The 72,089-nt window shown below is 38.8% G+C and overlaps 1 protein-coding gene across 1 annotated transcript; it reads right to left on the bottom strand.

Annotated features, from left to right (window-relative positions):
- Window positions 1-34,969: 34,969 nt before the first annotated feature.
- On the bottom strand, window positions 34,970-38,590 carry LOC149182979 (uncharacterized). The gene is made up of 3 exons (XM_089414756.1): window positions 38,345-38,590; window positions 35,823-35,960; window positions 34,970-35,485 (listed from the first exon to the last, which is right to left on the bottom strand). The coding sequence occupies exons 1-3, from the start codon at window positions 38,588-38,590 to the stop codon at window positions 34,970-34,972; spliced, it is 900 nt and encodes a 299-aa protein (XP_089270882.1).
- Window positions 38,591-72,089: the final 33,499 nt, after the last annotated feature.

Genomic DNA, 72,089 nt, shown 5'->3' with positions numbered 1-72,089 from the left:
CATGTTTAGGTGTCTCATCAGTTTCGATCAGTTGCATTTCGTTAGAAGCATGCCATAAATCTGACGGAGAGGTTTGTGTCACTCATTCCCCTCGTGCTTGGCACTGCTGGCTCAGGTCTATTCTTAAAAATCAAGTCTTGAACAGTCATTTGCAGTCCTGTTTCAGTCTCTAGGTCATAATAGTTTTTTCGGTCATTAGGTCTAGGGTTGAGTCGATGGGTCTTTGACAAAGTGTAATAAAGCCAGCAGGCCAGAGGGAGGTCCTTGTTAGATTGTTATCTCAGAGATTTTTATCATTATACGGATAGATTATGACTTCTCTTCAAAACTCTGTTTTGAAGATAAGTCAATATTTCATTTTTGTAATAAATTTTCAAAAATTTCAGTTCTTGAAATGTCCCGGCGCAACCCTGGTCTCCTTTTCCAGGTCATATCATAGCTATCCTTGCAAAAAAATGTCAAAGAAAATCATTATTTCAACCAAATTTAAGGAGGAAACAAAAAGGTCAAAATTCTATTAATCCTGAAAAAGTGTCAATTGCAAAACATAACAAAGTGGGTTATGAAAGAGGCAAAAATCAAATTGGTGTCTATATAAAGGCTTTTCAATCAAGTTTCAAGTCATTGTGCATACCAAAGGAGGAGAAAATCATTGCAAGTCGTGTTTGAGCGTTTTGGAGCGGATTGACATTCAGGCCAATGCAAATTATAACCAGCGCGACACATATAACTTGCGTGGCACACTGGGTAAGGAGCGCGACGCTTACAGTTTGGAGCCCGTAACTTGTTTGAAACCTCATCAAATCGCCTCCTCTTCACATCAATTTGTCAGGTAGGCTCGCTTCCATTGCCTTTTCTTTGTTTTTAATGGTGAATGTGATGGGTTCATGGATGATTACCGTGGAGACCAGATTTTGAAAGCCTCCCTTTGTCAATATAAAAGTGCTGTAGGGTTTGAAAATAGTTTTGTTACCAAGGTTGTGTTTTTTCTCCATTTCCCTTTGTTCCTCATTCCCAAATCCACTCATCATACTTCCTCATTAATTCCCTCATTAATCCTACACTACAATCCCTGAAATCCTAATCCCCCACCTCTATAAAAAACTCCTTAATCCTATTTAATATCCCAAACCCTAAAACCCTAATCTCATATTTACATTTCCCCTCCTATCCCTAAATACATTTTATTTCAAAGTTCCCTAATTCCCTGATATTTTCCCTTTCCTAATATCCCTTGTACATTGTTTCCCCTTGGTCACAACATTGTTTAAATCAAAAGAACAGTCCATATCAGCACACAACAGTTTCACTTATCAACATTCATTTGAGGCAGTTTGTATATCAGCAGTGATGTCATCTGGTCACTCATCGGAATATGAGGCAGAAACCCAAAGTGATTCTCCCGTAGGTGAACAAGAACTCCGGAGGCCTCGTAAAAGTGGCAAACATGTCAGGGAGGAACCAATCAACCTTAGAGAATTGCATGCTTGTCCTCTTGCTATGCAGTGCTTTGAGCATCAGTCATGCTATGAGTTTTGTCAAAAGGTAGCTGAGGTCTAGTTTCATTATGAGTTGGCTCGTCTTTTTGTCTTGCATTTGCACAGAGACCAAGCTACCTTGGCTGGGGTCACCTTTACACTTACACCAGAAACTATTTCGCTAGAAACAGGTATACCAAATATTGGTGAACTATGGCATAAAAAACAACAGATTGATAAGCACCATTATGAGCCATATATCAAACCCAATTGCTTGAGGCAGCTCAAGAGAGTGTTCCCGTTCAGGTATCTGAAAGATGAGTATGCTCCTCTCATGAGATTGATCATGAAATATTTCAGCTGTGAGGGACGATTCTCTCGTCTTTATGCTTATCACATCAGGTTACTTATGCATTTCACCAGGGTGCGGATAATGAACATTCCGTATTTCATCTGTCAGAATATAGATAGGATGACAACCTTTATACAACATAGAACCTCTCAACAGCAACTCAACAGTGTATATTATATTGCGCTTATAAAGATTTTGGTGATTCATCAGCTTGGTTCGCAGGGCATCACTTGGGATGACTTTATCTCACGTGATTTCTTCAGAGCTTCACGAGAAGTATCAGAGGTGAAACATGAGGGTGAACCTTCTCAGCAGTATGAGCGTCATGAGACCAGGCCTATTTTCATTACATATAAGAGAGGTTATCCGAAAGGTACCAGACCTTTGTTTGCAACAGCAAAGCGAATGTTATCTCCACCTGGCGTGGAAGGGGCCTCGCTTCTGACATCAGCACCACAGGCACAGGTACAGGACAAGGGAAAGAAGCCCATGCATGAGAAAGGGCTTTCAGGTGAGCCATCAGGTTTCATTATCATTCCTGATGTTGAGACAACTACGGATTTAGAGAAGTCTAGATATAGAATGATGATTGAGGAGCAAGAAACAGACATTCAAGCCTTGGAAATCTAGTTGGAGATGGCCAAATGGAACATCAGGTATCTAGAACAGAGAAATAAGCAGCTTGAAGATCAACATGCGATCATGGAGCTACAGAACATCCGTGAGAATCGCCAAGCTGCCCGACATAGGAGGATTCAGTTCACTTCTCTAGAGCGACAAGTCAATGAGGATCGAGAGTCTAATCTTGAAAGGGTCAACATTTACTTGGAGAAGCGGGTGAGCAAGGCCAATAGAGATAATACATTGTTGAGACATATGGCTGTTCACTACAGGGCACGGAACCAAGTTTGCAAGGCTCAGATAAGAAATCTAAAGGCAAAATTGAAGAAGGCAATCCGCAAGCAAAAGAAACAAAGGGAGCTCGATCGTCTTCAGATTTTGGCTGAGGCCTCTTTAGCTCATCATCGTACTTGATAAGGGAAATCCAGCCCAAATTTCAAGAGATTTGGGGCATTTTTGGTCATTTTGAAATTTTTGCATTTAAAAAACAGGTTTTTTCCCTATATGCACCGCGCACCTTGCGCGACCCATAGGATTGGGAGTTCCAAATCACAAATGGCTTGCAGTTTTGGATTTTTCATGGAGAATAATGAATTTTGGTACTTGGACAAGAAGTTTGGGAAAGTTTTGGGTCCCCAAAAGGTCAAAATACATGCAAAAAATGACCTCACTGCCCCTATTTTGACACACAGGAAGCAGTCTTGGGAGAATGCACTTTTGGAGGGGCAAATGGACACCAATTTTGAAAATTCCAATTGGGTTGGATAGTAGACAGGCATGGCTTTCCAACATGCCAACCTGAGCTCAACTTGGACTCCTGAAAGTACCTCAAAAACAACAGCAAAGTAGCATGGCGCATATAGAAATCAGCGCGGCGCATATAGATTTTTTGCCCTATTTTTCATCTTTCAGCTCAAAAACTCGGCTAGTTTGACCAGTTTTGATTTGTGATGTAATTTGTGACTTTTCTTGATGTAATTGATTGAAACATGATGTAATTTGACACTTAGTTACTTGGTCTAGAAGATTCATTCACCAAAGAGTGAAAATTTAATGAATGAATCAGTTTCCTACCTTATAGAGGCAAGTTGTTTTGACTGCCTAGATTGTAGTGCTTTGTTTAGAATTGGTTGAAACAGCTCCTAGAATGATGAGCTCGACCCCTAGAGGCAAGGGAAGAGGTTGGCTTGCCTATATTATGTAATTTCCAAGTCATTTTCAGGGTTGGACTCTTGGGAAAAGCTTGACACCCTATTGTACATTCACTTTTGCATTTTTGGCAAAGGAAAGACTAGGGTTTTGCAGCACTGTTTGGGATCCTTGTGGCTTTATGTGTTGATGGTGTGCTTCTTTCAGTAATTGTAAGTTGTTATGTGTATCATTTTCCTTCTCTCATCTTCTGCAATTGAACAAATGAAGTGTTAAGGTATAATCCATAGATTGTTATGCTCTGCCTTTAAATTTGTTTGATTTTCCATGTTTTCATCTGTTTAAGGAGAATCCTTGAAAGCTTCTTGCTCTCCTTAGCTTCTCACCAGTCAGATCTAGCCATTCATTCTCTTTAAAAGCATCAAGACAATCGCCTACCTTGCCCCAAGTAGACCTCTGCAAAAACTGTGTCTCATCCCCGCACCCAAAATTGCCTTTTCCTTTGATTCAACAAAAACCTCAAAAATCAACTTCAAACTCCTTGTACTTCATACCTAGCCTAAGATCAATTGCAAATTTAGTCATCTCGAGCCTCATCGATTACCTTTTGCCGAGATTGACCCGGAGAGAGCCCTCTCCTGTCCTCGTAGGGCTAGCTACGAGGCTGAGCGTGGTTTGATGTGGACCTAGAACCTTGTCTTTTCAGCCTGAGACAAATCTAGGCTCTAACAAACCTGTTTTCACTCTTTAATCTATTTCACTAGTTTTTCTCCTGTTTATGTAGTTGTTTTGGCAAGGTTTTGGTTAATTCGATTTCTGGTTCCAGTTGAGAAAGGCTGGTGGATTATTGAAAGGAGGTTGGGTGTTCTTAGGGAGGCTCGGCGTCAGCGTCTTCGAGATATAGAGGTAAGCGCATTATTACAGAAGCATATTTATAGTAAAACATGTAAAGTTATTTTCGGAAAGCATAGCTTCTACATCTGGAATACTCTGTCTATTTTCCCCATTTTGGGTCGACAATATTGAAAAATGTAGGTCTCAGATTTGTCGTAATTATCCTCATATCGAAATAGACTGGAGTTTTGGGTCTTTTTTCTTTCATCTTGCATTTAAATTATGGTATCTTAGGAGAGTTAAAGATCTTTTTTATAGATGCCTATATTTTGTTCTTATGGTTACCTGGCGGATTTAAAAGCCAGAATTGTCAAACAAGTTCTTTTACTGAAATTTTCATGTAATTTTCCCTTCAACCTATCAGAAATATGTGTTATTTCCAGACCATGTGTTGATTTTAGTTTTAGACTTGGTAATTGCTGGTGTACATGTAAGGGGTGTTATTGCTTCTGTATAAGTCTCCCATGTTTTTCTTGAATCACTAGGGGGTCTTGGAGCATCAAGCGAATACCCTAGAAGTTCTAACCTCTGAAAGTCGTCTTTCTACCTACCTAGTTATTCCGAGATCGGGAAATTCAAATCTTAGTTTTTTTGGTATTTCCGGGATCAGATTTTTCAATCTTAAAATCTGGTTCTGGGACGAACATGTGAATTGACATCTGGTAGGTTTTGTCAGGGAAATTTCAAAAAGTTTCTGTTGTTTAAAACATTTGAGTCTGTTTCATCTCCTATCGATGTCACTGCATATTAAATTCTTGTCAGCGTCTCTCCACTTTTTGATTTAGATCTTTTTGGAAAGGTGGGTTTTTACCTTTACGTGGTTAAATTTGTCAGTGTTCATATCATGGGAACTTTCTCGCCTTACCTGGCCATATCATTCCTTATCGGATTGTTCATAGACTTGTCAGTTTCCATTTAAAGCTTTTCCCCTTGGAAATCAGCGTCAGGTTTCAGATCTTCCATTCTTGTCAGCATTGCTGATGTCCTATTTTTGTCCTTTCCGGTCACATGGATTTCTTCTCGGATGTGTCGGTCTCGTCAGCCATGGTGCGGGCCACCATTCAGGTGGAAGCGATCCATGGTGGCGCCATTCCCCCAAGTGACTGGAAATCCACGCTGGCAGAGGTATTAATTCCATCTACTCTATTGGCATGTGAGGGGGAAGGTGGCGGCCAGGATTTCGTGCGAAGTGTGCGGGAAGGTGGTAGCCAGGATTTTGTGCGACATGAATTAAAAGGTGGTGAACAAGTCCCCATGAGATGCAAACATAATCAGCGACCTATCAAAACTATCCTGCCACCCTCTGCTGTTCACCTTGATAGTGTTTTCCTATTTGACCGTATAGCTAGTTTACAAAACCGAGCTTTGGTTGGTCGCTGGTTCTTTCCAGAAATGGATGATGAATAGATGCGAAAGTGGCTTGGTTATAAGTGGAATACTTTGTTGGGATATATTCCTCAAATAGTCAAACTTATGAAAGATTGGTATAGTTTTCATTTCATGAGTGCTAAAGATCTGGAAATTATTCAGAATCTACCATGGGTTCACGGAAAAAGTTTTCTTGCTCTTCATAAATGGTACATAGGCTACAATACCTTGAGAAATACTCCATTTAACAATATAATTTGGGTAAAGTTGCCTGGACTACCCACTGAATTATGGACGAAGGAAACTCTATCTAATATAGGGAACGCTATAGGTAAATTTGTCTATGTGGACCTGAAGTGTCTCGGGGAAAAGGACAAAAGTGTAGCATGGATCTTAATTGAAAAAGCATATAGAGGAGGATTTCCTGATCATATAGAATTATTCTGGGGAGATTTAAATATAAAACAGAGACTTGATTTCTGGGGAGTCCCTTTCAGATGTTCGGTCTGTCATAAAACATGACATTTAAATAGAAATTGTCCTCGCCGTCCTGGTCATAAAGCATATGGGAGGAAGCATCAGGGGAATTTTCCATCTAATATCTCGACTAAATGGAAGCAGAGGTCTTCTCCTACAGGTATGTCTTCATTATCTACTCCAATCAGTTCATCTCCCATATTGTCTAGAAATCCTCCCATAAAGATTGCTCCGCTTGATCATCTGTCCCGAAAATCTTCATCTCCACTTAAGAATTATGTAAGGAATCATATCTCTCCTAAGAACAAATCTTTGAATAATAGTTTCTTATCTGAAAGGTCCCAAAGGTCGGTCACTCCTTGTGCAAGGGGGAATCATAATATTATTAACCAATATCCCCCGGAGCCTCCAGTTGATATAGAAATTCGTCCCTCGGATCCTATTCTGCCTCCCTTTTTTGATTTTCCATATACTTAACACATTACATATAGTCCATCTTATTCTACATCCCCCCAAAAGAAAAAATTTCCCTCAGAAAAAGGAAAAGAACCATGCATATTTGTCACACCTCAAAATTTACCTGCCTCATCCCCCATAAACACTGTGGGAAGTGACCTTGATTATCTACAGAGTAAAAAATATCTTGAGCTACATCCTCTCACGATCCACAAACTTGGTAAGTCATCTTCTCCTCATATTAGTCCTAATTCGATAAAGAACATAACTGTCAGGAGAAAGCATAACAGAGGAAGTAGGAATTTCAGAGGCAGGAAGGACATATTTGGTATTGAAATCCGAGACCTTTCTCTCATTGATATCCCTATCATTGATCTATCTGCAAATGGGCCTCTTAGAGCAAGCCAGCCCAAGAATAGACCTTCATGAATCATATTTGTTCAATGAACATTAGAGTTCTAGGGGCAGACCAAAAATACTTGGCCCTAAAGAATCTGTTTTATTATGTTCAACCCAAAATGATACTCATTCAGGAGACTATACATGATGTTCCTGAATCCATATCCTATTTTAGACGGATGTTTCCTTTTTGGCACATGGTGGCTACAGAGGAAAATGGTCAATCGGGGGGTTTGGTAGTTCTATGGGATCCTGATTGGATAAAGGCAAGGGCATTAAGATTTTTTGCCGGAATCCTGATCCTTGCAAACTTTTGGGGTTATGCTGGTTCTTTCCATATTTTGAATATTTATGCCCCATATAAGGATAGGGTCCCTTTCTGGGACAGATTTTTGTCATCAGAAATATTAGACATTAATTCCTTGATGATTGTTGGTGACCTGAATTGTACTTTGAATTCTGATGAAGTATGGGGCAGTGGTAGGAAAAATGACCCTCTAGCAGGCCTTATAAAAAATGCGATGCTTTAATGAAATTTTGTTGATATTTGTCCACTTCATATGGGACCTACTTGGGATAATGGTAGAAATGAAGATGCATATATTGCAAAAAGGTTAGATCATTTTATTATCCATGACATCATTATTGATAGATTGGGCTTGCCAGTATCGAACATTGTAAAATGTTTCATCTCGGATCATAGACCAATCTCTCTCCAATGGAGGAGTTAGGGTATTAGGAAAGGCTATCCTTTCAAATTTAATAGAACTTGGTTGGATGATTCCGAATTTGATGATCTTATTCAAAAATCCTGGTCGGATCTCCCTTCACAGGACCATATTTCTCTCACTTTGTCTTTCATAAACAAGATTTCATCTATCAGGAAGAAGGTAAAAGAGTGGCAATGCAGGAAAAGACATTTGAATAGGAAATCCCTTCATGATATTCAAATGGAATGGGACAACATCGCTGTTGTCTTGTCAGAAAATACCATATCTTTAGATATGCGATGTCGCATAAAAGATCTGGAAATGAAAAAACAGAAGTTGTTGGATATAGAAGAAGCTACCTGGAGACTGAAAAGTCGTGCCATTTGGCTAAAAGAGGGTGATAGAAACACTAAACTTTTTCACAGATTTGCAAACTCCAGGCGTGAAAAAAATTCCATTTGGGGGATAAATGATAGGGAGGGGAACTATCTTCACTCATAGAGAGACATTATAAATGAGGCTGTCAAATATTTTGAAAATTAGTACAAAAGATCGGGGGAAGTTAGGATTGAGGATATTTTTTGGGGCATTGACTTATATCCTAAAACGTTTGCTGAAGCTCAAAATGAGTGCCTCTACAATCCAGTCTCGAAAGAGGAACTCTTGGGGGTTATGGAATCTTTTGAAAAAGACAAGAGTTCAGGCCCAGATGGGTGGACAATTGAATTTTTTATTCATTTCTTTGACCTCATTAAAAATGACTTATTGGGGATGATAGAGGAATCAAGAAAATCTGGAAATATCCATCAACTCATTTCATCTACTTATATAGCTCTCATTCCGAAAAAATCGGAAGTATCCTCTTTCCTGGATTTTAGACCAATCTCCCTTTGCAACATCTCTTTCAAAATTATATCAAAAATCATTTCTGGAAGAATTAGAGGAATTCTTTCCAGGTTTCTGACCCTGGATCAACATGGTTTTCTACAAGGAAGGAATATCTTGGACGCAGTAGCAAACACACAGGAAAGTTTGTTTTCTATGCATTCAAAAAAAAGTGAAGCAGTCTTTCTAAAGATTGATCCTAGAAAGGCTTATGACTGTCTTGACTGGGGCTTTATAAGATGTCTTCTTGCAAAAATCAGATTAAGTTCTCAGCTGATAAATGGGATTATGGCCTGTGTTGAAAAAGTAAATTATGCAATTATCATAAATGGTCTGCCTTCCCCTTTTTTCTCAGCTGCAAGAGGTCTGAGACAGGGGTGCTCATTATGCCCTCTATTTTTTATTTTTGCTATGGATTATTTAAGTCTCCACATCAATAGGGCAGTCTCGGAAAAAATGTGTAGGCCTTTGAAAATCAACAAGAATAATTTTATTTCCCACAGTTTATTTGTAGACGACATATTGATTTTTGGTATGCTCTGTAGACTTACCTGGGAATATCTTTATGATATTTTGGATAGATTTCAAAAAGTGATTGGTCTTTTTATAAATGAATCAAAATCCTCCTTCTACCATGGAGATGTTAATATGGAATTTTTAGAACATCTGATTCAGCTGTTTGGGATTGAGGCGAGGTCCATAAAGGAAGGTATGAAATACCTGCGGTTTCATTTAAAACCAAATGGTTATTCTAAATCAGATTGGCAATGGATTTCGGATAGATATTTTAAAAGGATCTCTGGGTGGGAGTATAAGTGTCTCTCAATGGCAGGCAAAGTGGTTCTGACTCAGTTAGTTCTAGTCCAATTAGCTCTGTATTGGGCCCATCTTTAATAATATTCCAGCGAGTACCATTCATATGTTGAACAAAATGACTGCAAATTTTATTTAGGGAGGTAACAAGGAGAAAAGAAAACATCACCTAGAAAAAATATATGATCTCTCTCTTCGAAATAAATAAGGCGGATGGGGTAATATGGACCTCCAGACTTTTGGAAAGGCTTTATTATGCAAATCTCTAAGGAGGGGAATTTTTGGGGATGGCTCATGGAGCAAAACTATCAAGAAAAAATACATGGCTAGCAGAGATATCACATATTGGTACAAGATGGGGAAGATGGGGTCTTCTTAGGGATGAGCAATTTGGATGAGCTTCCACAAGGTTGAATCTATCTTTCTCAAAAACTTGATTTGGAGCTTTCAAACTAGAAAAGAGATTCTTATTGGGCTAGATCAGTTTATAGGTGGGGAGGATGATATTAATATATCACAACAACTTTTGAATTTCTTGCATAGAAAAGGGTATTTCACTTGGAATCAGGTCATAGCTAACTGGCAGGGTCCTTTCCCAAACTCGAAAAATGCCTCTGTTTTGGGAATGACAGGAACTACAATGCATCAGTAGGACCAGATTCAATGGTGTTTAAGGACCAGTGGTTTTTTTCGCACAAAGGAAGATGATGTCCTTGTCTGGAGGGTTTCAAGTGGATTGGAATCAGTCATTGGAAAAGATATCTACTCAAATCTTATCAGTTTTAACAATGCTCAACAACATGCCATCTTTCCTTTAGCATTATGGAAAACAGGATGTCCATATAAAATCATCATTTTCTCATGGTTAGTTTACCATAATAAAAATATGTCGTGGGAAAACTTGCAGAAAAGAAAGTGGTCAGGGCCTGGATTATGCTATATCTGCAAAATAGCTGAAGAAAAAAATTACCACATGTTTTTTCAATGTCCTATATCCAAACAGCTTTGGAGAAACCTTGCTTCACATTTTAATTTCAATTTTATATTACTTCCTTCAATTATAGAGGCTATTGATTGGTGGAGTAGCCAGAAAGAATCTTGGAGACCAATTCCTCAACTGGTTTTTTGGTCTATATGGAAATGGAGGAACAATATTTTGTTTCAAAACAGTAAGGTGGATTTTGGGGTAGTTTCTGACAACATTATCTCTCTCTATAACTCTATTCTTGTAAAAATTTCTTAGAATAGCAAGGAAAAATCAATAGAGCTTTCATCAGATCACTTGGCCTTCCCTAGAGCATATTTTGATGGGGCAGCACAATACGACATATGTGGATGCGGGTTCCTCATTGTTATAGATAATGATCAACAATTCCAAATCTTCTGGAATGGGGGGAATGGAACCAATAACAAAGCAGAGGCAATGGCGCTAACAGTACTTATTATCTTCAGTCTTTTTCTAAATATCCGGTCCCTTCAGATATTCAGCGATTCCAAAATAATAATTGATCATGTCACATGAAATAACCATATTAAAAAAGAACATCTATCTAGTTGGTTGAACAGAGTCAATTCAATCTGGGGGAGAAAATATGACTATTCTATTCAGCATGTCAACATAGCACAAAATTCCCAAGCTAATATATTATCAAAGAAAGGACTCCTTGCACAAATGGGCTTCTGGAATATGGATAAATCATTGAAGCGGAAACTTTTTCGATTCAGGAATTCTCTCTTCTAGGCACATAAATCTTATATTTCATCATAAAATTCCCAGGTATGTTTTCAGGATACTGTTTAACTTGCACCTTATAGTATAATATGCATACCTTTCTATAGGTGGTGGAAGAGGCCACTTATTGGGTTTTTTGGACTTTTTCTAGCATAGCTAATTGCTATCTATTTAAAGTTTTATATCCCCATCTGGTTAACTGCTTTTCGGCATCACAAAAGCTTTTTTCTTCACTAGTTACGGTGGATTTTTGGCTTCATGTCATATCAGAACTAGTTTTATGTCCTCTACAATATTTGGTTATACCTCATATCAAGCTATATCAAGATGTATTTTGGATTTTATGATTATCTAGTTAATACAATCAAGCTTTTTTCGTATAAAAAGAAGAAGAAGAAGAAGAAGAAGAAGAAGAAGAAGCACATATTAATGGAATAAGAACTCTCATATATATATATATATATATATATATATATATATATATATGATGCTAGAACCTTTTGCTAAAAATATGGATATTCAATAAATATTTGCATGTGAACTGAACATAGAATAAGTTGCCCATAATGCAATATCAATTATATTATTTTTACATGCCATTTATTAACTCCATATTAAGTAGTTAAGAAATTACATAATATTTTTTTTTTCTTTTTTTTTGCTAAAGCAAGAGTAGGACATTCTTTTTCATTAATGATATACATAAATTTCATCAGTCCACAAGGAGTTATGGACCAAGGGAGGGACCTGAAAACCAAACCGAGAACCAGCAAAAAACCCGACTTCTAAATTCAAAAAAGCTATACAAGGCTGAACAAAAAGGAAACCAGAAGCGGAACCAAAACTATGAACTAAACAGAAATCATAAGTGAGAGTGCCATCATCCCGTGGGAATGTTGAGCGGGCCTTGACCTAAAAACATCCACCCACATTCAAACCTGCCAAAAATAGAGGGCAAGCGCACTTCCCGCCAACCAACCAACCTGACACTTTGATCTTCACCATTGATCCAACATACCTAATCCAACGGCAGAGGACTATTTCGCAACGTTAAGAAGTGCGACCCTTACCCATCCCGACCACCAACTAGCTCGATCATTCCCAGCCGTCGATCCGCTTCGGATGATCCAACGGCCTACGATCATTTCGCACCGACCAATGTCACCAAACATTAGCGTGCGATGAGGGCGGTTTTCAAACCAACCCCACCGCCACGTGTTGCTCTCTGTATGTGATCGCTTCAAAATTGAAAAAACCGTTTTCCGCCTACGAGGCCCATGATCGCCGGAAAACCGTCCCCAACCCGGTATTCCGAACCCTAACAGAAAAAACATGGTATTGCGGCCGCCGAGAGTGCTTTCCAATGTGGTTTTTCTTCCGGAACTGAGGAAAGAAGAGACTCCCCCCAAACTGCCAAACTTCTCAAAACCAGAGCCATTCGACTGGCTACCAATCGGATTGTCTAAATCACCTGGAATCCGTATCCAGAGCTCTACTTCGAAACACGACTCTATCTTCTTCTGCCTGCTCATGACAAATCGTTTTTAGCTTGCTCGGAGGTAGCTCTTGCCAGTTCAACACAATCCTGTTATGTGTGTTGATAACACCTTGATTGGCTAGAAGATCCGCCATTTTATTCGCCGACCTTCGAACATGTTTAAAGCTGACTGTACGAAGGCTCTGGATATGAATCTGAATCCATTGAAAGCCCTGGATCAGCCTCCAGTTCTTTGAGACTTTTTCTAGCTTAGTTCCCCAGCTGATCCTCTTGACCGAGTTGATGATAAGCTCAGAATCAGCCTCAACTATCACATTTTGTCGGTTTTCTTGCTTCAAGAGATCTAAACATTGCTCCATAGCCATCAATTCCACCATGTTATTGGTGGCTTTTCCTAAATGATTGTGGAAGATGCAAAGGACACTACCATTCTCATCCCTTAACACACCTCCATATCCAGTGGTGCGCGGGTTTCCTTTTGAAGCCCCATCAATGTTGAATTTCAAAAATCCCTTAGGGGGAGGATGCCAGAAATTTTGCTCAGACACCATGGAGATTACTTTCCTTTCCAATACCTGAGGAGTAAGATCCTGCATACCTAAATCACAGAGAATTCTCAAATCAGCTGCAGAAGGAGGGTTCTTAGGAAGATTTCTCACAATAGTGCCAATTGTTTCTTTGAGTTGTTTTAAGATCAATTTAAAAATGTATTGGGATGGCCTCTTTTCATTCTTAAATATTTTGTTGTTCCTTTCTTTCCAGACGTTCTAGATGATGAAGCTTGGAAAGATGGTCCATGCTGAGCCAAGAACTTCATTATCTGAAAAGTTTCTTCTCCAATTGTTTAGGGTATTGATGATATTCCTTTTGTCTCTGTCAGTCTGGGGGAAATGGTGGGAAAAGAATCCCACAAACTGGAGGTGAAAATGAAATTGTTGAGAAGGTGCTCCATAGTGTCCTCTTGAGCTTCACAGAGCTGACATCTGGAAGGCCCCAGCATACCCCTCTTCCTAATGTTATCCCAGGTTATAATTTTCCTATGTTGAATCAGCCACATGAATAGTTTGATTTTCATCCATCCTTGGTGTCTCCATAGTTCTAGCCAAATCTTGTCTGAAGCTTGAGAGTTCATGTCAACGAGAATGAGTTTTGCTTCCTTGAGATTAAAGGAACCCTCCTTCTTGTAGCCCCATCTTAGCTGATCTTGCCCCTCTGACTTTAAAATCTTCCTTTGGTCTAACATTTTTTGTCGAGTCTCTGCTTTAGCTTTTAGGGGGATGTTCTCCCTAAAATCCAAGTTCCTCAAGGTTCTCCATTTTCCATTACTATTGGTTTGATCCCAAAAGTATTTTACTTTAGATAACCCTTTGGTTTCTGTTTCTTCCTTGAGATCCCTCCAGTCTTCTTTTAACAATATGGGTTCTTGTTGCCATCTATCCTCCCAGAATAGGGCTAGGTTTCCATCTCTGATTTCCCAGAAGCTGTTTCCTTGGACTAAGCCCCTATTTTCCCAGGCCTTATTCCAAAGGTATGAGCCCTTTCTATGTCCTGACATTCTTATTAGATCATTATTTGGCCAAGTGCTGGCATATTTTTCTTTCCAAATCATTGCCCACTGAGCCTCTGGGTCTTTAACCCATCACCACCATAATTTAGCTCCTAAAACCCTGCTTAGAATCTCAAGATCATCCAATCCAAGCCCACCATAGATTTTAGGTTTGCAGATTTTTTCCCATGCTACCAAGGCCCATTTCTTTCATTCTTCCCCCTTGCCCTAAAGAAAATCTCTTTGAATGTTTCTGAGTTGCTGCAGGACTCCTTTTGGTGCTGGAAGAGAAGATAGCATGAAAACTGGGATTAATTGTAGGACCGCCTTGGTTAGCACTAACCTACCAGCCAAATTTAAAGATCTGGTAGTCCATTTCCTGATTTTATCTTGCAGTTTGTTAATCACTGGCTCCCAGATGCTCTTGTGTAAAGGCTTGGCTGTTAGAGGAACTCCCAAATATTTTGAAGGGAGGGACTCCCTTTGAAAGCCCAAAATTCTGGAAATATTTCTCTGAATAGCAATGTGAGTATTAAAGAAAAAAATCTTAGATTTGGAGAAATTAACTTCCATACCTGAAGCCATAGCAAAGTCTTGCAGGATTTGCCTATATGTTAGAGCTTCTTTGACCGTGGGGATATCTTGCAGCATGGTATCATCAACAAATTGTTGATGAGTTAAGGCCTGGCCATCTTCAGAAAGTTGGATACCTTTGACTTCACCAACTAATTTAGCTTGCTTGATCGCTCGACCCAGCCCTTCCATCATGAGTATGAAGAGAAAGGGAGAGAGTGGATCTCCCTGCCTGAGGCCTCTTGAAGGAGTAAAAGTCTCCGAGGGAGAACCATTAACAAGAATAGAAAAACTGGGAGAAGTAACTAGGGCCATTACCCATCTGATCCAGTTATGATCAAACCCAAAAGCTATGAGAACTTTTCTGATATAGGTCCAATTCATCTTATCATAAGCTTTTGCTATATCCAATTGCATGATCATTCCTACTTTCCTATTGATTTTCAATGAGTGCACCACCTCATGAGCTTGAATGATGTTGTCGAGGATTTGTCTTCCTTCCACATATCCAGACTGTTCAACTGACACCAGGGTGGGAAGAAGAGGTTTGAGTCTATTGGCCACAACTTTGGATATAATCTTGTAGACCACATTGCATAAGGCAATGGGTCTAAACCTATCAGGAGTTTGAGCCACATCCTATTTGGGGATGAGGGATATAAAGGTGGTATTAGCAGCCTTCAATATAGTTTTGTCCCTCTTGGAGTCTTCCATTACTTCCAGAATGTCCTACTTCACTGTGTTCCAGCAATCTTTAAAGAAATCTACATTAAATCCATCCAGGCCTGGTGCCTTACCATTTTTCATTTCTTTTAGGGCCTCACTGACCTACTCTTCAGATACTGGTCTATTGAGGTTGACGTTGTCCTCTCTAGAAACCAGCTTAGGTATATGTCTTAAAATAACCCTGATGGATTGATCTTTGTTTGAACCAGTTTCCTGTGTAATACCCCGAAAGTGCTGAACCAACACTGCTTCTATTTCTTCATGAGAGTTGAGCAGGTTACCTTCCTTGTCCTTAATCGAAGAAATCCTGCTGTGAGCTTTGTTTGCCATAGTGGATCTGTGGAATAATTTAGCGTTACGTTCTCCTTATTTTAGCCATTGAACTCTGGATTATTGCCTCCAAAAAAATTCCTCTTGTTTACATAAGTTCTCCCATTCTTGATGATATAGAGTTGCCTGATCATTCATATCTTTATCAAAACCCTCCATGACAAGGGTTTGGTTGAGCTCCTACATTTTTCCCTCTACAGTTTTTTTTGCTTCAAAAATGTTGCCAAATTCCTTCTTGTTCCACTCCTTGAGTCATAGTTTGATATGTTTGAGTATTTTTTGAAGAAGGAACATTCTTGTGCCCTGAAAATTCAAATATTCTGCCCACCAGATGGCAATGTTGTTGCTGAAGTTTGGGTGGGAGAGCCAGATGTTTTCAAATATGAAAGGTCGATTCCTGAGAGTACCAATACCCTGAATTTCCAGTTGCACCGGCCAGTGATCAGAGCCTCCAAAGGGGAGAACTCTTGCAACTATGTCCTTTTCCTTGATCATAAGATCTTTTGAGATTATGAATCTATCTAATTTGGAGGCCACCTGAAACACTCCTCCTCTTTTATTGTTCCAAGTGTAGGTACCATTGTTCATTACAATATCCACTAGCTTCATATTGTCTATGAAGGATTGAAATGCACAAGAGTCCTTGTTTAGAATTCTGGTACCCCCTTTTTTCTCCGACAATGATTTTATCATGTTGAAATCACCCCCTAAGATCCAAGGGATTATTTCATGTATTTCCCTAAGATCCTGCAGGGAGTTTAGAAGCTTGAATTTACCATCCTATCTTTGGGGGCTGTACACATTCATGACCAGGTAAATTTCTTTATCTCCCACTGGTTGAATGACCACTGAAAGATAGTCTTTAGATGCTTTTGCATCTATGATGTCAACTTTTTGGGGGTTCCAAAGCGTGAGAATTCCTCCTGCTATATTCTTTGCTTTGACTTCCAGAAACTCAAATTTATTGAGCCATTTACTGTGAATCGATTTTATTTTTTGCATGGAACATTTTGTTTCCTGGATGAAGATCACATCCAGAGCTACTTTTTGTTTCGTTCTACTTTTTCCGGCCTCTTTTCTTTCCTGGGATTCTGGGTGTTAATCTTGGTGTGGTTTTCATGGCTTTCACTCCTTTGCTACCCTGTCTTTCATTTTTCCCTTTCTTTTCCAGCCCTTTGGTCTGAGTTTTCCATAAGAACAACTGTTGAACTTTGTGGAACTCTTCTGGAGGTAACGAATCCACTCCCTCCCTGGTTCCTTGTTTCAAGAATCCTTCTAGATCTAGGTTCTCTTTTTCGAGAATCTCCTGTAGTTCGTTGTCCTCCATTTCCATCTCACTTTGGGTCATTTCCTGGTCCATATCCAGTTCTATGTCACTCATCATTTCTTCTTTCTGTTTATTGCTGTTTTGTGTTTGCTCATCATTTTCTTCATTCCCCTCCTCCACTGGACTGTCTCCCTTGACCTGATCTGCTTCCATTATCACATCCTCCTCTTCTAGGGCTTGAAACCTGTTTTGACTGGCTCGTTACTTTTCTGATTGAAGTTGCTTCGAACCCCTTTTGCTTCCTTTTCCTTTCTGGACCACCTTATGAAAGCTTTCAGTATCTTTCATGGTGTTTGCTTTACCCTTGTTTTCCGTTTTATTGGGAGGGCAATCTCTAAATAGGTGCCCATGCTCATGGCATTTACGACATCTGAATGGGATATGTTCATAATCCACTGTTTACACCCATTCTTCATCAAACACTTCCAAGATTACCTCATTCGGCAAAGCTCCAGAAAGATCCATTTCCACACATATTCTTGCAAAGGATGTGTATTTTCCCCTTTTGGTAGCCTCAGAGGCTTTGACAAAACGCCCTAGCTTATTTCCTATGGCAGATAAGGATTCCAGTTGCCAATAATCCAAAGGTAGAGAGTAGAGTCTAACCCAAACCGGTACCGCGGTAAAAGTTTCTTGTTTTGGGCAAAAATTCATAACCCATGGTCGCATGTACAGTCCTGCTGTTGCATAAAAGTAGGGCCCTCCTTCAAACACCATGTCATTATCTTCAATATTTGCAAAAACAATAGTAAAGAATCCTTTTGACCCCAGATGTAGTTCTATGATTCCTTTTGGTTTCTAGTGGTATTTAATCCATGTTTGTAAAGCTTTTTCAGTGGGCCATAAGCCCATGAATTTACAAATGATTGCATAAGTCTGCATGTGGTCCCTATGCGCCTGCAGAGTAGGATCATTCAAAACTACTTTGGGTGTGATTGTAGTTTTGGGTTTGCATGGTCCCTTTTGTGCTTTGTCTTTTGTTCCCTGTTCCTTGTCCGCTTCCTTGCTTTCTATAGTGTTATTATTCTCCATTGATTTAGAGCCATCCTGCTCCTCTTCCCTGTTTCTTTGCCTTACATCTGAAGGACCTCTATTATCTTCTATCGGTTTTTTACCTCTGCTGGCCACTGCCTGTTTGTAGGAGGGAGTGGAGCTCCCTCCTTTGCGTCCTTCCATGGAGAACAAATTCTGAGAACCTATAACCCTAGCTCGAAAATCGCCTCCACAACCCTAAAGTTTTAAAAGGTGAGCGGGCTTGGCCCAGGCAAGTATCCCTGTGACTAGTCAACACCCTCGCTCAGGTTGGAGCACAGGACCTCACCGTCTTAATGAGTTCGACTTTACCAACCAGTCGCCTCCGCCGACCTTAAAAGGTGAGCGGGCTTGGTCCAGGCAAGTATCCCCGTGACTAGTCAATGCCCTCGCTCAGGTTTGAGCACATGACCTCACCGTCTTAACGAGTCCGACTTTACCAACCAGCCGCCCCCGCTAACCCCTTTTTTTTTTCATTTCTCTATATAAAGTTGATTTAAAATTAAGCTAGAAATTGAAATTTTTATTTATGATTGACATTGACTTTTTTTACTATTATTACTATTTCTTTACTTGTTAATTAAAAATTATTTTATTATTTTAAAGTGTAACTTGACAAAATCTCCTTCCTATTTTATAAAATAAACTAAACCAATTAATAATCAAATATAATCTATAAAAATCACATATAAAAAATATTAATATTTAAATACTATTTCTTCAAAAATATTAACAAAACAATATATATCCAATATTTACATTATTATTTAAAAGAAAAATTAGATCCTATTTAATATAAAAATTATGATATATAATAAGAAGATCCAATTTAATATAAAAATTACGGAACGATAAATAATTAAGAAGTAATATTTTAATATATATATTATATTTTCAAATTTATGAAAGTAATTATATCACTCCTTTAAATATTATTATTACCTTATTATATACCCTTATTATTACCTTATTACATACCAAAACAAACTATAGTAGTCTTGCAAGTTATCATACAACTACGCTAGAATGGTTGTAAATGGTTACAATGGAATGTGCTATGGGCTAATTATGTTACTGATAACTATGGTGACGTTAATGATAATTTAAATAAATAGATAAATTATAATTTTAATATTGTGAAATTTTGTTAATTATATTAATTTTTTTATAATTGATTTAAAATATTGTTTTAAAAATAAGATTAAAATTAATATAAAATATTGTTTTTTTACAAGATTAGAATTAAAAGGAAATATTAAATTTAAATTGTTTGGTTTTAAAAACAATATTAGAATTGAAAAAAAAAATTAAATTGTTTTGTTTTAAAAACAATATTAAAATTAAAAGAAAAGATTAAATTTAAATTTAAATTGTTTTATTTTAAAAATAGGATTAGAATTAAAAGACTAAATTGAATTTAAATTGTTTTAAACAAAATTGGATAGAATTAATGATTAGTTAAAAGATTAGATTAAATTTTAAATTTGAAATTTAAAAGATTTTTTTCTTAAAAATAGTCAATTCAAAAGATAAAGACCCAGGAGTGGGGACGATTGTGATCAAACGATGGCCATGGCTTCAGGAGGTATAATTATAATACATGGCTATTGTTCACATTAATAATATAATTAATTAAATTTATGAATATCTGGATCATGATTATGGATCACCTTTTATATCTTCGGGTATAAATGGTACACTATTTCCGCCTTCATACTCTCTCTGGTCCTTTGTAGTGGACTTCTTCCTCTATTTGATTAATATAATAGGTAGAACGAGAGTAATTTGTCATCTTAATTAAGGGTAATTTAAATTATGCTTTCAGAGAAGAGAATATGAAACAGTATTTGGGGAAAAATTCATTCAAGTCTTCTTCATTTTAATTGTTCAACCTGTTTTCAATTTTTCTTTAATGAATTAAATTTTTATGAACAGGTACCAACAAAGCCACGATAGCCATCAATTGTGCAGCAAGGAGTTCATAAAGTTTGGACATATCAAGTATATTTACATTTCAAGAGGTATAATTATAATAATATATGATGTTGTTCACATTAATTTTATAATTAGATTATATTTATGAATACCTGGATCATGGTTATGGATCGCTTGTTATATTTTCTGGTTTATATGCTAGACTGCTTTTGCCTTCATACTCTCTTTGGTCCTCTATAGTGGACTGCTTCCTCTGTTTAATTAATAGGTAAAACTGGAGTACTCTATTATCTTGATTTAGTGCAATTTAAATGATGCCTTCAAGGAGGAGAATATGAATTGGTAATTTAGGGAAAAAAATCCAATGTGTCTACTTGATTTTTAATTCTTCAACTCGTTTTCAATTTTTCTTGATAGATTAAATTTTTATGAATAGGTACCAACAAAGCCATGGGATCCCACCAACTGTGTAGTGAGGAGTTCCCAAAGTTTGGGCAGAACAAAGGTATTTACATTTCAGGAGGTATGATTATAATACATGGATACTGTTCACATTAATTATATAATTAAATTTCATTTATGAATACCTGGATCATGATTATGGTCTATATGGTGGAATGCTTCCACATTCATAGTCTCTCTGGTCCTCTATAGTGGACTGCTTCCTCCGTTTAATTATTAGGTAAAACTGGAGTACTCTATCATCTTGATTTAGGGTATAATATAAATGATGCCCTTGGAGAGGAGAATATGAAATTACTATGAAATGGTAATTTAGGGCAAAAATCCATTCATGTTTTTATTATTATTATTTTTTCTTGATTTCTATTTTTATGAACAGGTACCAAAAAAAAGCCACAGGAGCTCACCAATTGTGCAACGAGGAGTTCCCAAAGTTTGGGTAGAGCAAAGGTATTTACATTCTGGTTTTCCTCTCTTTGGTTGGAATGAAAAACTATTAAATTTATGACTAAATTTAAACTTAACATCATTTTTTACTCCAATCTTTGTACTCCAAAATCAACCATTCCAATTTAGGACCAATTTAGGACTATGGTTGACTGTTGTTGGAGCCCACACAATCACGTTCAAACCCAAATAAGCTCCAGTAGTTTGAGCGGCGTTACTCAATATTCCATATCTAGTATACCTTAATATCGACTTTTTACTTTAATATCTTTCCTTTACTTACTTTACACTACTTTACAACATAGTACTTTACAACACAATAGTTAGTATTTATTATGTCACTACCTAGTGACAAACAATTCTCATGCTAGGACATTACCACTCGATTTATTTTTGGATTTGTAATGTTTACATTAGGTTTTCCCATTCCCCAGGCGTTGACGTCTTGCCACCACCAAATCCATGGATATAGAGCCTAAGGCAGGACGTCAACTTCAAATTTATGTCAGTGTTTGTTTTTGGACTCTGTGGTTCATGATTGAGGCACATATTGATATTCCTTATTTTCCCTATTAATTTTAGACTTTGGTATTTCCCGTTCCCTAGGTGCTGACATCTTGCCGCCGCCAGAACCAGGGCTACAGAGCCTAAGGCAGGTCGTCAACTACAGATTTATGTCAGTGTTTGTTGTTGGACTCTACACTCCATGATCGAGGCACACATTGATATTTCTTATTTTCCCTATTAATTTTAGACATTAGTGACGTTACTCCAGAAATTTGGTAAACATTTTGTTCATGCTCATGAAAATCTCTAGCAAGGGTTTTGACAAATATTTCATGCTTTTTATGCTGCGGTGGTGGTTTCTGTCATGGCCATTAAACCCCACTTCTCCATGAAAGCAGGCAAGTTGGTGTAGGAGTAGGATGTGGCACACTTATCCAAAGTTCAAGTGCTAAATATGTGCCTTTTTATACCGGTCATTTTTACATTCTCTTCATATTCCTGTAGTATTCTTTTTTGTTATATAGACATATAAATAATTTCACTGTCTATTTCTTACACATCATTTTGATGTCTATTTCTTAAATCTATGTCACAAGGTTCTTACACTATTTCTTACTTTGACTATAATATATAAAATTAGTAAAAAAAATAACCAATAAGTTAAAAATATAAAATAAATAAAAATAAAGTTATTGTGGTATAAAGGAAGTTGAAGTCTTTTGCACGTGAGTTTGTTTTTGGGGAAAAATATATGGAGGGGCGTAGATTTTTTAATGGGGGCAATAACCATGCCTTCCACATAGTGCCTATGATCAGATGGGCATATTGCTAAAGTTTGAAGTTTTATATGTAGATTATGTTTATGTTGCTATATTTATATTCACAAAGGGTATATATGGGGCACATAGCGTGAATTTATCAATTACAATGCTTAATTTAATAGAGATATTTTATATTTATATTCATAAAAGGGGATATATATATATATATATATATATATATATATATATATATAATGCTTGATTTAATAGAGATGTTTTATATTGATATTTATAAAGAGTATATAGTGTAAATTTGTTCTACTAAATCAATTTATTGATAAACTTGTAAGTTGGGTTCTTGCACTACTGTCTGTTGAGGATTTCACATAAGGGTACATTAAAATGGGTTTGACTGAATCATGCTCAAGTGCCAAGCTCTTGGATAGTAACCAATCAAGGTCCAAATATCAAAAGCCAAACTTGATAAGTTGATGCTAACCAAAGGACTTTGTACCATTTTCTAAAGTAAGAAAAAATTTAAAATGTTATTTACAGTAGTAGATTTGCTTGATCTCTATGGGATTTCCTCAAATTATGCATACCTGTCTTCTGAATTTTCATGGAACTGAATTTTTATGCGGCCCTTCAAAGCCAAATGTTTCCCAGTCATAGGATTCTTGCCTTGTTTTTGTATGTATGTCATAATGAGGCCGATTTGCTAGCACTACAATGAGTTGTTCCTCAAAAGTCCTGTGACTCAAGAAATGTTAAAAGAGGAGCTTAGAAAATAGGAATGTGATTTGACTCTCATCAAGGCTAAGCAATTCTCTTATTAGCATTGCAGGCTCAACCAATAGATTAAGCAAAGCTAATTTGTCTCTGGCAGTGTATAGGTGACTGCAAAGGGAACATAGAGCCACATGGCGGCAATGACACTGATGTATTTTCTGCATGTGCAATACATGCACAAAATAGAAAAGCAGTGACATTGCCACCACATAGCTCTTGTTTGTTTACGATGTAGTACTTTATAAAATGTATAATCCTTTTCTAATGCCCTTCATCCACAACTTGATCCATTGCATCTATATCATCCATTTTTCATGTATCCGAGAAATCATTTGTTACTATTCATTAAATTAGTTGGTCGACATTTAGTTAGAAGGGGTGGGATGTTAGAGATGTAGGTATCATAATTATCAGACTAGCTTGAGATAGAAAGGGCTTCTCCAATTCCACTATAGTTATACATAGGAGCAACTTTTTTGCCATCTCTCTTAGATATGGGCTTCTCCCTTCACCTAATTATTATTGGACTTTTTGAAAAAACTGGCAAATCCTTTGGTTCCTTCTCTTCCTCGGGGTCCCAAGGAACAAAAAAAAGAGGTTGGAAGGGCCAACATGATGCCTAGCTAGCTGCAACAGTTATCCCAGTTGGAAATTTAGTGTACGGGGGCGCGGACTGGCTGTCCATCCCTCTCGATCCCATTTCTTGGCATATATGTAGGAGAATCAATCCTTAGCCTACCATTCATCTATTTTCTTTTTCTTTTTTACCTTTTACCATTTTAAATGTGTCATCAAACCTTTATGTTTTTCTCTTTATATACAAACATTTATGTTTAGATCTTAGCTCATTATTTGAAGAGTTATTTAGAAGACATTATACTTTAATTTTCTCGATTTTTCATTTATTTTATTTTTTCTTTTATTTTTGACCATTTTATATGTACGATGAAACCTTTATGCTTAAAACAAACCTTATCTTATTACTTCAAGAATTATTTATTAGTTCAATAATTTATTAGCTTTATCTTGTTCTAGCTTATGTTAGATTTTCCAACAATCTAATTTGTGAACTATGCTAAGCAAAGAGCTGAAAACTGAACTTTAGCTTCAATCAACAAATATAATGAGTTTCCTAACTAGCATGCAACAAAAGATAAGGAACAAATGAAGACAAACACACCATAAAACTGTACACAACAAATTTTACCCAGGAAACCCCTAATTGGGGAAAACCTGCGAACTTGGTGGCTTTTTATTAGGCTGCTTCAGTAATAGTAATATTCAGAAATTGATTACAATGAGGTGGGAAACTTCCTTGATCCTCTTCAACTTCTTCAACACTCCCTGATTGCCCTAGTCTCCTCACGACCTTCTTGATCTAAGCACTGTATGGATTTGTACAACCTTGTACGAATGCGTACGACCTCCTGCGTTGATGCTAGCAGCCTGGCCGAAGATGACGATGGCTGGAAGTGATAATGAGGCTGTTCTCCCTCTCTTCTCTCCCTTGGTTGCACTGATGTGAAGCCCTAGTTTGCTTAAACCCTAGCTTTAAGTGTTTTCTTCTTGTTGCCTTTAGCCATCAAGTCTCTAGTGCATGAATGAACCAAGTGAGCGCTGTTTTTCCCTCTTAGAAATTGACCTGGGCCCACCAGTCCCACGAAGGGCTGAGATTAAGTCTCCTTGGATGACTGAGTTTGTTCTAATTCTTGAGTATAGTGACAATTTTCCTAAGTAAAGGAGTAATAAAAAAAGTATAATTGCACCTTGGCCCACATGAGGGTCCCTCTGCCAAACTTAGCACACCTCTAAATTTTATTGAACCCTTATTCCTCTAACTCCATTTAACACTCCCTCTTAGAGAGGAAGATGTTCTGTACTACACCCATTTTGTCCTTGAAATAGGCAAAGCTTCCTCTAGGCAAAGTTTTGGTCAATATGTTCGCTGTCTGCTCTGCTGTAGGAATGTACTGAAGTCTGATATTACCCCTTTGAACAAAATCTCTAATATAGTGGTACTGGATCTCGATGTGCTTGGAGCTATTGTGGAACATGGGATTGTTAGATAGCTTAATGCAACTCAGATTATCACAGTGTATACTGAAAAGCCCAACTAGCAACTTCCTCAACCAAATAGCCTCATAAGTTGCTAGGTTGGCTGACATGTATTCAACCTTGGTTGAGCGTAATGCCACTGATAACTGCTCCCTGCTAAAATAGGAAACAACTGCTGACCCAACATTGAAGGTGCAACTCAAAGTACTCTTCCTGTTTGTGGAATCCCTTGCTCAATCCATATTTGTGAAGCCTTCCAACTTCACTCCATCAACCTATTTGTGAAGCCTTCCAACTTCAGTCCATTAACCTATTTGTACAAAAAACCATAATACATTGTGCCTCTGAGGTACCTAACAATATGTTTGGCAAAAACCTAGTGCACTCTAGTAGGTTCAACCATGAATTGGCTTAGCTCATTCATTGCATAACAAATATCAGGTTGCATGTTCACAAGATACAAACGACCCAATCAATTGTCTGTAAAATATGGCATCAATTCACTTTGCTTTGTTAGCGTCCACCTTCCTCCAGTTTGTCACTAGAGGCATGGTCATGGGCTTGCAATCTTGCATTCAAAACCCCTTGAGAATCTCTAAAGCGTACTTGCATTGTCATAATAAAATCTGTCCATCACGCTGCCATACCTCCAACCCAAGGAAATAGTGCATAAGCCCTATATCCTTCATATCAAACTCTGCAGCAAGATCCTTCTTGCAGTCGCTGATGAGCTTCTCGTCCCCTATCAATATGAGATTGTCTATGTACAACATAATAATGGGAAGCTGTCCCCAACCATAATGTAGTATAAGTTAGGGTTAGCTTCACTTTGGTGAAGTCTAGTCCCAGAAGATAGTTGTCAATGCGAGAATACTATGCTTGTAGGCCCTGCTTGAACCCATATAGGGCCCTCTTGATCTTGTACACATGCGTTTCCCTACTATGTGCCTCAAACCCCTCTGGCTGCTCAATGTAAATCTCTTCCTCAACCACACTGTTAAGGAAGACAATCTTCATGTCCATTTGGTGGACCTTCCACCCCATATGCGTTGCAAGTGCTAAAATGGTCCTAATGGACGAATAGCAGGCCACCCGAGAGAATCCTTTGGCTATGAATCTAGCCTTGTACTTCTCCACACTCCCATTCGCTCCATGCTTAATCTTGTAGACTCACTGGGATCCAATTACAGATTTTCCCTCCGACCTTGGCACAATCTCCTAGATGTCATTCTGCATGATGGAAGAGTACTCCTCCACCATATCATCACGCCAAATTTGTTGAGAGGCTACCTCCTTGTAGCAAGAACGATATGAGTTTAAGGACTCAGTCATCAATTCCATATAACCCGTTAACCCGTGCATCTCTGTGGATGTTTACTCTGCTTGAATGTATAACTGGGTGCCCCAATCCTGTCATGAGCCCCTCCCCAATCAACTAATTAGCCCACCTTGACTTTCTTGTGGATGTGCTTGGTGTCACTGTTGGAGTGTACCCTTCTTGCTCCTCTCTCTCTCCTCTCGTTCTTGCGCTGCTTCTTCATCTGACCGTTGTGCGGCTTACCCAACAACTGGTTGTGACATGGTTTGAGGAGCTGGCTAAGCCTCTTACTTAGGAGCCTGCAACTCCCCCATATGTGTTGTAGCTTTCTCATGTTGTAAGGACTTCCTGAGAGCCCTTTCATCCTCAAACTTGATGTCTTCTTGAGTGCTGGTATGTACACCTTGTATGCCTTTGATGTCTCACTGTAGCCCACGAAAATCCCTTTTCTATTATAGGCTCCAGATTCTTCCGACTCTTTGAAGGCACATGACAGTAAACCAAATTGCCAAAAATACGGAATTGAGAAACATCCAACTTCTTTCCAGTGAATGCCTTCTTTGGTGTAACTCATCCAAGCACCTTATGTGGACTCTTGTTCTGTAGAAAGACTACAATGTTGCATACCTCTGCCCAAAGAAATAATGGTAGTCCCTGGTCATGCAACATGACCTTGGCCACTCCAACAATACTCCGTTTCTTGTTCTTTGCCACCCTGTTATGCTGAGGGTTATAAGGTGGGGTGAGCTCCCTCCTGAAGCCCTCCTTGGCACACAAATACTTAAAGGCATTGGAGATCTACTCCCCACTGCTATCTGATCTTAATGCTTTGACCTTCTTTCCTATTTGGTTCTCCACCAAGGCTTTGAACTCCAAGAACTTCGAGAACACCTCGTCTTTCTTCTTCATGAAGAAGATCCACGGCTTCCTCGAATGGTCATCAATGAAGGTGACATAGTACTTGTATCCCATGAGGGATGGAGAAGGCAATGTACCACAAATGTCTGAATGAACCAAGTCCAAGATGCCTTTGACTCGGTTGTCACTGCTGGGAAAGGATGTCTTGGCATACTTGCCAAGTGTGTAGCCCTTGCACACATCATGCTGGTTCGTGTTGCACTATAGCAACCTTCTGGCTATCTCTGTGAGAATTTTTTTGCACTCCATGGTGTAAATGGCCCATATGCATGTGCTATAGCTCCCTAAGGTCTTGACCTTGCTCATGGCCCTCATGGCTTAGCTCATTCACTGCATAATTTCAATATGGTTTCTTGCTTACCTAAATATCTTTCCCAATCACAAGTTTTATTATACACTAGCATAGATCCATCTGAACTTTGGATCTACAAGAATCAAATCTCTTAAGATGCAATTTTTTTTTTTGAGTGCAAAACTTGAGGAAATGTTTGCACCTTGAGAGACTTGATCCCCCTTGGGAACTTGGTAGATCCAAAATTAATCTGAATCTATGTTGGTTTTGAAAAACACTAATAAAATGTTTTAACAAAAAAAAATGTTTATTTTCACTTGTTTTATATAATATACACATAGTTGACATTGGAATATTTTATTTGTGATGGACATTTTCCATATTAAAATTTAATACATGCTCTTCATAATCATAAGTAGAAAACACATATCCATAGTGTATTCTCTCTCTTCGTGTGTGTACACATACATTGAATAATTTTTGTTATTAATATTTTTTTTAAATGTTATATATTAACTCCATATTAAACATTGAAGGAATTACAAATTTCTCCCATATCTTCAATTAGAAAGCACATATTAATGGAATAAGAACTAAGAACTCTTATATATATATATATATATATATATATATATATATATATGATGCTAGAACCTTTTGCTAAAAATATGGATATTCAATAAATATTTGCATGTGAACTGAACATAGAATAAGTTGCCCATAATGCAATATCAATTATATTATTTTTACATGCCATTTGTCAACTCCATATTAATTAGTTAAGAAATTACATATTATTTTTTTTTTCTTTCATTTCTCTATATAAAATTGATTTAAAATTAAGCTAGAAATTGAAATTTTTATTTATGATTGGCATTGACTTTTTTTACTATTATTACTATTTCTTTATTTGTTAATAAAAAAAATTATTTTATTATTTTAAAACGTAACCTTTATAAAATCTCCTTCATATTTTATAAAATAAACTAAACCAATTAATAATCAAATATAATCTATAAAGTTCACAGGTAAATAAAAATTAAATATTTAAAATACCATTTTAAATATTTAATATAAAAATTATGATATATAATAATAAGATCCAATTTAATATAAAAATTACGATAAGATAAATAATTAAGAAGTAAAATAATATTTTAATATATATTACATTTTAAAATTTATAAAAGTAATCATATCACTCCTTTCAAATATTATTATTATCTTATTATACACCCTAACATACTTTATATTCATTACATACCAAAACAAACGTCTTGCACGTTATCATACAACTACGCGCTATGCGCTGGTTATGTTACTGATAACTATGGTGAGGTTAGTGATAATTTAAATAAATAGATAAATTATAATTTTAATATTTTGAAATTTTGTTAATTATATTGATTTTTTTAATAATTAATTTAAAATATGGTTTTAAAAATAAAAATAAAATTAATTTATATATATATATAACCAGATTAGAATTAAAAGAAAAGATTAAATTTAAATTGTTTTGTTTTAAAAACAAGATTATAATTAAAAAAAGATTACATTTAAATTGTTTTATTTTAAAAACAGGGTTATAGTTAAAAGATTAGATTAAATTTAAATGGTTTTAAACAAAATTGGTTAATGATTAGTTAAAAGATCTGATTAAATTTGAAATTTAAAATATATCTTTTTAAAATAGTCTAAAGATCCAAGTTTAAAAATAAAATTAGAATTAAAGATCTAAATCAATTTGAATTTTTTTAAACAAAATTTAATTAAAATACTAATCAAGAGTTAAAAGATCAGATAAAATTTGTGATAGGAGTCGTTTGCGATTTTGCTTTTTTCCTGACACGCTGCCATATACTTTTTTAACGGACGGTAACACGATAAATTGTATAATTAAATTGTATAATTTAATTATACGATAAATGCTATTCATATTATTATATAATTAAATTAAATTTATGAATACTTGGATCATGGTTATGGATCACCTGTTATATCTTTTGGTTTATATGCTGGACTGCTTCCGCCTTTATACTCTTTCTTGTCCTCTATAGTGGACCGCTTCCTCTGTTTAATTAATAAGTAAAACTGGAGTACTCTATTATCTTAATTTAGGGCAATTTAAATGATGCCTTCAGAGAGGAGAATATGAAATTGGTAATTTAGGGCAAAAACCTAATGTGTCTACTCGATTTTTAATTCTTCAACTTGTTTTCAATTTTTCTTGATAGATTAAATTTTTATGAATAGGTACCAACAAAGCCACCGGAGCCCACCAACTCTCTCTTTGGTCCTCCGTTTAATTATTAGGTAAAACTGAAGTACTCTGTCATCTTGATTTAGGGTATAATATAAATGATGTCCTTGGAGAGGAGAATATGAAATTACTATGAAATGGTAATCTAGGGCAAAAATCCATTCATGTTTTTTTTGATTATTAATTTTTCTTGATTTAAATATTTATGAACAAGTACCAACAAAGCCACCGGAGCCCACCAATTGTGCAACGAGGAGTTCCCAAAGTTTGGGTAGAGCAAAGGTATTTACATTCTGGTCTTCCTCTGTTTGGCTGGAATGAAAAACAAACTCGTTTTTGGACTTTGCTTATGAAATGGGACTATACAATTATCTGGATCTTTAATTTTAGATAAGCATAATTTATGAAATTGGACTATATCGTTAATTTTAGATAAGTATAATTTATGGTTGATTAGGGTAAACTTGCAGTAATCTTTTTTTTTTGGGGAATTGAGTGGCTTAACCAGTTAATTACAAGACTTCGTTGACATATAAGTGAAACTCAAACTATTAAATTTATGACTAAATTTAAACTTAACATCATTTTTTACTGCAATCTCTGTACTCCAAAATCAACCATTCCAATTTAGGACCAATTTAGGACTACGGTACTGTTGTTGGAGCCCACACAATCACGTTCAAACCCAAAAAAGCTCGAGTAGTTTGAGCGGCTTTACTCAATCTTCCATAGCTAGTATGCCTTAATATCGACATTTTACTTTAATATCTTTCTTTTACTTACTTTACAACACAATAGTTAGTATTTATTATGTCATTGCCAAGTGACAAAAAATTCTCATGCTAGGACATTAGCACTCGATTTTTTTTTGGATTTGTAATGTTTACATTAGGTTTTTCCATTCCCCAGGTGCTGACTACTTGCTGCCACTAGATCCAGGGCTACAGAGCCCGAGGCAGGACGTCAACTTCAAATTTATGTCAGTGTTTGTTGTTGGACTCTGTGCTTCATGATTGAGGCACACATTGATATTGCTTATTTTCCCTATTAATTTTAGACTTTAGTGTTTCCCATTCCCTAGGCGCTAATGTCTTGCCGCCGCCAGAACCAGGGCTACAGAGCCTGAGGCAGGTCGTTAGCTACATATTTATGTCAGTGTTTGTTGTTGGACTCTGCACTCCACGATTGACGCAGACATTGATATTTCTTATTTTCCCTATTAATTTTAGACTTTAGTGTCGTTACTCCAAAAATTTGGTAAACATATTGTTCATGCTCATGCAAATCTCTAGTAAGGGTTTTGACAAATATTTCATGCTTTTTATGCTGCGGTGATGGTTTCTGCTATGGCCATTGAACCTCGCTTCTCCACGAAAGTAGGCAAGCTGGTGTAGGTGTAGGATGTGGCACACTTATCCAAAGTTCAAGTGCTAAGTAGGTGCCTTTTTATACCGGTCATTTTTACATTCTCTTCATATTCCTGTAGTATTTTTTTTTGTTATATAGACATATAAATAATTTCGCTGTCTATGTTTTACACATCATTTTGATGTCTATTTCTTAAATCTATGTAACAGGGTTCTTACATTATTTCTTACTTTGACTATACTATATAAAATTAGTAAAAAAATAATAATAACCAGTAAGTTAAAAATATAAAATAAATAAAATAAAGTTATTGTGGTATAATGGAAGTTGAAGTATTTCGCACGTGGGTATGTTTTTGGGGAAAAAATATATGGAGGGGCGTAGATTTTTTAATGGGGGCAATAACCATGCCTCTCCACATAGTGCCTATGATCAGATGGCATATTCTTAAAGTTTGAAGTTTTATATGTGGAAAGGGTATATATGGGGCACATAGCGTGAATTTATCAGTTACAATGCTTAATTTAATAAAGATATTTTATATTTATATTCATAAAAGGGTGTCTATATATATATATATCATGTTTGATTTAATAGAGATATTTTATATTGATATTTATAAAGAGTATATAGAGTAAATTTATTCTACTAAATCAATTTATTGATAAATCCGTAAGTTGGGTTCTTGCACTACTGTCCCTTGAGGGTTCTTTCACATAAGGGTACATTAAAATGGGTTTGACTGAATCATGCTCAAGTGCCAAGCTCTTGGATAGTAATCAATCAAAGTCCAACTGTCAAAAGCCAAACTTGATAAGTTGGTGCTAACCAAAGGCCTTTGTACCATTTTCTAAAGTAAGAAAAAATTTAATCAATCAAAGTCCATCTGTCAAAAGCCAAACTTGATAAGTTAATGCTAACCAAAAGCCTTTGTACCATTTTCTAAAGTAAGAAAAAATTTAAAATGTTATTTGCAGTAGTAGACTTGCTTGATCTCTACGAGATTTCCTCAAATTATGCATACCTGTCTTTTGAATTTTCATGGAACTGAATTTTTATGAGGCCCTTCAAAGCCAAATGTTTCCCAGTCATAGGATTCTTGCGTTGTTTTTGAATGTATTTAATAATGAGGTCGATTTTCTAGCACTACAATGAGTTGTTCCTCAAAAGTCCTGTGCCTTAAGAAATGTTAAAAGAGGAGCTTAGACAATAGGAATCTGATTTGAGTCTGATCAAGGCCAAGAAATTCTCTTATTAGCATTGTGGGCTCAACCAATAGATTGAGCAAGGCTAATTTGTCTCTGTCAGTGTATAGGTGACTGCAAAGGGAACATATAGCCACATGGTGGCAATGCCACTGATGTATTTTTTGCATGTGCACTACATGCACAAAATACAAAAGCGGTGACAATCGCACCACATGGCTCTTGTTTGCTTACGATAGAGTACTTTATAAAATGTATAGTCCTTTTATAATGCCCTTCGCCCACAACTTGATCCATTGCACCTATATCATCCATTTTTCATGTATCTGAGAAAGGATTTATTACTATTCATTAAATTAGTTGGTCAACATTTAGTTAGCAGGGGTGGGATGTTAGAGCTGTAGGTATCATAATTATCTGGCAAGCTTGAGATAGAAAGGGTTTCTCCACTTCCGTTATAGTTATTTATAGGAGCAACTTTTTCGCCATCTCTCTTAGATATGGGCTTCTCTCCTCACCTAATTATTATTGGAATTTTTGAAAAAAATGGCAAAGGCTTTGGTTCCTTCTCTTCCTCGGGGTCCCAAGGGGCAAAAAGAAGAGGTTGGAAGGGCAAACATGATGCCTAGCTAGCTGCAACAGTTATCCCAATTGGCAATTTAGTGTGTGGGGGCACGGACTGGCTGTCCATCCCTCTCGATCCCATTTCTTGGCATATAGGTAGGAGAATCAATTCTTAGCCTACCATTCATCTATTTTCTTTTTGTTTTTTACCTTTTACCATTTTAAATGTATCATCAAACCTTTATGTTTTTCTCTTTATATACAAACATTTATGTTTAGATCTTATCTCATTATTTGAAGAGTTATTTAGAGGACATGATTTCATACTTTAATTTTCTCAATATTTCATTAATTTTCTTTTTTATTTTATTTCTGACCATTTTATATGTACGATGAAACCTTTATGCTTAAACCAAACCTTATCTTATTACTTCAAGAATTATTTATTAGTTCAATAATTTATTAGCTTTATCTTGTTCTAGCTTATGTTAGATTTTCCAACAATCTAATTTGTGAACTATGCTAAGCAAAGAGCTGAAAACTGAACTTTAGCTTCAATCCACAAATATACTGAGTTTCCTAACTACCATGCAACAAAAGATAAGGAAAAAAATGAAGACAAACACACCATAAAACTGTACACAACAAATTTTACTCACGAAACCCCTAATTGGGGAAAACCTGCGAACTTGGTGGCTTTTTATTAGGCTGCTTCAGCAATAGTAATATTTAGAAATTGATTACAATGAGGTGGGAAACTTCCCTGATCCTCTTCAACTTCTTCAACACTCCCTAACTACCCTAGTCTCCTCACGACCTTCCTGATCTGAGAACTGTATGGATCTGTACAACCTTGTACAAATGCGTACGACCTCCTGCGTTGATGCTAGTAGCTTGGCCAAAGATGATGATGGCTGGAAGTGATAATGAGGCTGATCTCCCTCTCTTCTTTCCCTCGGTTGCACTGATATGAAGCCCTAGTTTGCTTAAACCCTAGCTTTAAGTGTTTTCTTCTTGTTGCCTTTAGCCACCATGTCTCTAGTGCTTGAATGAACCAGGTGCGCGCCCTGTACACAACAAATTTTACTGAGGAAACCCCTAATTGGGGAAAACTTGTGAATTTGGTGGCTTTTTATTAGGCTGCTTCAGTAATAGTAATATTCAGAAATTGATTACAATGAGGTGGGAAACTTCCCTGATCCTCTTCAACTTCTTCAACACTCCCTGACTACCCTAGTCTCCTCACGACCTTCCTGATCTGAGCACTGTATGGATCTATACAACCTTGTACGAATGCATACGACCTCCTGTGTTGATGCTAGTAGCCTGGCCGAAGATGACGATGGATGGTAGCGATAATGAGGCTGTTCTCCCTCTCTTCTCTCCCTCAGTTGCACTGATATGAAGCCCTAGTTTGCTTAAACCCTAGCTTTAAGTGTTTTCTTCGTGTTGCCTTTAGCCACCAAGTCTCTAGTGCATGAATGAACCAAGTGAGCGCTCGTTTTCCCTCTTAGAAATTGACCTTGGCCCACCAGTCCCAAGAAGGGATGAGATTAAGTCTCGCTGGATGACTGAGATTGTTCTAATTCTTGAGTATAGTCAATTTTCCTAAGTCAAGGAGTAATAAAAAAGGTATAATTGCACCTTGGTCCACATGAGGGTCCCTTTGCCAAACTTAGCACACCTCTAAATTTGATTGAACCCTTCCTTCTCTAACTCCATTTAACACTCCCTCTTAGAGAGGAAGATGTTCCGAACTACACCCATTTTGTCCTTGAAATAGGCAAAGATTCCTCTAGGCAAAGTTTTGGTCAATATGTTCACTGTCTGCTCTGCTGTAGGAATGTACTGAAGTCTGATATTGCCCCTTTGAACACAATCTCTAATATAGTGGTACTGGATCTCGATGTGCTTGAAGTTGTTGTGGAACATTGGATTGTCAGATAGCTCAATGCAACTCATATTATCACAGTGTATACTAAAAAGCCCAAATAGCAGCTTCCTCAACCAAATAGCGTCATAAGCTGCCAGACTGGCAGACATATATTCAACCTCGGTTGAGCGCAATGCCACTGATAACTGCTTCCTGCTGAACCAGGAAACAATTGCTGACCCAACATTAAAGGTGCAACTCAAAATACTCGTTTGTGGAACCCCCTGCCCAATCCGCATTTGTGAAGCCTTCCGACTTCGCTCCTTCAACCTATTTGTGAAGCCTTCCAACTTCACTCCATCAACCTATTTGTATAAAAAACCATAATACATTGTGCCTCTGAGGTACCTAATGATATGTTTGGCAACAACCCAGTGCACTCTAGTAGGTTCAACCATGAATTGGCTCAGCTTATTCACTGCATAAAAAATATTGGGTTGCGTGTTCACAAGATACAAACGACCCAATCAATTGTCTGTAAAGTGTGGCATCAATTCACTTTGCTTTGTTAGCGTCCACCTTCCTCCAGTTTGTCACTAGAGGCATGGCCATGGGCTTGCAATCTTGCAGGCAAAGCCTCTTGAGAACCTCTAAAGCGTACTTGCATTGCCATAAGAAAATCTGTCCATCACGCTGCCATACCTCCAACCCAAGGAAATAGTTCATAAGCCCTATATCCTTCATATCAAGCTCTGCTACAAGATCCTTCTTGAAGTCACTGATGAGCTTCTCGTCCCTTGTCAATATGAGATTGTCTATGTACAAAACAAGAATGGGAGGCTGTCCCCAACCATAATGTAGTATAAGTTAGGGTTAGCTTCACTTTGGTGAAGTCTAGTCCCAGAAGATAGTTGTCAATGCGAGAATACTACGCTCGCAGGGCCTTCTTGAGCCCATATAGGGCCCTCTTGATCTTGCACACATGCGTTTCCATACTATGTGCCTCAAACCCCTATGGCTGCTCAATGTAAATCTCTTCCTCAACCACATTGTTAAGGAAGACAATCTTCATGTCCATTTGGTGGATCTTCCACTCCATATGCGTTGCAAGTGCTAAAATGGTCCTAATGGATGAATAGTAGGACACAAGTGCAAAAATCTCATCGTAGTAAATGCCCTCCACTCGAGAGAATCCTTTGGCTATGAATCTAGCCTTGTACTTCTCCACACTCCCATCAGCTCCATGCTTAATATTGTAGACTCACTGGGATCCAATTACAGATTTTCCCTCCGACCTTGGCACAATCTCCTAGATGTCATTCTGCATGATGGAAGAGTACTCCTCCACCATAGCATCACGTTAAATCTATTGAGAGGCTACCTCCTTGTAGCAAGAAGGATCTGAGTCTAAGGACTCAGTCATCAATGCCATATAACCCGTTAACCCGTGTCTCTCTATGGATGTTTACTTTTCTTGAATGTAGAGCTGGGTGCCCCAACCCTGTCATGAGCCCCTCCTTAATCAACTAATTAGCCCACCTTGACTTTCTTGTGGCTGTGCTTGGTGTCACTGTTGGAGTGTACCCTTCTTTCTCCTCTCTCTCCTCTTGTTCTTGCGCTGCCTCTTCATCTGACTGTTGTGTGGCTTACCCAACAACTGGTTGTGACGTGGTCTGAGGAGCTGGCTAAGCCTCTTACTTAGGAGCTTGCGACTCCCCCATATGTGTTGTAGCTTGCTCATGCTGTAAGGACTTCCTGAGAGCCCTTTCATCGTCAAACTTGACACCACGCCTGATAATTGTCTTCTTCAATGCTGGTATGTACACCTTGTATGCCTTGGATGTCTCACTGTAGCCCACGAAAATGCCCTTTTCTATTATAGGCTCGAGATTCTTCTGACTCTTTGAAGGCACATGAAAGTGAACCAAATTGCAAAAAATACGGAATTGAGAAACATCCAACTTCTTTCTAGTGAATGCCTTCTCTGGTGTAACTCGTCCAAGCACCTTATGTGGACTCTTATTCTGTAGAAGGACTACAATGTTGCATGCTTCTGCCAAAGAAATAATGGTAGTCCCTAGTCATGCAACATGACCTTTTCTGCTCCAGCAATACTTCGGTTCTTATGCTCTGCCACCCTGTTATGCTGAGGGTTATAAGGTGGGGTCAGCTCCCTCATGAAGCCCTCCTTGGCACATAAATACTTAAAGGCATTGGAGATGTACTCCCCACCACTATCTGATCTCAACGATTTGACCTTCTTTCCTATTTGGTTCTCCACTAAGGCTTCAAACTCCAAGAACTTCGAGAACACCTCTTTCTTCTTCATGAAGAAGAACCACGACTTCCTCGAATGGTCATCAATGAAGGTGACATAGTACTTGTATCCCATGAGGGATGGAGAAGGAAATGTACCACAAATGTCTGAATGAACCAAGTCCAAGATTCCTTTGACTCGGTTGTCATTGCTGGGAAAGGATGTCTTGGCATACTTGCCAAGTGTGTAGCCCTTGCACATGTCATGCTAGTTCGTGTTGCACTATGGAAACCTTGTGGCCATCTCCCTGAGGATTCTCTGCGCTCCATGGTGTAAATGGCCATATGCATGTGCCATATCTCCCTAAGGTCTCGACCTTACTCATGGCCCTCTCTACTACTCAAGGCCGTGATTGTCTGAAACTATAACCTGTAGAGGTTCTTCATCCTCACTCCAATCTACTTCGTTGCTCTGGAATTGCAGGGCTTAAGGAAGGCCTTTCCTTTGATGAAGATAACCTCATAACCCTTGTCCTCCAGGGATGAATCTGAAACAAGGTTCTTCTTAAGACCTAGAATGTAGAGGATATCCTTGATATTAGGAGGGTTACTAGACTCCCTCTCAATCCTAACAGTACCCACACCCTTGGTCAGGTACCTGCCATCATCTCCTAGTTCAATGTGAAACTGCAAGTCCTTCATCAACTTGATGAAATACTCCTTGTTCCTAGTCATATGGTGGGATGATCCCTTATTAATGTACCATTATTTGTTAGCTACGGAGCTTTCCATGCAAGCTATGAGCGAGAATTCCTCAAATTTGGAACTGAACTTATCCACCTCTACTGAAGCTGCCACTTGGTCCTTCTTGGACCCTTTCTTCCTCTGAGGACACTTGGTGGTGTAGTGTTTGAATTGATGGCACTGGAAGCATTTTATCTTTTTGAGATCCTTCTTTTCTTTCTTGCCTTTAGAGTTGGACTTGCCCCTCTTGCGCTCTTCTTTCTCTTGGCCTTGCCCCCTTTGCCAGCTAGGGCAAAATTCTCCTTGTCCTCATGCCTAACATGAGCCCCATATCTAGCTTGCCTCTGAATCTCCTCTTGGACATAGTCACCCCATAACTTCTCCTGGTCGGGAAGCGTTTCTTTGCCACTCATTGCGTCCTGGAAGTTATCCCACGATTTGTGAAACTCTAATAGTGCAAGACTCACCATGTTTGCTTCAGCCTTCAGGTACTGGCTCCCCCACTTTGGCCAACTCATCCTTCACCTGGGTGAAGTTGGCGAGATAAGAGATTATGGGCTCAGACTTGCCCATTCGGGTATTTTTGAGTTTGTCCTTGAGCACAAGCTTTCTAGTCTCACTTCAGACCTAGTATAAGTTCAAAATGGCCATCCACATTTATTTTGCAGTCTTATTGATGGAAAAATGTGGCATAATGCAGTCTTTGACTCCTTCAAGGCTAATCCTTCTTGGTATGGCATCGTTCTTGTTACACTGAGCCATCTGTTGAGGGTCAGTTGGTGTGGCTGGTGGGTTCTCCACAAACTCCTTCATACCTCACTCCTCTAGCACCACAATAATCCTTTCCTTCTATGAGCCGAAATTTTCTGCTCCCTCGAAATTGTGCTCTGGTTTCAAACCTTGGTAAGAAATTTTGTTGGTTGAACTCTTTAGAAACCCTAGTACACTATTTTGACTAGAAAATCTATGTTCTATGTGTCAAAACCCTAGGGCATTTCTAGAAACCCTAGCGCAACCTACAATTGTACTGTGCCTCTCCTTTGCACCTTAAACCGATTCCTGAGGTCAAAATAAGGGTGTTGGCCTTCACTTAGAGACTTGGGTCTAATACCATGTTTTATTTTCTTAAAATTCAACAATCTAATCTGTGAACTATGCTAAGCAAAGAGCTAAAAACTGAAATTTAACTTCAATCCACAAATATACCAAGTTTTCTAACTAGCATGACGCAAAATATAAAGAACAAATAAAAACAAATACACCATAAAACTGTACACAACAAATCTTACCCAGGAAATCCCTAACTAGGGAAAACCTACAAACTTGGTGGTTTTTTATTAGGTTGCTTCAACAATAGTAATATTCAGAAATTGATTACAATGAGGTAGGAATTTACCTGATCCTCTTCAACTTCTTTAACATGCCTTGGTTGCCTAAGTCTCCTCTCGGTCTTGCTGATCTGCGCACTGTACAGATCTGTAAAGCATCGTACGAATGTGTATGGCCTCCCTACACTAATGCTAGTGGCTTGATTGATGATGATGATGCTGGAAGTGATAATGAGGCTGTTCTGGCACTTTTCTGTCCCTTGGTTGTGCTGATCTGAAGCCTTAGTTCGCTAAAACCCTTGCTTGAAGTGTTTTCTTCTTGATGCCTTTAGCCACCAAGCCTCTAGTGCATGAATGAACCAAGTGAGCGCCCTTTTTCCCTCTTAGAAATTGACGTGGGCCCACCAGTCCCACGAAGGGCTGTGATTAAGTCTCCCTAGACGACTGAGATTGTTCTAATTCTTGACTATATGATTATATTTAATTTTTCCAAGTCAAGGAATAATAAAAAAAAGTACAACTGTGCCTTGGTCCACATCTGGGTTCCTCTGCCAAACTTAATGCACCTCTAACTTTGGCTAAACCCTTCCTCCTCTAACTACATTTAACAACTTTTCTTGATATCTTTATCTACATCCTTATCAATTGTTTAAAAATGGTCAATGTCATTTAAAACCTTTTTATTGAAATTTCAAATAAGACATAATTATGTAAAACCATTTTTATCATATTAAACAAGAAATTTTTAAATTATATCAAACTTATACCACTTTCCATGGTATTAATATTTCGTTTTAGTTTTTGTTATGCACTATGTATATATAATATCATTACTTCTTAATAGATTTTGATTGTGAATTATGTATTTAATTATGTTACAAGATGTTATGAAGGTTTGCGTACTAACAAAATCAGTTTTAATGTTGTAGGTTTTGCATAAAAGTATGTTGGATTAAGTCATTGTTCAACTTCATCCCCCTTTTAAATTCGTTGAGATCAATTAGAAGTGCAATGATCAAAGGCAATTAGAGACAACAATGAATCATTTTTCAGATGACTTTTGCACATACGAGTAGGGAAATTGGTATTGTCTACTAAGGTGATCTAATATGCATTGATTGTAAGATACATGACTAGAAATGGTGACACATAATTCCTTAGGAATGTCATTGCAAATAAAAAAAAGAGCAAATGAACCTTCCAAACAACTTATTAGATACATCTGTTTTTTTTGGTAGTTTCCTTGATGCAGCTACAGAAGATATCCAAGTAGAAATGGATAATCAACTTTTAAAAAGAAGATAATGCACAGACGAGTAGGGAAATTAGTATTGTACTAAGGTGATCTAATATGCATTGATTGTAAAATACATGACTGGAAATAGTGACACATAGTTCTTTAGGAATGTCATTACAAATAACAAAAAGAGCCAATGAACCTTCCAAAACATCTATTTTTTTGTAGTTTCCTTGATGCAGCTACAGAAGATATCCAAGTAGAAATGGATAATCAACTTTTAAAAAGAAGATAATGATCACATGCTTGACGAAAACATAAGAACATCAATAATATATTCACATAGTTCTTTTTCAATGTTCCTGCATTAGCATAGGCCATGCACTAGGCTCATGAATGATCCTCATCACAACTACCATTAGCCTAGAGGGTGTTAAAGTTTGACATGAAGGTTTCAAACTTTACTTGTTGGTGATTGAGTTGCAAATTTGGTGTTTTGAATACATTGTTGCCCATAATTTCATCATATTGGGGGCCAGTCTTATCCTCTCTATGCCTAATGGCTCCCCTTGAGCTAGTGGAAGCACAATTGGTTATACTAGAGGCAGTTCCAATTGTTATGAGAAATGTACTAGAATACAATGGATGCCCAAACTCTGCCCCATGCACTTGCTTTGTCAAATGAATCTCATTATCTTCTTCTCCATCCACTTGGGAAAATGATATTTTTCAATCTTTTCAATTTCAACAAGAATGAAGTTATAATCCTCATTACTTACTACCATATTCCTACAACAAAACTTTTTCAATGATGCCAACAAGGTTGTTGTCATTGGATCCTTTGCAAAGCTTCAGGTGTGTAGCACATTTCTTAGTGGTTTTGAGCTCATTTCGTACCCCATTTCCGTCCTCATAGTTTTGAGGGATTTTCTTAATTTGTGGCCCACCATTACGATTGGAATTTTCCCTTTCAACTTTAGAAACCTGTTCTTGTTTTACTTCATCAACATCATTATCAACATTCTTACGCCATGTTATAAGTTGCCTACTCTCAACCTTTCCTATAATCTCAAGGTCTTGGCTTTTGACGTGTGCAAAATCAACAACTTGAAAAATGTTTGATAACACTTGAAAAGCATGGTCATCCTCTTCATTATGATATGGGCTACCATAATTTGGCCAAGGAATCTTGTCACATTGGTTATTCTATTGGTTACATTTTAGATTATTAGGGTTGTCACATTCTATCTTGTTGGAAAATCAGAAAGGCAAAAAGATTTCTTATGATGATAATTACTTGTGATATTCTTGTGTTCTTGTTAACTTTCTTATGTTATTTTATCTTTGTTTCATCAAGAAATTATCAAATACAAAACATGAAGATCTGGGCCTACCAAATGTAGGTGGACAACCAGGGAAAAACCCTTATCTAGGGGAAATCCCAACCAACAACTCTTCCTTTAGTAGATTCATTTGACAGTCAGACAACCAAGACCCTAGACCAACAAACCTTCCTCCTCCACCAAGTTAGTCCTTCCTTTTTGTAAGTGTCAGCCCTTCAAAGTGTAGCTTTAATCTAGAACTTTGACTTTGATGCAACTTCACAACTTCGACCTTGATGCAACAACTTCACATCTTCGACCTCTTCACAACTTCGACCTTTATGCAACAACTTCATATCTTCGACCTTGATGCAGTAGCTTCAACCCAACAACATCCAGAAACTTCGATCCAGTTTACTGCAACTGCAGCAAAATTTTCGACCCCCATCTTTAGAACTTTGATCTTGCAATAGAGAGAGAATTTTGGTCCTAACTTTAGCTCATAAACTTTGCATGTGTGAGAGAAAGGTAACCCAAAAACTCGATTTCCTTCTTCCAACTTCTTCCCTCTTCTCCAACAACATCGCACCTTTTACTGCAACCAATTTACTGCACTTTTTACTGCAAGTTGAACTTGATGAGAGTGTGTTCCAAATGAAGTCGAGTTGCTCCAATATATAGGCTTCTGGTGAGGTGGAATTACCTTGTTTGAGGCCGACTTGGTGGAGGAGGCCTAAATGAATTATTTGACTCAAAATACTAATTCTTTTTACATGATACAAAAGCCCAAGATGGGTCTCATAAAATGGACAATGACTCTAATGATTCAATATAAAACCTAGAAGTCCTCAATGGGGACTTTGACCTATAAAATGATGACCCAAGCATGAAAGCCATGCTTTAGCAAGTCATAATAATAATATTTTTTTTTTGATAAATACATGTCATTATGACTCAACTACAATTATGAAGACCGAACCTAGGTACATTCTTCAACATATCCAACATTGAGTTGTATATGTTGTTATTAGAGGTAGCGAACACAAGTTCACTATAAAAGAAATCCTCTTTCAGACTTGTGGTGATCCCATTAATGATACAAACTGCAACTATTATCAACATCTCCCTCACACACCTCAAAATTAGTAATATCTTCAGTATCACCAAATTTTTGTGTAGCAATATCACTACAGGATGCAAGGTTGTCCACATTTAGGCCATGATTAATCCACATTCCTTTAAATTTGGGGCTCTCATCAACTTATTCCTTGTTATTTTCTGCCTTCACAAGGATGCTCAACCCACAAACTAGTGTTTCATAGAAAATAAATGATCTACGCCCTTATCACAATTTACAAGTTTGCATGTGTTTGTTTAGGTCCAACCCACATGTTTTGTCATGCCAATATAGATTTTAGAATGCATTTATTGCAAACATTAAAGAGTGCTTCTATTAATTTTTCACTTTCCCATCAGCTAATAATTAATGCAAAAACTATGGAAGCATTCAACACATTTGAGACTCTCGTTTTTTATCAATTTGACCCTGGAAAAACCCTACAGCCTCTTGGGGAAAACTGATCTTCAAAGGAGGATTTTATTGGTTGAGGAATTTAGAATAAGTACATCAAACAAACATAGTAATTAGATCCCTTTTCTACTGTAGCATTAAATGCTCTTTTCTGAAAATTTGTGCCCATTGAATTTTTTCATATTTCCACAAAATTATGTCTCGAATTTCTGCATTTTTTTACAGCTTAGCTCCTCGAATTTTGTGCTCAAATTTTCCCTAGAAATTTGTGCAAACCTTGACTTGATTTTTGTGCTAGAAGGTGCCTCGAATTTCACACTAAAGGATTTTCGTGCTTGACAATAGTTGAACAATGCCTCAATTTTCACGCTGCGTCTAGCAATTGTCCCGAAATTTGTGCCTCGAATTTTTGGCCTAACATCTGCCGTAATCTCCTTGAAAACTGTGTGCAGAAAACCCTAAAAAATTGTGCTACTATCCCTTGAAATCGTGCCTAATCTCCTTGAAAATCGTGCTACTGTTTCGTCCTTGATTTTTGTGCCCACTGAAGGTTCTCCTCCTTGGGATTTGAGCTCCTCTTCTCTAGCTGCAATTTTTCTCCTTCTTCATGAAGTTTCTTCTCTCTCTTCGATTCTCTTCATGTTGTCTCGCAAGTGTGAAGTAAAGAATGAGTCTCCCTTTTCCTCTTGTGTCTCCTTATAAAAGATTGAATCTCTAAACCTAGGATCCAATGATTGAGATTTCATCTTCAAATCTTAAGATGTGTGGTTGAGATCAATTCTCCCATATGATGCCCCTCATACATTGGCCCCATCACTTAAAAGTCTCCTAGTACTTTTTTCAAATTATGTACCTTTTCTATTTTTTCTTATAAAGTGATTTTTCACCTCACTTCAATATTAGAAAAGTACACTTAGTACTTTACACATAAAGTCACTTTATAAAGTACAAGTGACTTTGATATTAGAAAAGTACAAGGTACAACAATTCTAAGTACCTTTTTCACCCATGACATTAATATAACTCATAAATATCATTGAGACAAAAGTAATTAATGTTCTCACTAGGCTAAAAAAGGATAAAAACCTAGTAACACCTCTCCTTGGTGAAATTCCCTCTTACTGAGGAAGGTGTTGCTCACCACTCCCATCCTGTCTCTAAAGAAAACATGCTGGCTTCTTGGCAAAGACTTGGTGAGAATGTTTGCCACTTGTTCATCAATGGATATATACTCAAGCTTCACTGCGCGTTGTTGAACCCAGTCTCTAGTGATATGGTATTTTATCTCTATATGCTTTGACCAGTTGTGAAATATTCGATTATGAGAGAGTTTATTACAACTTTTATTACCATAGTAATTTGTAGTTGGTCTCAACATCTAACCAAATAAACCATGAAGCATCTTGTGAAGCCACAATGCCTCGCACCCTGCCTGACTAGCTTCCATATACTTTGCCTCTACGCTACTCAATGCCCTGATCTCCATTCCCTGCTGAACCATGACACAACTACCTTGCCCAACAAGAAACAACATTCGGAAGTACTCTTCCAGTGATTGACACTGCCAACCAAATCTGAGTCTATGCAACCAATCAATCTAACTCCATCACATCTGACATAGTCCAAACCATAATCCACTGTGCCTTGTAAGTACCTCAACACATGTTTTGCAGCCACCCAGTGTACATTCCTGGGTTCCATCATAAATTATCTCAATTTGCTGTCTGCAAAACAAATATCCAGTCTAGTGTTGACCAAATATGTCAATGAAACGATCAGTTGACAATACAAAGTGGGGTTCACCAACTCGAAATCAGAAGCACACAACTTCTTCCAGTTGGTGATCATAGGAGTAGCCATATACTTGCAACCATCCATACAAAATCTCCTCAAGATATCACCTGCATATCTACCCTGACCCATGAATATATGACCATCCTCTTGCCAAACCTCCAACCCCAAAAATTAATGCACCAATCCCATATTAGTCATATCAAACTTAGAAGCAAGATCTCTCTCGCAGTGCTGGATGAGTTTGTCCTCCTCTCATGTCCCTTTTCAAACACATTAGTAACAGGGTGCTGCTGCACAATTTTTCACATTTTTGACTAAGGAAGAGGGCCCCACATTTTCGACTTGGGGACTTAGGGGCCAAATCGAATTTATTTAGCTACTAGTGGAATGTGAGGGCCAACCGCATAGGATTTCGAATTAGCCATTCGATATGCTTGGAGGGAAAATCGAATGGGTGGATGGAGGGGCCCACATGAGGCTAAGGGGGCCCAAGGAGTTATAAAGAGAGATCAACTCTCATTTTGTTTTCATTCTGAATATTTTACAAACAAACTCACTCTTGTATGCTTTGCTGCTTAGCGAGTCTACCGGCTGTTTAGCCACAAGTCTTCCACAAGGAAGATTCAACCTCTACTTTGGGGGACCATCCGTGCCCGCCCTAGGGAGGCTGTTCCACAGAGATTGCAGGAGTTTCTAGCAACGATTCACAGCTCAGCCACCCACGCAGAGAAAGGGATTGCGTGCTTTTTTGGCAGCCAAAAATACGTAGAGGTTGATTTCACCACCCAAGAGACCGAAAATCCAAAGTCAAAATCAGAGAAATTCCCTTCTTGGTTTTGTCCAAGGAATCTAAGACTAAAAGGGCAGAATTTTCTGGGTAGTTTTTGGGCCCTTTCCAGCAGGGAGAAAGTCAGCAGATGTAGTGGGAGAGCAGCGCCTAAGAGTCTGAAAATCCAAAATCAAAATAAGAGAAATTCCATTATGGGTTTTGTCCAAGGAGTCTAAGGCTAAAAGGGCAGAATTTTCTAGGCAGTTTTTGGGCACTTTCCAGCGGGCCAAAAATCAACAAATTTAGTTGGAGAGCAGCTCCCAAGAGGCCAAAAATACAAAGCTAAAATAAAAGAAATTCCCTTCTGGGTTTTGTCCAAGGAGTCTAAGGCTAAAAGGGCAGAATTTTTTGGGCAGTTTTTGGGCACTTTCTAGCAGGCCTAAAGTCACCAGAGATGTAGCGGGAAAGCAACTCCCAAGAGGGCGAAAATCCAAAGTCAAAATCAGAGAAATTCCCTCTAGGTTTTTTCTGGGTTTTGTCCAAGGAGTCTAAGGCTAAAATGGCAGAATTTTCTGGGTAGTTTTTGGGCACTTTCTAGCAGGCTGAAGTCAACAGATCAACATTTTACTTGGACAATGCAAAGTATAGTAGAGAAACCACTGAACAACCATATTTTTAGCTATTCTACCACTTGGGTTTGGTCCAGATTGTCCTTGAGACAAGCCCAGGTGCACTACTCCATTTATATATTGTACTCATGCTCTCATATTTCATAATATATGTCTCAATAGTTCCAGTATTACAGTGTTTCATGGGTGTTTGCTAAATATTTTTAATTTTCCATTGTTGCACTGTTTTTTTAATTGGTTTATCACTTAAATTCCTTTTTAGGAACCCCATATCAGTCATATCAAACTCAGAAGCAAGATCTCTCTTGCAGTGCTGGATGAGTCTGTCCTCCCCTATAATAAACAAGTCATCCACATACAAAACCTAAATGAGTGGATCGTTACCTACAAAGATAAAGTATAGGTTCGTATTTGCATCACTCTTTTGGAAACCCATCTGTTGCAAGTAGGCATCTATCCTCTTGTACCATTCCCTCAGTGCCTGTTTCAGACCATACAAGGCTTTCTTCATCATACATACATGAGACTCCCTCCCATGCAACTCAAAGCCCCCAGGCTCCCTCGGTGCCTGCTTCAGACCATACAAGGATTTCTTCAGTCTACATACATGAGACTCCTTCCCATGCAACTCAAAGCCCTTAGGCTACTCAATGTACAACTCCTCTTGTATAACACCATTGAGAAAGGTGGTCTTCATATCCATCTGGTGAATCCTCCATCCCATGTCAACTGTTATAGATATCACTACTCTAATGGAAGTATAACGGGCAACTGGTGCAAAGGTCTCCTCATAGTCAACTCCCTCTACCTATGAGAAACCTCACGCCACAAACCGAGCTTTGAACTTCTCCACGCTATCATTCACAACATGTTTGTTCTTGTAGAGCCATTTGGAAGTCACCACTAACTTCCTATCAGAACGTGGCACTACCTCATAGACATCATTCTTCACGATAGAGGCATACTCCTCCACCATGGCATCCCTCCAGATCTGTTGACTAGTGGCCTCCTCAAAACTAGCTGGCTCTGTCTCCACAACATCTGCCACAAAGCCACCCAACCTCTCTAGTGGTTTGCTCTCCCTCACTGACCACTTGGGTCTCCCCACTGCCTCTTGAGCCTCCTTCAAGGTCTCCTGAAGCCATCTTGGCTTCCTCTTTCCTGTAGTAGTCTCCTGTGGTGGTATGGTAAAGTCCTCAACTGCTGCGTCTTCTCCTAGTGAGGAAGGCTTTGAAATAACCAATGGAGATCCCGAATTCTAAGATACTGTGCTTGATGAAGCTGCACCAGGTGATTCTGTACTAGGTGAAGCTATACTTTGTGAACCTGTCACCCTTGAAGAAGGTGAACCTCCTGATCTTGATGTATCACCTGATGCACCTGAAACCTGTGGTGTGACCCCCTGCTAAGGAACCCGTTGCTCTACATGATCAACCTCTCTCTCCTCCTCAAATCCCTCTCCTTCTCAAATGTCACATCTCGCCTCAGTACAATCTTCCTCTGTGTAAGGAGATGTATACTTTAGGCTTTGCTGGTCTCATTATAACCCACTAGGATACCCCTCTTTGCAGTGGGCTTCGACTTTGTCCTCTTCTCCTCAGGGACGTGTGAATATGTAAGGCACCCAAATATCCTGATGTAACCAAATTTTAGCTTCTTGTCGGTGTACACCTCCTTAGGAGTCTTGCTACCCAAGACTTTGTGTGGGCTCTTGTTCTACAAATAAACAACAATGTTACATGCCTTGGCCCACAAGAAGAAAGTTAAACTCTGATCATGCAACATCGCTTTAGCTGCACCCACAATGGTCCTGTTCTTCCTCTCTGCCACCCCATTTTGTTGAGGGTTATAAGGCACAATGAGCTCCCTCTTGATGCCAACACTCCCACATAATCCCCTCATCTCCGTAGATGTATACTCGCCCCCATTGTCTGACCTCAACACCCTGATTTTCCTCCCTGTCTAGTTCTCCACAAGAGCCTTAAACTCTTGGAATCTCTGGAAGACCTCATCCTTGGTCTTCAGTATGTAAATCCAGGTCCTATTGGAGTGGTCATCAATAAATATCACATAGTACTTATATCCACTCAATGAAACATGGGACATAGGACCACATACGTTGGAATGAATCAAGTTAAGGATACTTGCAACTCTGTTGTCACTACTCGAGAAAGGTGTCTTGGTGTACTTTCCAAAATCACACCCCCTGCACACATCATGATGCTTTGTGCTGAAGTCAGACAAACTTGTAACCATATCCCTCAATATCTTGAAATCTCCATGGTGCAAGTGGGCCATCCTCATGTGCCATAGCTCACATAACTCACTGCTATTAGTCTATGCTACCATAACTCTAAGAGGCTGAAACATAATTTTGTATAGTCTCCCACTACGAGCTCCAATCACACGAGCAAACTCGATACTGGATTCCCTGGGATATATCAACACTTGTCCCTTTCGGAACAATACCTCATACCCCTTGTCCTCTAAGATAGAGATTGATATCAAGATATTCTTCAACCTTGGAACATAAAGAACATCTGTCACCTTCAGAGGTGGTGATGACACCCTTTGAAATTAAACTGCCTCCATACCTGCCACTTTGACTTTGGAGTTGTCGCTAAGCACAACCTCAAAGTCAATATCATCCTCTAAAAGGCTTGTGAAGTGCTCTCTAACTTTGATCATATGGAAAGATGCTTCGCTGTCTATGAACCATGCACAGGAAGATGTGACAGGAGTGGCTAAACTCACCACCAAAGCACACTTTGAATCAAATATAGCTGCAACATCATCCACATTTGCTCAAGCTACAACTCTCTGTTTCTTCTTACCCTTCTTGTTAGGACACTGAACAACATAGTGACCCATCTTCCCACATGCAAAGCATTTCACTTTGCTCATGTCCTTCTCCTTAGCCTTTTGCCACCACCAAAGCACACTTTGAATCAAACATAGCTGCAAAATCATCCACATCTGCTCAAGCTGAAACTCCCTATTTCTTCTTACCCTTCTTGTTAGGACACTGAACAACATAGTGACCCATCTTCCCACAAGCAAAGCATTTCTCTTTGCTCATGTCCTTCTCCTTAGCCTTTTGCTTCCCCTTCTCTTTCTTTGCACCCCTAGAAGACCCCTTCTTGGCCTTCTTCTTCTTGCTTTATGCCGCAAGAGCAACACTCTCCTCTTCACCTCCCCCACCACTCTTGCTGCCTCCCTTTGCTCTCCTCTTGGTCTCATCCTGTATGAAATCATCCCACATCCTCCTCCAACAAGGAAAATGCTCTCTGGCCACCAAGCCATGGATAAAACCATCCCACTTCTCGTGGAACCCATCCAAAGCACAATCCTAACCAATTTTTCTTTTGGAATAGCCTCTCCAATGGCAGCTAACTCACCCTTCACCTGTGAGATCTTGGTGAGATATGAGGTCACATATTCAGTCTTGGTCATCTTTGTGTTGTGTAGCTTTTGTCTCAACACCATCTTCCTGTTATCATTAGAACTCTGGTGTAAAGAGACCAATGACTCCCACATCTGATAGGAAAATTTCATCTCACACACATGAGGGAATAAATGGTCCTTGATGGCATCTAGAAGGATCCTCTTTGCCTTCACATTCTTCTTGTTGAACTCCATCAACTGAGCTGTATCAATGGGTGCTTACACAACTGCTTCAACAACATCCAACACTTCATCTCCTCCAATAAAAGCATGATTCTCTCCTTCCATGGGCCAAAATTTTCTAGCCCTGCCAATCTTCCCCTACTCACAACCCTGTTACCATTACCCCATAGCCAACAATTTGGAGCAAATCTATGAACCATAACCTCCCTCCCTCTGAACCACTGAAGTCTTTGGGTTTTTTACAAAGTTTCAAAAGGTTTTGGTTCACCGTTAGCAGGATTTAATGCTTGCTACCCTCTTTATTAGTTGTATGGAATTTTTAGATCTAAGCTTTCAAACTTGCTCTGATACCATGTAGAAAATACGTGATCTGCACCCTTATCCCAGCTTACAAGTTTTCATGTTTTTGTTTAGGCCCAACCCACATGTTTTGTCATGTTGATATAAATTTCAGAATGCATTTATTGCAAACATTAAAGAGTGCTTCTACTTATTTTTCACATTCCTATCAGCTGATAATTAATGCAAAAATTATGGAAGCATTCAATACATTTGAGACAATAGTTTTTGGTCAATTTGACCTCGGAAAAACTCCATAGCCTCTTGGGGAAAACCGATTTTCAAAGGAGGATTTTATTGTTGGAGAAATTTAGAATAAGTACATAAAACAAACACAATACTTATCTCCCTTTTCTTTTGTAGCATTAAATGCTCTTTTTTGGAAATTTGTGCGCACTAAATTTTTTTAGATTTCCACAAAACTACATGCCCATAATTTTTTCTTTTTTTACAACTTTGCTCCTCGAATTTTGTGTTCAAATTCTGCCTCAAAATCTGTGCAAACACTTCCTTGATTTTTGTGCTGGAAGGTGCCTCGAATTTTGTGTTGAAGGGGTGACTGTTTGCCTTGTTTTTTGTGCTCGACAACAGTTGAACAATGCCTTCATTTTCACATTGCTTGTAGCAGTTGTCTTGAAATTTGTGCCTCGAATTTTGGGCCCGACAACTGATATAATCTCCTCGGAAAATGTGCTTAGAAAACCCTTGAAAATCGTGATTTTTTCCCTTGAAAATTGTGTCTTAGCTCCTTGAAAATCATGTTGTTGTTTCCTCCTCGATTTTTGTGCATACTAAAGGTTCTCCTCCTTGGGATTCGAGCTCCTCTTCTCTAGCTACAATTTCTCTCCTTCTTCATTTAGTTTCTCCTCCTTTTCTTCTCTTCATGCTCTCTCTCAAGTGTGAAGTAAAGAATGATCCTCCCTTTTCCTCTTTTGTCTCCTTGGAAAATATTGAATCCCTAAACCTAGGATCCAATGGTTGAGATTTCATCCTCAAATATCAAGATGTGTGGTCGAGATCAATTCTCCCAGATGACCCCCCTCATACATTGGCCCCATCACTTAAAAGTTTCCTAGTACGCTTTTCAAGTTGTGTACCTTTTCTATTTTTAGTCCTTGCCGTCAGGCATGGAACTATAGTAATCAGAAATCCTCCGATAAGAATTAGTTTGTGTATAATTAACCTACAGTTTTTTGGAGATTTCATCCTAAAATCTCAAGATGTGTGGTTGAGATCAATTCTCTCAAATGACCCCCCTCATACATTGGCCCCATCACTTAAAAGTCTCCTAGCACCCTTTTCAAGTTGTGTACATTTTCTATTTTTAGTCCCTGCCGTCAGGCATGGAACTATAGTAATCAGAAATCCTCTGATAAGCATTAGTTTGTGTATAATTAACCTAAATTTTTTAGGCTCGTTATGTCCTTGACATGTATTTTTTATAGTTCAATGGATTTCACCGTATTATTTGGCCTCTTCCCAAGGCAGGGAGGCCAAAACCGTAAATTATGTTCAATGGTTTAATTCTTATTTTTAAAATGTTAAACTAATGGCAACATTAATTTAAAGCATTAAATGTTATGCAAATAACGCTGTTGTAAGAACCAATAGCTATGCAAACTAACCCATGCAAGCTGAGCATCAAAGTATGGGAGCCCTTAGCTGGTTGGGTGGGTGTCTAAGCTAAAGTCATTTATAGTTGTTGAAGTTGCCACCTGTGAATGTAGGTTGCTTCGGTGTTTATAATTTCACAGGTTGGTGCGGTGTCTACAGTGGTGTCTATGGAAGACAGAAGCTGCAAGAACGGGAGGATTCTAGTTGTGTAGCTAGAAGACAGAAGCTGGTGGGAACAAGAGGATTCTAGTTGTGTAGATGGCGAGAATAGGAGGATCATAGCTGTGTTTCCTCCGAAGGAAAACCAACCAAGGGAACAAGAGAGATATGGAAGCCAGGGTTTGTGGATGTATGGTATGTCTAGAACATTCTTCAGTTGAATCACCTTCTAGGTTTCAGTGGTTTGGCTCCAGGAAGTGGCCTTTACCATCGTTGCTAGCCTGAGCACCTTACCCTTTAGGTTGCCTGCCCTTGGGGGATCAGAGTTCCAGTTCAAAAGAAGCTACAAACTCTGGAAGTCCAAACTAACTTTGGACCTATTGCTGCTTCTGGATACGGTTCCGAATGTTTGGTTCTGAGTTTCCAGCAGTTAAGAGTGCAGGGTTTAGTCCCCTCTTTTCTGTATGTAGTTTTGGATCTAGACCTCAAGAATAGTCGTACCATTCTTGGTCATAATCTATTTCTCAGACTCGACGTGAAGACCATCTTAAAGCCATATTTGGACAAGAGAGATTTGGAAACTAGGTTCTTGTGGATGTATGGCATATGCTGCTTTTGGGGAGCTTCTCTCTATGAATAGGGAGTAGTTTGTTATGCTAACCTATATATGCGAAAGTGGACCCATTTCCACTGGAAGTAGGGACAGGGGCAACATACCCTCCCAGCTGCTTGTCCGCTTAGTATTAGCTCAGCTTCGCCTCAAGCTAATCTGTACCAATGCCTTCGTTCCTTCCTTGCTTCGAATTCTATGAGGGATTGCAATGGAATCCGAAAGATAGAGTTGTTTCCCATGAAACTATGTTCTCGAATCACCGAGTGCCCAAATGAATGATGTGTTTCTCTCTCCTAAATGAACGATGTGCTGCTCAAGAAGATGTATTCTTCGTCATCCAACTCCTAAATGAACGATGTGATGCTCAAGGGGATGTATTCTTCGTCACCCAGCTCCCAAATAAAGGATTTTCTGCTCAGGGGGATGTATTATTCACCCAACTCCCAAATGATCGATTTGCTGCTCAAGGGGATGTATTGTTACCGTTGTTAAATAGATTCATGCAGCCATTGACCATGGTTATTCCATTTGGGAGGCGTGGCTCTCGATGTAGACAGAACAATCAGAAACCACACTCACTAGTAGCCAGATAAGCATCACCTACCGAGCTAACCCAGTTTAAGTCCCTTCATTCAATCACCTTTAATGGAAAGTGACTACAGCTAATGCACACACACATAAAATGGTAGTAGAAAGCACTTGGCCACGAATTGAAGGGTTCTGGAGACATGTGACATGTTGAGCTAAGTGAAACACAAAAACACAAACATATGACATTTGTTCAGCTAATTGAAACACATAAGAAGGCACATTAGACCACATATGAACTGATGTTAAGGCCATTTTACACACTTAAACACATACAGGTAAAGGCATAAAGACAAATAAGATCATACATTAATAATTTAATATTTAATAATATATATTAAGTATTATTCTTGTGAACACATTTCACTTAGCTAAATGTCATAAGTGTAATTGGCTCTGCTCTTATTATGTAGTACAATGTTGAAGTTGAATCCTCTGTTTTGCTATGAATGAAGTTTTTTTCTTTGCTCCGTGTTTGTGAACCAACATTGTGTTATCGGGAAATCTAGTGTCTATGCAGAGCTGCTAGTCCCACCAAGGCTGGTAGCTACCTTAGAAACAAACAAACTAAAACCACTTTCGTTTTCCTTTATGAGAAGTAGATAAGAGGGGAACAAAGGAGACCAAACTCTATCTTGTGCTTGGTTCCTTGCTTGATTCCTCTCCTTTCTGATAGATCTTTGCTGCTCGCTTCCTCGTCTACCTAGCTTCAAAGAGAACATGTAGAATCAAAGCAGCATAACACTATCCAAGAACAGAGATATACTATCATAAACAATATAGGACCAGATATATATTGACCACACAAATGCATATATCATCAATCATACAAGAATGTGGAGGAAAACTTGAATAACTTTATTAATAATCAAGAATAGCAAAGAGGATTACAACCAATTGTTCTGACCCAACGTCATGCCCTCAGCAAGAAAGCCCTTCTTCACCTCATGAAAAATTTAGATAACCCAACACTATGATGTTACACAAAAAAACCAGCAGCACTTCCTTACAAGATACAAAATTCCAGCCTCTGGATCTCTGGGATGAGGGATCCATATATAGATGTTTCCAAGGGGGGTGAGTCAGCTTTTGAGATTTTATTAGTGTCCTCTCTTTGATAGCTCTTGATTCCACTTGGAGATTGATGATCTCTTACTCATCCCTAGGCGAATGCAGAGAAGCAAGTGTCACAAGAGAAGTTTCTGGAAGATTCCATGATCCTCCACCTTGCAGATTGACCCTGCCATTTTTCCACTCTTTCCCATCGCACCCCATAGAAGGGATTTTCAGTATGCATCGCACCTCTTGTGTGCATTTAGGTGGGATGCAACGCACTTTGACCATGGAGCAGGTGAGATGGTCAAGTTTTGACCAGTTTTGAGTAGTTTTTGATGGAGAACTTCTGGGAGATGATGTAATCAGCTGACCTTGTTATTTTAGGGGTTGGAACAACACTTTTAGGGACTTAAGAGCCCTTGGTTTATGGAAATGTATTATTGGGGTTGCAGTGCCCAAAAATGTCTATAATAGTTGCCCCCTAAAGCATGAGGTCGTTAATCTTTTGATGTCGGGTGAAATGCTTTATCATGAGGATCTGAAGTTTTTTCGAGCTAGAAGGTGACCTGAAATAAGATACAATACAACACATTATCTTCATAACATTTTCATGATCTAGCTGAGGCAGGCATTCCCATGCTCAACTTTATAAATTCATTTTCATGTACATAAGACAGATAATCATTTGTGTGCAGACTGATGATTCTGGTAGAGCCATCATCCCTTGGATTGGATGATTATCTGTGCAGCAATGATGTACATTTGATTCTTTATTTTCTTGAATATATATCGTAGCCCGGATGGATGAAAATAGATCCGGGGTCTTCAATATCGTTCGATCTTCACTCAAAGTATAAGTTGATACATGTGAGAGATGTTCTGGAGTCGAACATGGAAAGACATCGCCTGATTACCAGCCAATGATGTAAGTTGTTAACAGGCGCGAGAGGAATCACCGATAGTGATGATGACCCCCAAGGTACTACAGTAAAATTCACGTGGTGTGAATAAGGGGCTTGGTGTCGAACACCACGCAAAATCTTTCGGTCGAAGGCCATTGATGTAAACCTGTCGCCGGAAGTGAGAAACTTGCCATTGCAGAGCTGCTAGTCCCACTAAGGCTAGTAGCTACCTTAGAAACAAACAAACTAAAACCACTTTCGTTTTCCTTTATGAGAAGTAGATAAGAGGGGAACAAAGTAGACCAACCTCTGCCTTGCGCTTGGTTCCTTGCTTGATTCCTCTCCCTTCTGATAGATCTTTGCCACTCGCTTCCTCGTCTACCCAGCTTCAAAGAGCACCTGTAGAATCAAAGTAGGATAACACTATCCAAGAACAGAGATATACTATCATAAACAATATAAGACCAGATATATATTGACCACACAAATGCATATATCATCGATCATACAAGAATATGGAGGAAAACTTGAATAGCTTTATTAATAATCAAGAATAGCAAAGAGGATTACAACCAATTGTTTTGACCCAGTGTCATCGCCTCAGCAAGAAAGCCCTTCTTCACCTCATGAAAAGATTAGATCACCCAACACTATGATGTTACACCAAGAAACCAGCAGCACTTCCTTACAAGATACAAAATTCCAGCCTCTGGATCTCTGGGATGAGGGATCCATATATAGATGTTTGCAAGGGGGGTGAGTCAGCTTTTGAGATTTGATTAGTGTCCTCTCTCTGATAGTTCTTGATTCCACTTGGAGATTGATGATCTCTTACTCATTCCTGGGCGAATGCAGAGAAGCAAGTGTCACAGGAGAAGTTTCTGGAAGATTCCATGATCCTGCACCTTGCAGATTGACCCTGCCATTTGTCCACTCTCACCCATAGCACCCTATAGAAGGGCTTTTCAGTATGCATCGCACCTCCTGTGTGCATTTAGGTGGGATGCATCACACTTTGACCATGGAGCAGGTGAGATGGTCCAATTTTGACCAGTTCTGAGTAGTTTTTCATGGATAACTTTTGGGAGATGATGTAATCAGCTGAACTTTTTCTTTTAGGGGTTGGAACAACACTTTTAGGGACTTAAGAGCCCTTGGTTTATCGACATTTATGATTGGGGTTGCAGTGCCCAAAAATGTCTATAACAGTTGCCCCCTAAAGCATGAGGTCATTAATCTTTTGATGTCGGGTGAAATGCTTTATCATGAGGATCCAAAGTTTTTTCGAGCTGGAAGGTGACCTGTAATAAGATACAATACAACACATTATCTTCATAACATTTTCATGATCTAGCTGAGGCGGGCATTCCCATGCTCAACTTTATAAATTCATTTTCATGTACATAAGACAGACAATCATCTGTGTGCAGACTGATGATTCTGGTAGAGTCATCATCCCTTGGATTGGATGATTATCTGTGCAGCAATGATGTACATTTGATGTCTTTATTTTCCTGAATATATATCGCAGCTCGGATGGATGAAACTAGATCCCGGGTCTTCAATATCGTTCGATCTTCACTCAAAGTACAAGTTGATCCATGTGAGAGATGTTCTAGAGTCGAACATGGAAAGACATCGCCTGATTACCAGCCAATGATGTAAGCTGTTAACAGGCGCGAGAGGAATCACCGATAATGATGATGACCCTCAAGGTACTACAGTACAATTCACGTGGTGTGAATAAGGGAATTGGCGTCGAACACCACGCAAAATCTTTCGGTCGAAGGCCATTGATGTAAACTTGTCGCCGGAAGTGAGAAACTTGCCATTGAGGCATGCAAGCTTCAAAGTACTCAAAGGGTTGTTCCTAGATCGACTTCCTGGATAATGAGATGATGTCGACAAGAAGTGATCCATCATAGGAGGGCCTTAATGAATCCCACATCAATGACACGGAATGGAGCAAATGATTTTAATGGAGGTGAAAATGATTTGATGACATAAGGTTCAGGGTGGCGGTCATGAAAGAATGGAGTGTAAATGTATTGCAGTGGATGAGACACAGGTGAATTCTCTGAGCGACTTATCTTGAACATATCGGCGACACTGACATGATGGATTGGTAGCATTAACCCCAAATATTAATGGTGTGATGGACCAATGGTGATATGACCAGTGAATGGAACAACCCAACGTGACTCGGATGCAGAGTGAAAGTGTCATGTTCAAGAGCGACTTGCTACCAATAAAGTTTCTTCAAGTTTTCTTCCCAATTTTTCCCTAGTCATTGCTGACCAGTACCTCTTTATTTTTGTCAAGCTTGAGGAGGATAACATATGCTTGTTCTATAATTTTCCCTTCGGGCAAACCCATCGCTATGTTTTAACGAGCCTAGCGATAGTGAAACTCGTTCTTGTCTATATGGACAAGTTTGTCGCTATTCGGTTTTAACGAGTTTAACGACAAAGATAACTCGGTCCTTTTCAATTTTAGAGATTCTGAAAAGGGACGTAAAGAAAACTCCAATAATCCTTTTTCGTCATATAATCCCTTGAGTCCGAAAAAGTATAAAACAATACAAAAGGGATGAATTTTTGGTAATTTTAATGAGCCGAACAAAACAAGCGCTCGATCTTTTTGTGTAATAATCCCTCAGGTCCAAAAAGATTAAAATCTAAAGGAGGGATAGCACTTCCAGTCACTTTAACGAGTCGGAGAGGCCAATTGCTCAGCAATATTTTCATATTTTACGAGTCATATGAAAAGAGATTAAAGGAGACTCGTTTTTCGAGGAACGAGTGATAAATTTGGGTAGCAGCTAATTCCAGGAAAGGTTCGGAATTTTCCAATCACGACAGTGTCACAAGGATGGCTAATAGGATCACTCTTCGCAGCTGTTCCTCGAAAGGGGTAAACAATCAAATGGAGGTGAATGATCGGCCAATACAGAGTGGAGGTGATGATGAGAACATGACCAAGGCTTCAAAGGCTGATGATAATACATTCACGATGGTTATTTACTGGAAATTGGTTCATTTTTTAATGAGATTAAACCCTGGGGGAATGTTTACTCATTGCTTATGTTTATTTTTTAACGATCTTGAATTCCGCGTTAAAACTGCTCGAGGCAGGTTTATTTTTTTTTTAACAAGCTTTAATCCTTTGGTAACATTGCTCGTGGCAGGTTTATTTTTTAATGAGCTTGAACCCTGCGGTAACACTGCTCATGATAAGTTTGCATGCCCCCAGCATAATAACGCAAATCGAGGTGCATGCCCGCCAAGCTCCATTGCATTCATCTCGGTGGTTGGAATAAAGGTTTTCCTTCGAGATCTTCGAAAGACTTGACTTTGATTTTAACGAGATCGTAATCAAAGACTCGATTTGGAAAGGGAGTCGTTTCATTTTTTAATGAGGTTGACACAGTAAAAGAACTATCCTCATGACTCCTTGTTTCATTTTTTAACGAGGTCGACACGAGATAAGAACCATCCTCGAAATCCACCGTATTTACAGTATTTGATAGAAAATAAAAAACTGAAGGATGATTAAGGTTGCTGGAATAATCTTCGTGGTAATCCGGAAGATGGGAGCGATGGTGGTAATCTTCTCATGGTGCCTCTCCTATCATCATTGATTAAATGATTCCTTTGTCTGTAGAATGTACATGTGACCAAGGATCTGAAGAGGTGCCATATTCCTTAGACCTATCTATCCAAACACTCGATGAGCGTTGATTTGGGTTTGCCCTCTAGGCCAAGAAAATTGATTGCTACAATATTTCTAAAATGGCGATAATCCATGCTGAAAAAATGTTTAGGAATCTTCCGAATCCATTAGATATAGAAGATTTCATATTGCAGGTTTCCACTGTGGCCACTTCCGCCAGATTACTCGGAGGCGGTAGGGCAAAAGTACCCATTGAGGCAGGGTATTTTAGGAGGCCTACTCCAATATTTTGAAGTGAATGATTACTTCCATGGATCATTGGAAAGCTTCCCGTAACTTGTGAACTGTTGGGGAGAAATGTTTGTTGGTCGATGATTGTAATTCCCCCTTGGAAGGGAAATGCAATCTTCCTGAAGTAGGTTGACACAACTGCGACCATGGCATATATCCAGGGCCTTCCCAGTAGGATGTTGTAATCGAGGTTTCCGTCGATTACTTCAACATCAATTTCTACTGTTTTCCCCCCCAGTTCAACTTGAAAGTTACTTAAAATCCCGTATGGATTGTATGATCGTCCATCAAATGCTTTTAACATCATTGACGATCGCGACAAGGGTGGTGAGCCTAAATTTTTCCAGCAACTCATCGACATAATACAAGTAGATGCCCCCTCATCAATAATTGTTCGATGAACAGTTTTGTTGAGGGCTTTTACTTGAATAAGGAAAGCTAGTTGAGCTGGTAACTGAGGGTCATATCCTTTGTGATTAAAGGATACAAGATTGGAATCCGTTGGCTCAATCCACCTATTACTGATAATAGAGCCTGCTTTTGGGAGGGGCAATTTTGCAGTACCTCAAGTGTTGACATAGTGGACGACGATTGGGCCAGGTCCTCTACTATATTATAATTCTGTGCTACTTTAACACGAGGATTAAATGTCAATTTGTGTACTACTCCCTTCGGTGGCTTTATCGTTAGCTCAGGAATGATGGGTGGCACAACTTCGGTTGAAGTTGTTGTCGAACTACTTAGTTGATCAGTAGCCTTGTTGTTCGACAGCTGTGGATTCCCGTAATATTTATTCCTTGTCGATATCAAAGCATCATTTTACTGTTTTGAAATGGACAACATAAGCACTTGGGATCAGGAAGTATTTTGATTAGCAACCAGTTTGTTTCCCGGGTTTGGAAACGGATCAGTCAATATCGCTGAGGTTTTTGAACTCTTAAAGAGTTTCTTAACTTCAGCTTTATGTGGAAAATCTCTCGTCCGATGATCCTCATCGCATAACTGACACCCTGTAGGGGGTTTCCTTTGCCCAGAAGGGTTTGCAGAAGGTTTTTCAGGAGATGACTCATCCTGCTTCTTTTTTCTCCCTTTCTTTTTTTTTCTTGCCCCCTGGTTGCTTGGTTTCTTTGCCTTTATCAATTGAGATGACATTTACTTCCGAGGCGAGAAGTTCCTTATTTGCATTCTGACTAAAAAAATTACGGGCCTTTTTAGATGTAGCCTTTGTTGATTTCGTGTATGTGTTACCAATCACGCCATCGCCGACATGAGAGTCATTGTTCGATTTAGGAGGAGGAGGAATGGAAAATTCTGGTCTGGGAGCATCAGGGATTTTATCGTAGAGCGTGCCAGACTGAGTATAAATCAAGTCTAAATATTGCGCACGAGCAATAACTTGCTCTTCAGTGACGACTCCTCCCTTTGCCACATCTTCTGTGATAGAAGGTAATAATGACTTAATAAACCATTCAACTAGCAGCTGATCAAGAACATATGTTTTTACCATTCTGCGACGATGTCGCCACTCATCAATATGATCAGATATGTGAGTGGCCGTTGTCTGCTTGAAATTGGTAAGAAGTTATGTTCCCGTTTCGTACCTTATGGGTAACTGAAAATGGGTTAAAATGGTTGTGGCTAGGGTACTGAAGTTATCGAATGAAGCTCTAAGCAATTCAATATACCATTTTGCTGCGGGACCAGTTAACGTTCGTTGAAAAAGGTGAAGCCTAATCGAATCATCGTTTAGAGTGTTAGATGAACACCACAGATGAAAGGTCATCACATGATTCGACGGGTCTTCACCCGGATTTCCATTAAATTTAGGAATATCTGACAGAAGTTTATGCGGAATCGCCAGCCACCAAGGGGCGTAAGCAATTGGATAATTCGTCATCCGGTTTAAATCTAGTAATTCTAGAGTTTCTACAAAGGGCAACTGTTGATTCAGGTTAGGCAAAGCATACCCAGGATAAGATGGAATCACCTGAGCAGTGGGTCTTTGCATACCAGCATAATGTATTTGATGCTGGTAACTTTGATAAGGTTGATGGGCATAACCATTATAGTATGGTTGTTGATAACCGCTTTGGAAATGTGGTTGCCCATTACTTACAAAGACTTGTTGCTCAGGTCCTTGATATGATTGCTGGAATTGCGGTTGTTGAGATTGAACCAGCCATGGTTGTTGGACCATTTGCTGTTGTCCAATACTGGATGATTGACCAAGATGAGGAGTCATAGTACTTGTTTGAGCCTGAGTCACTCCAGATACGGAGGCACTAACCTGAGGTTGTGATTGAATCGCTGAGACGAGAGGCTGTTGTATTGCAACCTGAGAAACTTGGGGTTGACATACAACAGGTAGCGCTTGTACTTGCGATGTAGTCACCATAGCAGGTATTGTGGGAATATTCAACACAGGGTGGACTGGTTGCATTGAATATACAACCATTGGTTGATGGGGCAGTATTGGTACCCAACCGCCGGATGTAATTCCAGTTTTACCTGAACTTTGTTGTAAACTCCCACATGGTTGTTCTTTTGGAGGGAACAATGAAAAGGCATACTGTCCCCCATATGGTGGCAATCCAGTACTTAAAGGGTAGATTGGCCTTTGAAGACACATTGGATCCATTTGTTGAGTTTCAACATAAGAAATATCAGATGATAATCCAGATGAAGAAATAGGAACTGACCATGTCATTGAAACAATCCCTAATTGGACTCCGGCTTGTTGTTGATAACTTGTTGGGACAGATGGTACACCAGCGAACATTGTTGGAGTAGCAGCAGGAGATTCTGTTGCTGCTGCGTTAGATGACACAGTCCTGGATGTCGACAGTTGTTAAGACATATCTAGTCTATCCAAAATATTTTATAGCGATTTCGACTGACTTTCTTCCACGATTGCAGATTACTCGATCAACTAAAAATAAAATGGGAAGAATGTTTCCAAATTAGATGAATTTTAGATGCTTTGACACAACTTGTTTTTTCAATTTTTAAGAGTCGAGAAAAACAAAAGATGACTCCAGTCGCCTTCGATTTTTAATGAGCTTGAAGTGACAAGTGCTCAGATGGACCTTTTCCTTTAAGGAGTCTAAAAAGGAACGAAAGAGACTACTCTAGAAATCTAGATAGAGGGATTACCAAACCAATTGCAAAACTGTAGAATACTTTTTACAATACGACAGTCAATCTTCCCGAATGCTGTGTTCAGTGCATTGCCATCGATAGGGTGGCAAACACAGCTTCCTATGGATAAAGGATAAAGCCTATTGTGGTCTCCCAATATATACTCGACGGTACGTGGGAGCACAAGTCCGTACTGGCACTTATCGTCTCAAAGTGGAGGAATCACCCAACCAGCAAAGAAAACAACAGTTACCAGGCTTTACAACGCCGAAATACGTCTCTAGCCTAGACTTCTAAATGTTGTGCATTAGGTTCCAAAGCGTTTTTAGATTCATTAAATTTATTTTATAGTTGATCTTGTTTAAGAAATTTTACTTTCAGGTTCACCGCGTGATGTAGATATACAATTCCTAAAATGCAATCTAAGATGATAAACAATCGTTTAGTCTTCTTTTTGCAATGAAAATCCTAGCTACTAAGGAAAGAGAGACGATATTCTTTCAACATAGAGCAGAGAGCACACACTATATGCACTGTCCTAAATCAAACCAACAAACAGTCTAAATGAAAATGCACATGCATGTATTTGTTTTTAGCCTTCTTAATGTGTGAATGATAGAAAGAAAGCTAGGTGCAAATCTGAATTATTTTTCAAAGCAACATTACTAACAAGCTTCTTTTTAAGACAAAATGAAGACAATGATGACACTTTGTGATTCGGAATGGAAAACTTGCTTTCGACACTTAAAAAACTACTAATTCACATCAAATACAAGAGTAACAGTGTAATCGACTATCAAGAACAATCAGATTCTCTCCTATGATTGAAAACGACACTTGCGACACTTCTAGATCAAGAAACGACAGTTCAATTACGCTACTTATTTGTAAAGGAGAACTGAAAATGGCTCACAATACATAAAAAAATTTATAGTTCTTTGCACAATTGAGGCGGAATAATGGCAAGGAAGGGGGTTTCCAATAGAGGTATACTGACTACAGACATCAAAACTCCTGAATAGAGTTGAAAAGAGTGAAAAATCGAAAGTCTGGAGGCAAAATTAGCCCTTTCTGATCAGCGCACCTATTACACAGGGATTCCAGTATACATCCCACCTACAACACACAGGAAGTGCGATGCATACTGATATCCTTGAAGAGAGGGTGCGATGGTACAGTGCGAGACTTTTGATCCAGTTCTTGATCATAGTTTGCAGCACAGTTCAGGGATTTAGGCCGAGCAAGTGGTAATCAGTAAATAAATCATAGGGGTAGATCTAAGGAGGTTACTAGAGCCACCACAAGGGCAATTAGAGAGTTTGTAAATCGATTGTTCAGTTCATAAAAAAAACCGGAGATAGACTGAAGCAACATTGATCTACTTTGCACTTGCATAGAAAATGCAGTTCGAAGGCTAGCTGGCTTGACTTTAGGCTCTGTCTGTAAGTTTATAAAGCAAACAAATACAGACAAACAAACAATCTATTCGCTCCCCAGCGGAGTCACCATTTTGTTATCGGGAAATCTAGTGTGTATGCAGAGCTGCTAGTTCCACTAAGGCTGGTAGCTACCTTAGAAACAAACAAACTAAAACCACTTTCATTTTCCTTTATGAGAAGTAAATAAGAGGGGATCAAAGGATACCAACCTTTGTCTTGCGCTTGGTTCCTTGCTTGATTCATCTCCCTTCTGATAGATCTTTGCCGCTCGCTTCCTCGTCTACCCAACTTCAAAGAGCACCTGTAGAATCAAAGAAACATAACACTATCCAAGAACAGAGATCTACTATCATAAACAATATAGGACCAGATATATATTGACCACACAAATGCATATATCATCAATCATACAAGAATGTGGAGGAAAACTTGAATAGCTTTATTAATAATCAAGAATAGCAAAGAGGATTACAACCAATTGTTCTGACCCAGCATCATCCCCTCAGCAAGAAAGCCCTTCTTCACCTCATGAAAAGCTTAGATCACCCAACACTATGATGTTACACCAAGAAACTAGCAACACTTCCTTACAAGATACAAAATTCCAGCCTCTGGATCTCTGGGATGAGGGATCCAAATATATATGTTTGCAAGGGGGGTGAGTCAGCTTCTGAGATTTGATTAGTGTCCTCTCTCTGATAGTTCTTGATTCCACTTGGAGATTGATGATCTCTTACTCATCCCTGGGCGAATGCAGAGAAGCAAGTGTCACGAGAGATGTTTCTGGAAGATTCCATGATCCTCCACCTTGCAGATTGACCCTACCATTTGTCCATTCTCACCCATCACACCCCATAGAAGGGCTTTTTAGTATGCATCGCACCTCCCGTGTGCATTTAGGTGGGATGCAGCGCACTTTGACCATGGAGCAGGTGAGATGGTCCAGTTTTGACCAGTTCTGAGTAGTTTTTCATGGAGAAATTCTGGGAGATGATGTAATCAACTGACCTTGTTCTTTTAGGGGTTGGAACAAAACTTTTAGGGACTTAAGAGCCCTTGGTTTATGGACATTTATGATTGGGGTTGCAGTGCCCAAAAATGTCTATAACACATTGGTTTTATTGGTATGTCTCGCTCTCCGTATAAATTTTTTTCACCTTGAATGCTTTAAGTATTATGTTAATTTTAAACTCTTGTGTGGAATTTTGTCTTAGTTGACAGATCCTAAAATTCTGTTGTGTATGGGAACCTTGGTAGGAATTTAGGAGGGTTCTGGGCGGGTAGGTTTGATGCTAGCTTTGTCGCCTTGGCATTGGTTTTTGTTCCTCACAAAGTTTCCATCTTTCTTAAGTGAAAATGTGACTTTCATATGCCTCTAGGTCTTTTACTCGTGCTCTTCTTGAAAATATGATAATTGAGTTTTTGAGATCAGTGTGATAAATGGGCTTTGAGACTCCATTTTGTTAACAACATGTACTGTTTCTTCCTTCACGGGTAAGGATCATCTATGCTATGAGTCTCCCTTCCTCATAGTGGTCTAAGGAACAGAGTCACTCTTCTTCGATAGTGGCTAAGGCAAGAAAGTATGATCGATGTTCTTTTGCTAATGCTAGCATCTTTTTCAAGTGGGTTTAGTCTAATGACTATCTGGTGAGAATTTGTTGACTGGAGGGTCATGAATTTGATCCCTATGGTCTTTTTTTTTGTTCAATATATACTTATTGTTGTTGACTGTGGCTCAACACAAATTTGAGTCTTTGAAAAGTGTTATGAGCTCTAGTAAAGTTAGGGTTTACTCCAAGGCTCTCTATTTCATACAGAGAGGAAAGAAGGTAGGCAGGTACTAGATAAGGTAAGTGTCTTTGCTTCCCTATAGCTCAATACAAAACTGAAACTTGTGACTAATACATTTCTGCAACAAAGAATTAAGATCCTTTAAATGGAGACCGACATAATGTGAGAAAAATTTATCATGAATGATGCATCATTGAGCAAAAGCAAGGTCAAATATGTATCTCTTTATATAGGCAAATAGGTGAAGCATGACCGCTTTGGTATGTTTTTTCCTCTCTGGATTGTTATGGACAATTTGACATACCATATATGTATCCCAGGCTGATCTAGCGTGGGTTGAAGATTGATCCTTATCTTCATTAGGCAAACTTAAAAGCAAAACTATACATTATAACTTCACGCCATTATGCAATAAAAAATTGGTAATTCGTGTGCAAGATTATTCTTTTAATTTTTTTCTCTTGTGGATATGTGCTCTGAATTTTGACGAGCTACTTGATCAATCAAATTGCTTTTGTTTCTTCAAATATGCTCTTTATCTCCTTTCTCAAGCTGAGTAAGTGTTACCGGGAATAGTGTCTATGCAGAACTGCTAATCCCACTAGGGCTGGTAGCTACCTTAGAAACAAACAAACTAAAACTACTTTTGTTTTCCTTTATGAAAGATAGATGAGAGAAGAATAAAGGAGACCAACCTCTGTCCTGCGCTTGGTTCCTTGCTCGATTCCTCTCTCTTCTGATAGTCCTTTGCTACTTGTTTTGTTACCCAGCTTCACAGAACTTGTAGAATCAAAGCAGTATAGCACTATACGAGAACATGGATCTATTATCATAAGCAATATGGGATCAGATGTATATTAACCACACAAATGCATAAAACATCAATCACACAAGTGTATGGAGGAAAACTAGAATAGTTTTATTGATAATCAAGAAAGAGCCAAGAGAATTACAACCAATTGTTCTGACCCAACATCATCCTCCCAACAAGTAAGCCCTTCTTCACCTCATGAAAAGCTTAGATCACCCAGCACTATGATGTTGCCTCAAGAAACCAACAACACTTCCTTACAAGATGCAAAATTCCAGTCTCTGGATCTCTGGGATGAGGGATCCATATATAGATGTCTGCAAGGGAGATGAGTCAGCTTGTGATTTGATTAGTGTCTTCCATCTGATAGTTCTTGATTCCAATTAAAGATTGATGATCTCTTACTCATCCCTGGTTGAATTCAGATAGGCAAGTGTCACAGGAGAAGTTTCTGGAAGATTCCGTGCTTCTCCACCTTGCAGATTGACCCTGCCATTTGTCCCTTCTCGCCCATCGCACCCCATAGAAGGGATTTTTGAAATGCAACACACCTACTGTGTGTATTTAGGTGGGATGCAATGCACTTTGCCTATGGAGCAGGTGAAATGGTCCAGTTTTGACCAGTTCTGAGTAGTTTTTCATGGAGAACTTCTAGGAGATGCTGTAATCAGTTGACCTTGTTCTTTTAGGGGTTGAAACAACACCTTTAGGGACTTAGCAGCCCTTGGTTTATGGAGATTTTATGCTTGGGGTTGCAGTGCCCAAAAATGTCTATAACAGTTGCCCCCTAAAGCATGAGGTCGTTAATATTTTGATGTCGGGTGAAATGCTTTATCATGAGGATCCGAAGTTCTTTCAAGCTGGAAGGAGACCTGTAATAAGATACAATACAATACATTATCTTCATAATTTTTTCATGATCTAGCTGAGGTAGGCATTCCCATGCTCAACTTTATAAATTCATTTTTCATGTACATGAGACAGACAATCATCTGAGTGTAGACTGATGATTTTGGTAGAGCCATCATCCCTTAGATTGGATGATTATCTGTGCAGAAATGATGTACACTTGATGTCTTTATTTTCCTGAATATATATCGCAGCCCGGATGGATGAAACTAGATCCGGGTCTTCAATCTCATTCGATCTTCACTCAAAGTACAAGTCGATCCATGTGAGAGATGTTCTGGAGTCGAACATGGAAAGACATCGCCTGATTACCAACCAATGATGTAAGTTGTTAACAGGCGCGAGAGGAATCACCGATAAAGATAATTATCCTCAAGGTACTGCAGTACAATTCACGTGTTGTGAATAAGGGACTTGGCATAGAACACCACGTAAAATATTTCGGTCGAAGGCAATTGATGTAAAATTATCGCCGGAAGTGAGAAACTTGCCATTGAGGCATGCAAGCTTCAAAGTACTGAAAGGGTTGTTCCTAGATCGACTTCTTGGATAATGAGCTGATGTCGACAAGAAGCGATCCGTCATAGGAGGGCCTTAATGAATCCCACATCAATGACACGGAATGGAGCAAATGATTTTAATGGAGGTGAAAACAATCTGGTGATATACGGTTCAGGGTGGCGGTCATGAAAGAATGGAGCGAAAATGTATTATAGTGGGTGAGACACAGGTGAATTCTCTGAATGACTTCTCTTGAACATATCGGCGACACTGACATGATGGATTGGTAGCATTAACCCCAAATGTGGATGGTGTGATGGAACCATGGTGATATGACCAGTGAATGGAACAACCCAACCCGACTAGGATGTAGAGTGAAAGTATCATGTTCAAGAGCGACTTGCTACCAACAAAGTTTCTTCAAGTTTTCTTCCCAATTTTTCCCTAGTCATTGCTGACTAGTACCTCTTTATTTTTGTCAAGCTTGAGGAGGATAACATATGCTTGTTCTATAATTTTCCCTTCGGGAAAACCCATCGCTATGTTTTAACGAGCCTAGCGATAGTGAAACTCGTTCTTGTCTGTTATGGACAAGTTTGTCGCTATTAGGTTTTAACGAGTTTAACAACAAAGATAACTCGGTCCTTTTCAATTTTAGAGAGTCTGAAAAGGAACGTAAAGGAAACTCCAATATCCTTTTTCGTCATCAAATCCCTTAAGTCCGAAAAAGTGTAAAATAATATGAAAGGGATGAATTTTCGGTAATTTTAACGAGCCGAACAAGACAAGTGCTCGATCTTTTTGTGTAATAATCCCTCAGGTCCAAAAAGATTAAAATCTAAAGGAGGGATAGCACTTCTGGTCACTTTAATGAGCTGGAGAGGCCAATGGCTCGACAATATTTTCATATTTTACGAGTCAGTTGAAAAGAGCTTAAAGGAGACTCGTTTTTGAGGAATGAGTGATAAATTCGGGTAGCAGTTGATTCCAGGTAAGGTTTGGAATTTTCCAATCACGGCAGTGTCACAAGGATGGCTAACAAGATCACTCTTCGTAGCTATTCCTCAAAAGGGGTAAACAATCAAGTGGAGGTGAATGATCGGCGAATACAGAGTGGAGGTGATGATGAGAACACGACCAAGGCTTCAAAGGCTGAAGTACTACATTCACGATGGTTATTTACCAGAAATTAGTTCATCTTTTAATGAGCTTAAACGCAGGGGGAAACACTTGCTCATTGCTTATGTTTATTTTTTAACGAGCTTGAATTCCGCAATAAAACTGCTCGATATAATGGTCATTTCTTGACTTTACCATTAATGACTTTGTTCCTTCAAAGGTTGCGTTGCATGCTCAATTGCTTCATCAAACTAGTTAGAAATGAGCAATACATGTTTGGAAAATGAGTTAATACACTAATATTTTACTTGAATTACGTAAAAAGTAATTTAAAAGTGCTTTTACCTCTCATTTTACCATTTCATCTGAACTTTGGCCTATTGGAGTTTTGGAGGTGCTTTTCCCCCTTGATTTTCACCAGCTGATTCCTGGAGATTTTGTGGATGATTTTTGGCGCCGTCTGGACCAGGTAGGAGCTAAACCTAAGCTCTTTCATTTCATCTTTTCCATTTTGCATTCTGAGCTTGATTTCTGGTTTTTCTGTGCCTCTGGGGTTTGAAAAACTCATTCTGGCCCCATCGCACCCTTTCTGCATCAAAAGGTGCATTGCATGTTGGCCTACTCACTGGACAGTTGACATGCAACACACCTAGGACTAAGCTGGAGGTGCGATGGGCGCAAGGAGGGAAATTTGTGCACAGTTTTTAATGGAAATTTTTGCCTATTTCTCACCAAATCAGGATCTAACTCTTCTCTTGTTTGCTTTCAGAGATTTATTGGAGTAAGATGAATATTACATGGCGAGAACGTGAGCATGAAGAAGAGGACATGCTTGCTTTACATGATCCGGTTATAGTAAACGCACTGTGGAACTGTGGCCTGTTGAAGTTTTTCCGCATCTCTAGCATGAGACAACAAATCAACTTGCTGCAGTATTTGCTTGATGCTTGGGACCCTACCAGCCAGGTGTTCCAGATTAGGGGAAAATCCATCCCCTTAACTGACGTGGACATCTATTTTTTGACCGGCTTATCGAGGCGGGGTGCCCCTATCTCTTTATGAGGTTCGGCCCGTGGAGGTGAATCTGTGAGAGATTATGTTCACAGGTATTGCAGAGAGGGATCTCAGCCAAGTAAAGATGACAAGATCATCATCCGAGATGTCACTGATAGGTCTTTGAGTACCATTCTGTTCACTTTTGGTAGGATGGCTGGTGGTGCGGCTCTCCATGTGGCCAACCGGTCTTATATGCAGTACGCCTTAGAATGTCTCGAACCGAAGGTGTTCAACTGGTGTGATGCAGTACTCCTTGTGATGAAAGAAAAACTGACCAAGGTGAAAAACGGAAGATTGAAGAACTTTGGATATGGTTCTATTTTGACCGCCTTCGCCTTGGAAAAGATCCCACTGATGCAGCCGCAATATATTTCACTTGGTTTACCTCCACCGACTGAACCACGAATGCAGAGATGGGTCAACCATATGTCCAGATATGCTGGTCAGTCTCAGATTTCCTTTTCTGATACCTTATTTGGGTGGTTCGATCGTCAGGAGATGGTTTTTTCCGAGTATCCATATGCTGGTATGGACTTCCGGGGTGACCCGGATTTGGTACTGCCGGCTGGCGAGCAGTGGGGTGCCATTGGTAAATCCTTTGACCATTTTTCTGTTTATCGTTTCTCTTTACAATGTCCTTGTGATTTATTCTATCAAGACTAATCATAACTCATGTGCTCATGCAGATATTGGTCCTGTCCGGCCAGTAGTACTCCTGAGAGGGCCGGCCGCCGCTCTAGTAGGAGAGGCTGTGGGAAGGGCTATCCTTCGCGACCTTGATGTGGTCGAGACTCTTTCAGCATTACAGGATCAGGTTGAGGGCCTTACTCTCGGTATTCCAGATGTGAGGACTGACGAGCTGCCTCTGAGGTTGCAGCGACATACCACTGGCGTGCCAAGTCGATGGACTAGGCTTTTACGCATGATTGCACAGGCGGTGACTTGTTATCACCAGCATCATTAGACTAGGGTGCCCCTAGCGTTTTGAGTTTTGGGTCATTTGACCAATTTTGTCTTGGTTACAGAACATTATGTGTAAACCATAAACAGTTATATATATATTTTTTATTTTTGGAGTTTTATTTTGGTTAAGTTATATGATCCGCATGCAAATATTGATGAAATGCTTCTTTTTATAAATGTTGCAAATGTCTATCTAACACATAATTTTCCAATGAGTCAGTTAATGTGTTTAAGCTTATGGAAATATGCTGACATTGAATAAAATCAAATTGCCTTTCCAAAATCTTGACCCTTAGGAACATGCGATAGATAGCTGGATTTCAGACGAAGTAGATACCAATGAGTTGTAGTATGACGAGCTATGAGTCTAGCCTGACGACAAGTCAGTGTATGCCATGTGTGATGGCATCAGAGAGAAGTTCTATCAACACGCTATATTCAGTGATGTTATTCGTTGATCGACCAATACATACCCCTTTGAAACTTACTAACTCGCCGCTTGGATCAAAAATGGCCCAGCTGCAGAAGATAGGTTCCACGAACTACAACTTGCTTCGTCGGCATATCCAACAAAAGATTCCAATAGGTTCGACATATGCGACAAATGTAAAAAGTGGATTTACTTGACCAAAACGATTACCCTTAGCGAAAACAAAAATGTAACAAAAGCATATAGGTTACCATACTGATTATGCATAGTAACGCTTAAGGTACAACCCGTTACGGGGTTGCGCCAGTGGAATTCCGTCGTAATCCATTAACTCGTAG

Source organism: Pinus tabuliformis, chromosome 3_2 (assembly GCF_031772625.1).
Source record: "Pinus tabuliformis cultivar Carrire ecotype Pingquan chromosome 3_2, CPIR1, whole genome shotgun sequence".
Taxonomy (NCBI): domain Eukaryota; kingdom Viridiplantae; phylum Streptophyta; class Pinopsida; order Pinales; family Pinaceae; genus Pinus; species Pinus tabuliformis.
This window is presented reverse-complemented; position numbering and strand designations above follow the sequence as displayed.

Coding starts and splice junctions, on each gene's coding strand:
- LOC149182979 (XM_089414756.1), bottom strand. CDS start 38,590: ATGGTGAGTCTTGCACTATTAGAGTTTCACAAATCGTGGGATAACTTC. Junction 35,961..38,344: donor GGGCAAGTCCAACTCTAAAG/GCAAGAAAGAAA, acceptor GGTTGGGGACAG/CCTCCCATTCTTGTTTTGTA. Junction 35,486..35,822: donor ACTATTTCCTTGGGTTGGAG/GTATGGCAGCGT, acceptor TTATACAAATAG/GTTGATGGAGTGAAGTTGGA.